Source organism: Lycium ferocissimum, chromosome 4, assembly GCF_029784015.1.
Source record: "Lycium ferocissimum isolate CSIRO_LF1 chromosome 4, AGI_CSIRO_Lferr_CH_V1, whole genome shotgun sequence".
Lineage (NCBI taxonomy): Eukaryota > Viridiplantae > Streptophyta > Magnoliopsida > Solanales > Solanaceae > Lycium > Lycium ferocissimum.
Genome location: NC_081345.1, coordinates 57,096,565 through 57,168,653, shown reverse-complemented (window position 1 = coordinate 57,168,653; position 72,089 = coordinate 57,096,565). Strand labels below are relative to the sequence as shown.

General features: G+C 37.2%; 2 protein-coding genes, 1 long non-coding RNA gene and 1 pseudogene across 3 annotated transcripts; 2 read left to right on the top strand and 2 right to left on the bottom strand.

Moving 5' to 3' along the window:
* Positions 1-1,518: 1,518 nt before the first annotated feature.
* Positions 1,519-2,550, bottom strand: LOC132054887 (uncharacterized). The gene is made up of 3 exons (XR_009414393.1): positions 2,378-2,550; positions 2,150-2,184; positions 1,519-1,748 (listed from the first exon to the last, which is right to left on the bottom strand). It is a non-coding gene; the product is annotated as an uncharacterized LOC132054887 (long non-coding RNA).
* A 2,970-nt stretch (positions 2,551-5,520) lies between these two features.
* On the bottom strand, positions 5,521-6,557 carry LOC132053663 (uncharacterized). Its single transcript, XM_059445775.1, has 2 exons — positions 6,387-6,557; positions 5,521-5,679 (listed from the first exon to the last, which is right to left on the bottom strand). The coding sequence occupies exons 1-2, from the start codon at positions 6,537-6,539 to the stop codon at positions 5,521-5,523; spliced, it is 312 nt and encodes a 103-aa protein (XP_059301758.1). The 5' UTR covers positions 6,540-6,557.
* A 39,528-nt stretch (positions 6,558-46,085) lies between these two features.
* Positions 46,086-47,387, top strand: LOC132053572 (uncharacterized). Its single transcript, XM_059445662.1, has 2 exons — positions 46,086-46,513; positions 46,612-47,387. The coding sequence occupies exons 1-2, from the start codon at positions 46,343-46,345 to the stop codon at positions 46,849-46,851; spliced, it is 411 nt and encodes a 136-aa protein (XP_059301645.1). The 5' UTR covers positions 46,086-46,342; the 3' UTR covers positions 46,852-47,387.
* Positions 47,388-56,426: 9,039 nt separating this feature from the next.
* Positions 56,427-58,480, top strand: LOC132054230 (probable disease resistance protein At5g43730; annotated as a pseudogene).
* The last annotated feature ends 13,609 nt before the right edge of the window (positions 58,481-72,089 follow it).

Below are 72,089 nucleotides of genomic sequence, written 5' to 3'. Positions count from 1 at the left end.
AGAAATTAGTGTTCAACTTCATCAAACCAAATATAAGAAACCCATTAAAGTTCATCTTAGAGAATTGATAGCTTTAGTCATGAATGCTAAGCTATCAATTCTCTAATGTTAGTATGCACTCTAATGAAGGTAGAAACGTGAGCATTGAAGAAGAACGTGCAAGTGATAGAATAGTTGAACGGAAAGGTATGTAAGGCTAACCCTTCTTTCATAAGGCATAGTTCTTTGGCCAAATATCTATACTTCTATGAGTCTACGATTTTCTCTAATGATCCTATCTCCAGAAGCTACTAAGCTTATGATCCTCGATATGATACGATTGTACTAAGTTCCTTATATGACGAGTAATCCTTTAGGGATAGACGTAATGAACGACGATAATAATGATGCTAAAGGTGTTTATGAGCTTATATGTATATGTGCCCATGTGTGGCTACCATGAAACCCCGAGCTTATATGGCCGGGTAGAATGTATAGATACGTGTATATATATAATGCGCGCTCATCACTGCAGTTGGGTACGGATAACACTGAGCCTTGGTAGGGCCAGGTATGTATGACACTGAGCCTTGGTAGGGCCAGGTATGTGAAACACCGAACCTTCGTGGTCGGGTATGCTATGAAAAGGCTATGTATAAGCAATGTGTATGCTATATAAATGCTATGTATATGACATCAATATGAGTACGAATATGCTAAGTATATGTAAATGCTATGTAAAGACTATGTATATGCCATGTATATGATATGAATATGAGTATGAATGGAAATATGAATACGAATACGAAAATGGATACAAAAGTGAATGAGTACGGACACCTATATGGACACGGATATGGATGTATGTACACGGATACGCAATAGAAATGGAATGTCCCTATGAAAAGCAAGTAAGTGCTATGACGACGATACTATTATCTCCCATCCTATGCTATTTCATATGATTGTCCATTATGCTTTCATATTGATGTTGATCATGCTTTACATACTCAGTACATTCTTCGTACCGACGTTCTTTTGTTTGTGGACGCTGCGTCATGCCCGCAGGTGGCCAGGGAGGCAGGCTTGATCCATAGCTATATTTCTCAGGGACTACATAGCGGAGCTCCATTTCATTCGGAGCTGCAGCTTTTGGTATAGATTCTTTTGTGTACATATTCATGGGCACGGCGGGGTCCTGTCCCGCCTATATGATATGATATACTCTTCTTAGAGGCTCGTAGACATATGTATATGGTTAGATGTGTTTGGCCTTGTCGGCCTATATTTTTGGGATATTATTTTGACAAGCCTTGTCGGCTTATGTACATTGATATGGGCATAGTTGCTAATGATGGCATAAATGTATTGTTACCCAAGTGGGATTAGTATGATTGATGAACGAAAAGTGTGATTTAACTATGTGGCTCACCTAGATGTGATTTGAAAGTATGTTAAGAGGTGCCCGGGTGGGCTAGCACCGGGTGCCCGTCGCAGCCCTCCGGTTGGGTCGTGACAAAAACGAACCTGCCAAAAAATTCTACCCATCTACAGAAGTAGGTATGTGATTGTACAACAAACCTGCCCAAAACATGAAGTACACCGACCAAAGAAGACATGATGTACAGATCTCCCATAAGTTTCCAAATCCTGTTGGTTTTGTTTTATTATTGACTTGCGAGACTTTGAGTAATCCTTATGTTGTGATACAAAAATGACAGTGATGATATTGTATATCAGTGAGAAGGTTATATATTCAATTCACAGTCCTGCAATGGCTTCAAAATTTATAGATTAAAATAGATATGACTTAGGAAGAAGGATCCATTTTTGTTTGCAAATATTGCCTAAGAACTTTGAAATATAAGAACTTTGAAATATAAACTTCAATCAGACATAACATTGAATTTACTAACTGCTTGATTTTCTTCTATCTGGAAAGTTATAGAGAAAAAGGAAAAGGTGTATTTAAGATAATTAAGAGGTTTAATTAAGAGAATTAAAAGTGATTTTTCGCGTTTTTAACGTATCTTATTAATTTTAAAATGAGGGAAAACAAAAACAAAAACAAAAAAAAAAAAAAGAGAAAAAGATAAATGGCGTTTTTGGCCAAGAAAAAGTGACACATCACCTTCACTATGCCTAACTTAATACATTTATATAGATTTACCTTTTCAGTTGTTCAGCAGTCAGATCTGGTTGCAACTACAATGAAAAAGAAGAAAGATTAGTAGACTGAATTAGAAGCATTGAAATTTATATTTGAAGGAGTCGAAAAAAACCTTTCTACAAATAAAGTTAAAATAATTCAACTTTTCAGTCAGTTTGTTATAAAATAAAATACAACAAAAAGAAAAAACAAGGTATACTTAAGGCTGAAAAAAATTCAATAGTTTACCTTTTGATTTTCAAGTTGCAGCAGAATGAAATACCTCCAAAAAGAAAAATTGTGTAAGAAATCAAAAGCAGGATAGAAACAATGAACTTTATAAATGGAGGAAAATACTGTTTGGTTTTGGTCAAGGTCTTTCTTTAAGGAAAAAACAAAGTTGTGGTCCAGAATTTTCTTGGATATAACTCTTTTGGAAAGATATCTCTGGAGGGAAATTAAAAAGAAAAATTGGGGAGGAAAAAATTGTGTTAGAATAACTGTTTTTTTTTTTTTTTTCAGAAAATGTTTGGAAATGTGATTTTTAAAAGCATTAAGTGTAGCCCAGTAAAAAGTAGAGGTAAAGTCTGCCTACATTCTATCCTCCCAGACTCCACTTGTGAGATTACATTGGATATGTTGTTGTTGTAAAGTGTAGCCCAGTAATTTATAAAAAAAAATAAGTAAAAATTACGCATCAAAATTTACAAAGCAAAGGTGATATAAGAGCAATGCATTAAAGTTTTCGTTACCCCTTTTTTAACCATCTATATGGGGATTCATCGGTCCAATTAATTCAAATTTACCTTACACAACTTTTTTAAGGACAGGCACTTCTTACTAGGTGTTTCTCGAATGCGAAACTTCTGATTAAAGTTGGTGGAATCTCATCTATTTTTTTCCCGCTCTGTTTTCCAATTCACCTAGCAGATTAATGTTTCTTCCCCATTCAGCTGCACAAATGTCAATGCATTTTCCTTTTTTCCTTCCCACTTTCTTAGAATATTCCTTTATGCTGAGGATAGGAAAACAATTCACATATCAGTTCACCTTACAAATAAACCATGTATTTTCTTATTGCATTACAAAACAACCTTTAATATTAAAGTTACATCTACATCCTCCCATCGTTTTGATTTTTCTCCTATGACGAACCAAAATAAAATTATATCCTCACATGCCCATGAATTGACAATCATCCACAATTTAAGGAATTTCCATTGTTGTAATTAAGATTTCTTCGACATTTATTCTACATTCAATGTGTTTCCAAGATAGAGCCTGATTATACCATCCACCTTTGCTACATCAAACAAATTAAACAAAGGTAGAGTAATACTAATTTACAGAGTAGAACTCGAGATAAATCCAACTTTCAATGATTTTACAAGACATATCTCTCCAAAACCACCCGTTTTGATGTACAATCTTGGCTATACAACCAACTGTGATCGATCATATCTCCATTTTACGAGCTCTCTACTTCTTCCCTGCATGCTCGTTTGAGACTCCTGGATGAAATAAAGTATTATGCGGATTAATTTTGAACACTCAACAAATTAAGTTCAAATATGCAGCCAATGCTATTCCACTGTTCTATCAAACAGTGGTTTAGTACTATTTTTAACTAGTTTAGGGCCATTATATAGTAGACCACATAAAGTTTTTTTTTTTTTTTTTTAAAAAAATAGCTCCTTAAGGTCTATAAAGTGATAGTAAGTCCCGTTCCAATTTCCAGAAAGGTCTTGCCAATCATACAGAGGTTCGGTAATAATGGAAGTGATTTATGTTAAAAATGAGACAATCAACCAAGTCGAAACAAACAACTAAAGGGGATCAATATTGTAGAAACGAAACAATTAAGAGAGTCTTCGTCTTGCCAATTCTTAGCAGGACATTCAACAGTATGTCAAAATTCGGAACTCATTTGTGTTCACATAAATCAATGATCAAAGAATGATTTATGAAGGTACAGAAGGGAGATCGAGCAACATCTGGAATTAAACCGGATGAAAAGGCATAAGTAGGGACAATACCAAGTACTGATTGTGCTTAATTAGAAAAGATGGCCTCCACTTTATCCAGCGACGCTTGTAGTTGTGCACAGTTCATATTGAACAATGGCTCACCAGTGCCTAAAGCCCTGAAAATAGAGTCCAACCCTCGTATAAGGTAAAGTGCCACCAAGTTTCATTAAGTTTTAATTCTTAAAGCACGATATCGTTATGGGGCTAAGAATGGACCATTTTGGTCCTTGATATATCCTCTTGACTGATATAGTTCTTCACATATAATAAGATGACAAATTTGATCCAAAGTCCTAATCCCTAACAGTTTCGTTAAAAATTGTAACTAACAGCTTTTTCTATCTTAAAAAAAAAAAAACTAATGCTGCTTCCAAACAAAAGTGACTCTAAGAACGCAAATGCCAAATAACACAAAACAATATGGTTAGATTAAAGAAGGAGAATATGGAATTCTCAAAAGCATATGCCACAGAACCAATATCATATAATGCATATAAATTCAAGGAAGTGAGAACCTCTTCCTTTATCGAGCTTCATCTCGATTTAATGGCAGAAATCGATTTCATCTAATCTCACTTTTGTTTGGAAGCACCAACATTATAATTTTTTAGAAACAACTGTTAGTTTTAACAAATTTTTAAGTGAAACTGTTAGGATTAGGGATTTGGATCAAATTTTTCATATTTTTACATACATCAAGGATTATATCAGTCAAGAGGATATATAAAAAGGGCAGTCCGGTGCACCAAGCTCCCGCTATGCACGGTATCCAGGGAAGGGCTGGACCACAAGGGTCTATAGTACGCAGCCTTATCCTGCATTTCTGCAAGAGGTTGTTTCCACTGCTCGAAACTATGACCTCCTAATCACATGATAGCAACTTTTCCAGTAACCCAATTCTCCCCTTCATTAAGGACCAAAATGGTCCATTACCCATACATTAAGGACCATTTTGGTCGTTTTCCAGATTATCTACAATGTGAAACGCAAATGATGATAAAGTAACTTGCCCAGTAACTTCTGGAAGAACATAATCTGCTTTCCATCCAAAATGGAAATTCACACCAGGAATAAATCTAACTGATGTTTTATTCCGGACGCTGGAGATACCATCTCCACCGAAACAAGTATTGAGCTTCCATTTCCAACCAGTTGCACGCAACTGAAAGCTATGGCCAACTCCAACCTGCATAAGTTCAAATGGTTACCCTATTAACTTTTTGAGATAATGATCAAAAACATACCTGAACTAACATTTTTTGCTCCCTTTTCCTACCTAAATCATCATTAGGCGGATTGTACTGGTCATGTTTTCATGTGCTAAAGCAGGAAATAGTACACTTGTAAGGGAGGAATGGAAAAAGTTCAAGCATGAAAATTCAGAAATTTTGTTATTGGGATTTTCTTGGAAAGAAGGCGAACTTCATGATGCCAGGAGTCATATGTGAACTTCCATCTTTGATTAGGGGCTAAAGGTTTTATAACAAGCCTAGCCAGATCTTCTTTGTATGGGGCTGTGTGAAACTAGTCAAGATGTACCATCAAAAAACTAGTTAAAACCAGAAATACCCAAATGGACACAAATAGGTAAAACCTCACACACATACGCATCCCTTGGAACTAAGACGCCTGTTTGGCCAACTTCTAAAATCAACTTATTTTGAATTCAAGTGCTTTTTCCAAAAGTGTTTTCCAAAAAAGTACTTTTCGTGAGAAACAGTTTGTGTTTGGCTAATTAATTTTAAAAACACTTATGAGCAGCAATTAGTGTTTGATCAAATTTTTAAAAGAGCTTATACGTGTATTTTTCTCAAAAGTGCTTTTCAGAAAACTTACTTTTTTTTAGCTTCTAAAAAATAGCTTCTGCTACTTCCAGAAACACTTATTTTCTCCCAAAAACTTGGTCAAACACATCACTTTTTAAATATAAGCACTTTTTGAAAAAAAAAAATACTCAGTTTGGCCCTCCCAAAACTTACACCACACCACACCTGGTGTTTACACCGAACCAATGTATGCATGACATGTGACTGAATATATTCAACTATCACTTAATCATGGTTAATTAATGTATATATTACTTCATATAATCACTTAACCACGATAAGTTATGTTGATTTGATATAAACACCCGGTATGAATAAATATTTACCCCCAAAAGCTTCGCTAAACAGGCTAATAATTTATTTATTAAACACTAACGATATAGATGGTCACTAAGAAATTAGTACCTCCAAGTTAACACCAACTCGATAACCCTCAACTTCTTTTCTGAACTTGACAAAAATCTCCTTAGGCACTACATTGAGCTTGCAAACCTTATACTGTGTTATGGGTTCTTCTCCAGTACTAGATCTTATAACCACTTGCCCCTCCTCCTCCATTTTCAGACCCAAGAATCAATTCAAACCTGCAAATGGACAACTACATAACACCTCAAAATCAATTTTTTACACATAAAAATGATTTTATTCTATATTAACTTGTACTTATTCATCAAATTTAGCTCCCGTTTAGTCATAGAGTTTGGAAGCTTTTTTTCAAAAAAAATTAATTGGAAACATTGTTTGTCCACGTAATTTGATCAGTTTTGAAGAAAATCTTTTAACTTTCTGTTTTTTGGTGAAATTTTACTACCACTCACAAAACTTCAAAAATTTCCAAGTAGAATGTATCTCCAAACACAACTTCAAAAACTCTTCTTTTGAAGTTTCACAAAATCGATGGTAAAATGCTAACTGAATACTAGAATCAATTCAAACTGCAAGTCGGTCAACAACCAAACACCTCAAAATCAAATCTTTACGCATAAAAATGATTTGTTTTTTCTATATTAAGTCATGTTTGTTCATCAAATTTCAAGACCAAGAATCAATTCAAACTGAAAATGGATCAAAATCAAATCTTTACGCATAAAGTGACTTTTTTCTATATCAATTAACTGTTCATCAAACTTTATTGCTAAGAATCAAATTAAACAGCGAAAAGAATCAATTTAAACAGCAAATGATCAACTGCAAAACTACCTCAAAATCAAATCTCGAATTCATCAAACTTTGCCAAGAATAAATTTAAACAGCGAATGGTCAACTGCTAAGCTACCTCAAATCAAATCTTTACACGTAGAATGACTTTTTCCTATATCAATTCATAGTTGTTCATCAAATATTAAGGCCACGAATCAATTCAGACTGCAAATGGGTCAGATACAAAACATCTAAAAATCAAATTTCTAAACATGCAAATGATTTTTTATATATATATATATATATATTCTCTAACTTGTTGATCAAACTTGATGGCCAAGATTCAATTTAAACAGAAAATGGTAACTACCTCAGAATCAAATCTCGAATTCATCAAACTTCATTGCCAAGAATCAATTTAAACAGCAAATGGTCAACTGCTAAGCTACCTCAAATCAAATCTTTACACGTAAAGTGACTTTTTCCTATATCAATTCATAGTTGTTCATCAAATATTAGGACCAAGAATCAATTCAAACAGCAAATGGGCCTCAAAATCAAATTTCAAAACATGCAAATGATTTTTTTATACACTAGTATGTAAACTTGTTGATCAAACTTTATTGCCAAGAATCAATTTAAACTGAAAATGGTCAACTGCTAAAGCACCTCAAGATCAAATCACGAAATACAGCTAGTACATACCTTGAGGAGACAACAACTATGATATTCCTTTGCTATTGGATGGAGACGTGCTTCATGCTTTGACTTCATGGCAATATAGTTCTAACTAAGGGAATCTATCCGTGCTTCCCGCTAATTATTGGACTTTTAAATATTAAATATTTCAAGTTTTAACCTAATATATTAGAGAAAAGGTCCAAAATAGTCCTTTATGTTTGGGTCTTGGTTCATAATAGTCCTTATTCTACCAGATTGGTTTTATTGTGTAAGAAATCATAATTGAGGGAAATACTGGTTGGTTTTGGTCAAGGTCTTTTTTTAAGGACCAAAAAAAAAAAAAAAAAAAAACTGTGTTAAAAGAATTTCTTGGATATAACTCTTTCCAAAAGATATTTCGGAGGAAGAATTTAAAAAAGCTGAGGAGAAAAAAATTGTGTCAGATTAACTGCTTTCCAAGAAAATGATTGGAACAATTTTTTCAGAAGTTTCTTAAAAAACTACTGTAAAAATCATTTTTGAAAGGAATATTTTCTAAAGCCAAAAACATAAATTGTAACCCAATAATTTATAAAAAAAATATATATATATATATATCAATAAAAATTACACATTAAAACTTTCAAGCCAGAGATTGAAATAAGAGAAATGTATTAAAGCTTCAAAAAGGGCCAAAAATACCGTTGAACTATACGAAATAGGTTAACTTTACCCTCTATTACGTTTTTTTTTTTTTTTTTATGACTCGCTATCAGTCAACTAACTCAAAAATATCATCCAACTAGCCAAGAAACTCAAAAATACGCTTTCACTAACGGTTGCTTCAAAACAAGAAAAATGACCAATTTTGCCTTTAGAACTATTTGGGATGAGACAATTCTACCCTTACTCTTTTAATTTTTTTGGGAGGTGGGGAGGGTATTAAATGTGGAAGAAATATAATAATAACAATTAAAAATTAAGTAGTATAAAAACTTCAAATTTTAACAAATAAAATGTAATGGCATATAGCTTTTTTTCTTTTGGTTCCTTAAACATTAGGTATGAGTTACTATTTCTAATCATGAAGTCATGTGTCATTTCTTACATAAATATTTATAAATTTATTTTCATGCATTAATAATAATTGATTCATTTTACTAACTCTAAGAATGATGTGAGAAAAAAAAAATTCAATTATATCTTGGTACGTTATGTGACATATCGTAACTTTAAGTCATTTAAGTTTCATTCGAGGGTATAATAGTTTCGAAAGAAAACAATAGAATAAATGGTTGTTTGAAAAGTTAATTTTGATAATTAAACTTTATACACTACTAAAAAAAGAGGATTTCCCGACCTCAAAAAATGGCTATTACCGATCTCATGAGGTCGGTTTTCTCAAAAAACTAACCTCAAAACCGACCTCAAGCTTAGGTCGGCAAACCGTGGGTCGGAAATTTTACCGACCTCATGAGGTCGCAAAAACTGACCTCATTTTAAGCTAGATAAAAGTTTTTTAATTTACCGACCTCATGAGGTCGGTATAGTAATATATTATTTTTTTTTACAAAATCATTACCGACCTCACAGGGTTGGTATATTGACTTATTTTTTATTTTATTTTTAAACTTTCTGACCTCACAAGGTCGGTATAGACAAAATAATTTTTATTTATTTAATTATACCGACCTCATTAGGTCGGTTAATTATATGAATAATATAATTATATGAGTTTACCGACATCATGAGGTCGGTAATTTATATGAATATATAATTGTTTTAGATTACTGACCACGTGAGGTCGGTATATTGCAATTTCTGAATTTTTTTACAGAAACCCGACCTCATGAGGTCGGTAATTTGCAATTTCTGGGAATATTTTGCATGAGGTCGGTAATTTTCAGTTTTTGGGAATATTTTGCAGGAGACCGACCTCATGAGGTCGGTAATTTACAATTTCTGGAAATATTTTGCAGGAAACCGACCTCATGAGGTCGGTATTCTGCAAAAAAAAAAAATTCCTAGGATCTAGCCGTTTTTTGCAATCGCCTTTTTGTCAAGATGAAAACAATTTTATACTCACCTAAAACAAGCTCAAATAGCTGCCAACAATTCACCAAACTAATTCAAATACATAAAATATTAAACAACTTCAACAAACACATCTATACAACTCACACTACATTAAATTCAATTCGGAACTACTTCAAAGTTGAATCAAAACATCATGCAAACATTCACAAGAGACATTAAACTACTTCAAATTTTGCAAACATCCACAAAACATTAGACTACTTCAACCTTCGGAAACATCCACAAAACATTAAACTAGTCTACACTAAGTTAGCCTACAACATTAGACTACTTATACAATCCTCAAATCCACCACAACATTAACATTCAAACATGCCTTTGTGTGTTTGACATGTGAGTCCCATCATCATCCCCCCAAAGCAAGTAATGTGTCTAATTGGGTCCTCATACCGTCAAACTACACGTCCCTCCACCTTCCCCTCTCCTCCGAGGCCTGTAGCTGGCTAGATAGCTCAGCAATCTTTTGCTGCATGGCCATAGCACTCACTCTATTGAACGACTCAGTATTGGAAGACTCTTGGCCTTCTAGGGGCGATCGGTATTGACGAAATGCACGATGTGGCATTTCGTAAGCTGTGCCAAACCTAGTGGGACCACCAACACTCCCAAGCCACCTTTCATCTATTTGTTCTTGTGTCAGCTGTGTGTTGGGTGGCTGAATACGAAGAAACTTTGCCTTTGATTTTTGATTTTGATTATGAAATTAGAAAGTAAAATTAGCAACCAACATAAATCTCGAATTCAACAGAAAAAAACTAAACTTAAAAATAATAGATAGACTCTTCAAAATCTTGATCTACAAGACTGACTAATATACGGAATGCAAGGAGGTCATATATAGCAGGAACATGTTCAATGATACAACATAATTGAAGAACTTGAATTATTTCCTTTAAATTGAAATAACAAAAAAAAAAAAAAGATCCACTCAAAAAAATGTACAGTGATTAAAGAACCCTGAGGTTCTTTTTTCAAGTGCGATGTTTATGAGAGATTTATCTTAGTCTTATAACCTAAGCTTCTATATTTACTCTTTGTATGTTATGAAGATAATATTGGTCAGTACTAAGATTTGGTTATGGGAGCTTGTGCTCTTTGTATATCACATTAACAAAGGGGCCAGCATATATTAGGTGAAATTAAGCCAGTGTGCTTCTTCTTTGGACCAGGCAATGCTGAAAGTTAATCCAAGTCTGGAAATTCAACTTCACCATTCAACTTAAAACTCCAACCAAACACATTAATGTGAACTTGCAAGCAAAATCAGTTGAAGCAGAAAAACCAACATACATATTTTCTTTAAGAAATGGAGAAAGATATATATGATAAGAAAAAAGGTGGTGACTTGAGTTTTTTCGAAGATGTTGAAAGACTAACATTAACTAAATTTCAACCCATGCTAATATTAGCTTACCACATTTAAGATTCAGATATTGTTTAACCAAATCATCATTAAAGTAACCTGTTGTTTCAGACATATTAGACCTTAAACTATTGATGTTTATACCAACATGGTTATCATTAATATCACCAAACTCAAATCTTGTACTGTATCAAATTCAACAGCAAATATATGTTTGGAAAAGTTACCAACATCAATTTGCATTTAGTAAGCCTTAATACTGACTTGATAAAGCTATACTAAAATCATTTGACTAAGAAATAGTAAAAGCAAGTCCATGGCCACCTAATTTTGGATATTCAGGGACTATAGCAAGAGCAGAACAAGTTGAAAATGAAAAAACAGTGCCATTAGTTGAGTTCTTGAATTGCAAAGAACCAGTCATCAAGCAACCAACACCATTGACCACCACAAGAAAAAGGACTAGTATTTCTTTACCTAACACTTCAACCAACATGGACTTCTCACAGATTGAAATAGCACCTACCACATGACATTCTATAGCCAAACCAAAACCCGAATGGATCATGTGTATGTGTAACTATTGACCTATCATCCATTCTGGACTGTTTTCATTGTGAAAAATAAAAGGATGCTTACGTAGGCCTGATCAGCCAACCATTTGCTTGATCTCTTACCCGAATATCGAAATCAAAACATAAGAAAACATGTGGCTAAAGCCAAGTAGAGAAATGACTGAAAGTTAAAGAACACTAAAGTAAAGAGCAAACCGACCTTAATCAGAAATGATCAAACTCCGACCTTAAAAAGTAAGTCTTTTGACCCTCGTATTCTGAACTACGTCACACAAATTAGGTGTTTAGTCACTAGCTCTCATTTGTATTTTGATAATAAGTCTTATGAGGTACAAGCTATATTTAGCAAAAACATTTATTGCCAGCTAAATACTTCTTCCCTTAACTCTTTCTTTTTCCCTCTTAGCACCCATAGGTAAAAACTTAACCGTATCAAGTGTTTACACTTACACTACTAGAAAATCGCATTTTTTCCGACTACCAAAATAGTCGGAAAGTAGTCGGAACATGGGGTTTTTGGAACACACTTATGAAGAAAAGATGAACTTTTGACTACTAATGCCACTTCCATTTATTTACCAGCTAGGGCCTGGAACCCCAGCAACCTCTCAAAGGAAATCCGAATGATCTTCAAGATTCATCTATTTACCAGCTATGGCCTGGAACCTGTTATATCATTAACAGTCATAATTACTACCAAAAACTCATCACCAACTACCTTGAAAAGCTTCATCTGAGATCCCTAAATCCAAGTGAGTGACCATGATCCAACTCTTTGTATGGGAAACTAACCGTGACTTTAAATTAAAGCTATAGGAATAGACTCAAGTGTATCAATATTGTTCAAGCAACTCTACATAATGTTTCATATAATTGCTCCAATCAGTTAACAAGTAGAAAACATATATTACTTGTTTTTTCCTAAATCAATAAGCAAGAAGACATTCAATGTTGGTCTATTATAGCAATTCATTACCTGAGATCCATCCCAGAACTGGCCCCAATAAACACTTCCAAAACCACCTTCTTCAATCCTGTTATCATAATTAAAATTATTTGTAGCAGAGTGCAACTCCTTCAGAGAAAAAACCCTCTATGTTGGCTCCTTCTTCGCTTGCCCTTTTTTGTATTATTTCAAATCAAAAATCAATAACAACTAGTACAACTAGTCCCAACCAAGTTCGAGTTCGGCTATATGAATCCCCACTTCTTCATTTAAGGTTCATTTCAAATGCAAAATCGAAAATCAATTCAGTGTAAAGGGGAAAAGAGAAAGAGGTTCCTGCACTTCAATAAGCAGTATTTCCCAAATCAACACAACAAGCAGGCTACATAGCAAGAAATTATTCAAATAGAACTAGAGGCTTTCAGTTCAATATATCATTCCAACAAATGCAACAGTGTCTAGAGCAGTCTAGTACAAAACTTGTAAAAACAACTTAACATAAAGTTTAATTAGAACAATACAGTGATAAAGGTAATAGCTTTGAAGGAATTTAGTAAACATACCATTCTGAACCCTTGACGCAACACAATATGGAGGAAAAAGCCATAGCTTTGGATTTTGAAACACCTAAACTCAACTTCCCCTTTCTTAACACAACTATATATCAAATTAACAAATGTCAAATACAAAAAATAAGAGCGTCAATCAAGAATCAATCTTTAGAACCCCATAGCACCAAAGAAGTAAACAGAGATAAGGCTAAAATTCATAATTGATCACTGAGTAATTATCTTGTAATTAGTTTCCTGAATATTTTAATTTTCAGATATACTTCAACAGAATTTGTGAAGAATGGAAGATAATACACCACAAAATAAATAAATTATCTAACCTTCAAGCTTGGATAAGTTCCCTATATTCCTTTACATTATCTCCATTTTCCCAACCAAAATTTTCCAAAAGTTCACTCTATCTTAATTTGTCTTCCAAGTCCTACTACTCCTTAGTTCCTACTATATATCTATTCCTAGAAAACACTGCAATGATAACATGTGAGACGACTCTAATCTAACTCATAAAAAAGGTACTAAAACTGCTCAAACTACTAATGTTCAAAGTGATATATAATTGACATAAAGAAATACTTGTAATTATTAATTTGACTCAAAGGTACTATTAATTTTTTTTACGGTATCTCATTCGACATTTTATCAAACACCACATAGGCTTCTTTAAGTCGCCCTGCGGAGGAAAACACTACGAGTGATCTAGTATAAGCAAATAAATCAAAATTGGACCAAATCAAAAACAGTATATATTGAAACAAATGAATCAGACTAAAGCTAGTCTCCAAACATAAACAAAATAAGCAAAAGTACCCTATTGTGACTCTCGTATTTTCACACAAATTAGGTGTTTAGTCACTAGCTCCTATTTGTATTTTGATAATAAATCTTATGAGGTACAAGCTATATATATCTGAAACAAGCTTTTTTCAACTGGTCCTCCTAGCAAATTTCTTAGCCAAGAAAACAAAGAAAGCATACCTCAAATGGTTGGCCATGGACGGCGACAGCAACGACGGTACTGGGTAGGGACGGCGGCGACGGTGACCAGCAGGAACGATGGTGACGACGTTATTGGGGTTAAGAGAGAAAGGGGGAGAAAAATGGTGAGAGGAAAAGATAGAATAATGGGAAGAACAAGGGTTTGGGTCTGATTTTAATTTTAATGACTAGTTACACCGACCTCGTGAGGTCGGTATATTTAATTATTTTATTTTTAATTTAAAATAATACCGACCTCATGAGGTCGGTTTATTAAAAATAATTTATAATATTTTTAATTAAATAAACTGACCTCATGATGTCGATAATTTTATTTATTTTATTTTTAATTTAAAAGAATACCGACCTCACGAGGTCGGTTTACTAAAAATAATTTATAATACTTAGTATCAAATAAATTTCCGACATAGTGAAGTCGATATATTATTTTTTCAAATTTTAGTACAATATTACCGACCTCATGAGGTCAGTTTATTTTAAAAAAAAAATTGAAAAATAAATATTACTACTTTACTGACCTCATGAGGTCGGTTTTTTCTGACCTCAACTGAGGTCGGTTTTTTGAGGTCGGGAAATCCTGTTTTTTTAGTAGTGATATCTTACATACATTTCCGTGCATAAAAATTTATTATTTAAAATAGTCGAAGTAATATCATAATTTTCAATTTAAGGTTTTGTTCAAGTCTTTATAATTAAGAGTACTTGTTCTGAACTTTAAACGGAGGGTAAAATTGTCCTATTTTGAATAGTTCAAGAGCAAAATTAACACTTTCCTAATAATTAATACTCCCTCTGTCCCAATTTATGTGATATATTTTGACTAGACACAGAGTTTAAGAAATAAATGAAGTTTTTTGAAACTTGTGGTCTAAAACAAACAAGTCATAAATATTTATGTGGTTGTAAATTATTTCATTAAGGGTAAAAGAGGAAGTTTTAAGTTAAATTATTTCTAAATATAGAAATTATTTCTAAATATAAAAATGTATCATTCTTTTGGGACATACTAAAAGGAAAAATGTATCATATAAATTGGGACAGGGGAGTAGTAAAGTTACTTGTGAGCTGCTTAGCTAGTTGAAGGCATTTTTGAGCTAGTTAACTAAGGGCGAAAACATTTTTGTACTGAAAATGTAACTGACGATAAAGTTAACTATTTTGAATAGTTCGGGGGTATTTTCGTCCACCCAGTACATAATAAATTAGAACTATATATTACTGATGGAGTCAAAGCATGAAGCTTCTCTATCTCTTCACTCTCATCAATATCCAGTAAATTTGTTCACTAAGGGTGTGTTCGATATGGAGGAAAACATTTTCCGGAAAATGATTTCCAATTTTTTCATGTTCGTTTGGTAAAAAAATTTGGAAAACATTTTCTTTAGGAAAGCAAGTACCTTAAAAATGGGGAAAATAACTTCCCTAATAAAAGTAGGGAAAACAAGCCCACAATGCATGCTATCAACCACCCAACCCACCCCCAACCACCAAACCCCAACCACTCCCACCATCCCACCCCACCCCCACTCCCACCGCAGCCCCCCGCCCCCCATCCCAAAAAAAAAAATTGTTTTGAAAAAAAAGTTTTGATTTTTTTTGCACCACCCAGCCCCACCCCCAACTACCAAACCCCAACCACTTCCGCAACCATGCACCACCCAACCCCCCAACAACTCGCAAAACCCATGCACCACTCCCCCCACGTTGCACCCTACCCCTAACCCCCACCCCCGCCCCCTAAAATTTTTTTAACCCCCCACTCCGCCCACCCCGCACCATACCCTCACCCCCACCACCCCACACTCAACCCACCCCCAACCCACTCCCCTCACCCTGCACCTACCCACCGCAATTTTTTTTCTTTTTTCTTAAAAAAAGTTTTAAAAGTTTCTTTTTTTTTTCACCCCACCCACCCCCATGATCACACCCCCTCCAAAAAATTAATTATTTTTAAAAGTTTTGAAAAGTTTTCTTTTTTGGTTCTGTAGACCCACCCCCCGCACGCACCCCCTACCCCCCTCCCCCCAGAATTTTCTACTTCCTATTTAATTTTACCTTTATTAAAAAATTAAAAAAATTGAAAGTTTGCGTGGTTATTGGAGGGGGTGGGTGGTGTAAAAATCCAAAAAAAGTAACTTTTAAATTTTTTAAGAAATTTTTTTTGGGGTGGGGGGGGGGGGAGCGTGGGTGGGGATGTGGTGGTTTAGAAAATCCAGAAAAAAAAATTTAAAACTTCAAAAAAAAAATTGGGGGTCGGGGGGTTGGTGTGGTATGGTTCCACGCGGGGGGGGGGGGGGGGATGTGGTTCTTTAGAAAATCCAAAAAAATTAGGCGTGGGGGGTGGGTGGTTGTGGGGTTAGTGTGGTATGGGTCCACGCGCGGGGGTGGGGGTGGGAGATGTGGTGGTTTAGAAAATCCAAAATTAAAAACTTCAAAAAAAAAATTAGGGGTGGGGGGTTGGTGTGATATGGGGTGGTGGGGTTGGGGTGGAGTTGTGAGGCTTGGATGGGTATTTTCCTGAAAATATTTTCTACCAACCAAATGAACATGAGAAAATAAGTAAGAAATTCACTTATTTTCCGTTATCCAAACGAACATGAGAAAATAAGTAGAAATTCACTTATTTTTCAAGAACACATTTTTCTTGGAAAACATTTTCCTCCATACCGAACACACCCTAAATTTACACTGCTTCTGATCCTTTACAGTTGTAGTATCATCAAAGTATGGACTTGCTTATATTTGTCATATCTTCCTTCTAGCATCAAGATTTGATGAATATGTATGAATTAATACATAAAGAAATCATCTTTATGTGTAAAGATTTGATTTTGAGGTAGTTTGGACTTTAGCAGTTGACTATTTGTTGTTTAAATTGATTCTTGGCAATAAATATTGATGAACAAGTTTAAATAATGTACATAAAGATCATTTGTATTTGTAGAAATTTGATTTTGAGGTTTTTGGCTGCTGACCCATTTGTAGTTTGAATTGATTCTGACATTATATTTTGATGAACACATATGAATTAATATATAAAGAAATTATTTTTTGCGTAAAGATTTGATTTTTAGGTGTTTTGTAGTTAACCCATCTTCAGTTTGAATTGTTTCTAGTGTTAAATTCGATGAACAAGTATGGATTGATATATATATGAAGAAATCGTTTTTATGTGTAAAGATTTGATTTTGAGGTGTTTGGCTGTTGATCCATTTGCAGTTTGAATTGATTCTTGTCCTTAAAATTTGATGAACAACTATGAATTAATATAGAAAAACAAAATTATATGTGTAAAGATTTGATTTTGAGGTGTTTGGCTGTTGACCCATTTGCAGTTTGAATTGATTCTGGAATTAAATTTGATGAACTAATATGATTTAATATATAAAGAAATCATTGCTTGCGTAAAGATTTGATTTTAGGTGTTTTGTAGTTGACCTATCTTCAGTTTGAATTGATTCGAGTGTTAAATTCGATGAACAAATATGAACTTATATATATGAAGAAATCATTTTTATGTGTAAAAATTTGTTTTAGAGGTGTTGTGTAGTTGACCTATTTGTAGTTTGAATTGATACTTGGCCTAAAGATTTGATGAACAACTATGAATTAATATAGAAAAAAATGAAATGTGTAAAGATTTGATTTTGAGGTGTTTGGTCCTTGACCCATTTGCAGTTTGAATTGGTTCTGGCATTCGATTCGATAGAAACAAGTATGAATTGATTTACAGAGAAATAACTTTTTATGTGTAAAGATTTGATTTTTAGGTGTTTTGTGGTTGACCGACTTGCAGTTTGAATTGATTCTTGGCCTAAAGATTTGATGAACAACTATGAATCAATAGAGAAAAAAAATCATTTTTATGTGCAAAGATTAAATCTTGAGGTGTTTGGCTGCTGACGCCATTTGCATTTTGAATTGATTCTGGTATTAATTTTTAATGAACAAGTATGAAATATATAAAGAAATCATTTTTATTCGTAAAGATTTGATTTTGAGGTGTGTGGCTGTTGACCCATTTGCAGTTTGAATTGATTCTTGACCTTAAAATTTGATGAACAACTATGAATTTGTCACGCCCCAACCTTGGGGTGCAGTCGGCACCCGAAGGGCCGAGCGAACCAACTGTGATATCTAAACTCCATAACGTGAATCATAGTCCGACGAGGCCACTGAATAACAATAATAAGAAGTATATCATAACAACCTACAAGCAGAAAAGGCCCAACAACACATATATGCATAACTAGGGCCGACAAGGCCACAACCAAGAAAGACAACCAGTCAGAAGGGCAGGCAAGGCCAAACACAATACCCGTACACCGACCGATAGTCCGTAAGCCTCTAAGAGCACTAATATGCATCAATTAGTCGGGACGGTGGCCCGACGTACCCATAGCCATACTCCTATATATATATATATATATATATATATATATATATATATATATACATGCATGCATCCTATGTGATGACTCGACCAAATAACTCGGAGAATGAAGTGCGAACATTCTGCCGAACTCTAGTATCCTCTTGAGAAAGATACACCAATCTATCTACCGTACCTGTGGGCATGATCACGAGCGCACAAATGCATCGATTTAAATATGTACCGAGTATGTAAGGCGGTAAGTGTAAACATAACATAAGCATAAGAGATACGGATAACTTGGGAAAAGATGTAGAGACAACTTTGAAACTCGAACGAGGCCACTGAGCGCGACCATAATCATGACATAAATGTAAATGCATGCCCGTAAAATCATTCCTCACTGTGGAGGCATATATCATATCATATAACAATAATAAATCCCTCTGTGGGGTGAGCTCATCATCATAACATCATCGCTGCCCAACTGATCAGTGGAAATGCATAGCTACGTGCCTACCCGGCCACCAACAACACGGCTCGGTAAAGAAAGAAATACATCTAGGTGCACAGCTACGTGCCTACCCGGCCGCCTACAACATGGCTCGGTAAAGAAAGAAACATGTCTAGGTGCACATATAAGTGCCTATCCGGCCGACTATAGGGCGGCTCGGTAATGAAAATAAATACATATATATAAGTGCAATGCAAGACTGACCTCAGAAGAGATATCATAAAAAGAGTCGGAGTGACCTATCGTCGTTACCCTCCGACTATCGTTATTGTCGCTACATTCTTTACCTTTCAATTCAAGAGACAACAACATGGAGAACATGTAAGATACTTGGTTTGAGTTACACATGAAGTAGAGTTCAACTCATTCGGATGGTACATGATCAATCTAAGTTTAGCAGAAACATTCCAATTCGGTGGCCAAAAGAGATATGGAAGCATGAAAGGCGTTTGATGAAATCATATATGAAATAAAGATTAGTCAATCACAAAGAATCGTATTCATCTCATATTTAGTGGAAACATATATCAATGGAAGGTCCGTCATCTTTAAGTGATGGACAAGAAATATAAGAATGCGGGAATACACTTTAATACAAGCTATTTCAGAGAAGAGGTAAGCTTAACCATTTTGGAACGTAATCGACACAAGTTGAACAGAAAGTCTTTTAATCGATAGCCAAAAGGAGATGTGGAACATAATTTGGTACAAGTCATAGATGAAGTATATGTCAGTTCAATTATCATGGAACGCGATCGATCCAAGCTAATGGAACAACTTTTCAATGACAGGTCATTCGAATTCTAGTCATTCCACAAAGAGAATGGAAAGCCCTACATACCTCGTCGATGGAGTTATATACATTTCCCCGAGTCCTCGAACGTCTTACGAATGATTTCCTACATAATACAGACTATTCAAGATCAAAACCAAGGTCATAGCTTATAAATCTTCATTTAGACATTTAATCGAGCAACTCATGGGCGTGAATTTATAGGACTTTTTGTAGCGTAATTTCCTCGTAAAACGCTACCAAATTCTACTTTTCTACTCCTCCTCATAAATACGATCCAATCCATATCAACACAGCTCCAAACAACACGTTAAAACCACATAAAACAACCCAACTATCAAGCCAAGTCCATAAGAGTTCACAAGAATTGTCAAAGCTTATACTATGGGGTTTTCACCAAATTTCTAGGTTTAATTACTTGTAGAAGTTCAAATAGATCAAAAGGAAGTTAAAATATACCTTAGATGATCAAAATCACCCCAAACTCCAAGTTAATTCAAGGTGAAGTCCTTATCCAAAAAGCAAATTAGCGAAAAAATCACAATTCGGTAGTTGCCATGTTGTTCTTCATGTTAAAGTTGATAGATTTGCTCTTGGTTTGGATTGAGATTGATGGAGGATTAATTGGAGAGGGTTTGAGGGTTTTCTAGGTTGGGGATGGTGAGAAAATGGAAGAAAAATTCGTGCAAGGGCCTATATATACTTGGGCAAATTTAAAGCCACAGACTTTAGCACACTGTTCCCGCGGCAGTTTGCGTCCCTGGACGGAAATACGAATTTCTCTCTTCTCCGATGTCGTATCGACAAACGCTAAAATGCGCTGGAAACTAGACTCGTAGGCCTTCGATTTGATAGGTGGATCACCCCGTAAATCCTAGTAGATTGAAAGAAAAGCTCAGTGACATCTGACCCAAATTTCAGTTTAATTTACAAACTTAACTTGCGACGCCCTTTGTTGACTTTTGTATTACCACTCGTTTGACTTTCAAACTTAACAAATGACCATTATACGATTAAAAATTTCATATTATTATTTTCTTAGCATGTGAAGAACTCCTAATCTCACCCAAAAGTACAAGTTATCATATTGTTACACCCCGTATCTTATAACTAAGGTTAGACTCATATCATTAGAGTTTTAGTGAAAAAAATTGAAGGTTTGAACGTTTTGTGAAAATGGTTGATAGGCCTACTTCGGGAAGTGATAACTCCTTGATTAGTTGGGAATTTCGGAAAGTACCCTCAATGAAAGTTGTAGTACGTAAAAATAGCTTTCTAACGATATAAGGACCAGGCCAATCAGAGATCGGAGCAAGGAGATATGATCGTCTCAATATGGCTAATAGTAAGGCGTTTAAAAGTCTATAGAATCGGCTAAGTTTTGATACGTTTGCCTTCCAGTCGAATTTCGTGAAAATCCGTTGGGAATTTGAGGAAACCTAAAACATCAAAGTCGTAGCCCTTTGAAATATCTATCCAACGGTATATTACGGGCCTTGAACAGAGCTATGTACAAGAAGTTATGCCTATTTTACCGAACACTGTGCAGAACCGATACGTGTCGCGCGTGCGGGCGCATGCGATGGCTCCGCGTCGCGGGCTGATCGCACAATCTGAATATTGACCTGCAGGATGTCGCGTGATGCCCGTGCATCGCGGAACCAACGCGTAAAAGGTCGGGTTTCGGGTCAAAAGTCGGGATTTCGCATTTTAAGTTATATTTAAGCTTGGGGTTTATTTCCCTAACATCCCTAGTCACGGAAAATCACCCTAAAGTCAGAGGGAACAAGTCCCAAGCTTGAAGAACCCTCCAAGGTAAGTTTTATCATGATTCTAGGTTGAATTTAAGTCCCTAATCGCTTTCTAACTTGAGTAAACCCTTCTAATCCATAGAGTTGTGATTGGAACATTATTGTTGGATGTGGAAACCCTAGAACCCAAATTCAAGAGGATTGAACGTCAAAAAGGTAATGCTTCTACACTCTAATCATTCATAATAGTGAATTAATGAGTTCTTGGGAGAATAGTAAATGGGTTTAGTAAAGAGAATTACACGAACTATAGTAGGGTTTTGGATTGTGGACTTGAGATTGTTATAATCATATGGGTGATGGAGAATGATGTTAATTACACCTAATTGAGATTGTAGAATCACTAGAAGTAATAGAATGGGGATTGGGTGAAGAAAACACCATTAATGAAGGTTGTGGAGCTTCATGCCCACTAAGTGTTTGATAAAATGCTTAGATGACCAAAGCATGAATATTATTGCTAATATAGAATCCCTTTGACTTGTATTGATATAGATCAAAGTTGAAAGGGTGGACGAACATTGTATTACGCTCAAAGGCTGGAATTAAGGTATGTGAGGCTAACTATCTACGTTAGTGAATGTTCATGATTCTCCTACGCCTCATTCTTCATACTTGTCGGTAATCCGACTCGGAATACGATTTAGCCCTAGTTTTATGATATGTTGTAGAATCGTTATCTTCTAGGGTTGCGATTCTGAGAATTCGTTCATGGTTGTCGGTTGAATATCATGAACTCAAAGACGTAATCTTTATAGACTTATGTATTGTTACCACACGAGTCTCCGTCTAGAAATTCAAGTATGCTCGAAACGATCGGTTTTTCAATTCAAACCGATGTCTATTTCAGCTCAGCATTGTTCATTGTTGTTATGGTCTCAGTCCTTATTAATTAACCATAATTAAACATATGTGATTTTGCCCAAGGCACAGCACAGTCTTGTGTATACGTATACATGGCCGAGGCCATTGACTGACGCACTACTAGGCCGAGGCCATAGCGTGCATTTATTATTGGGCCGAGGCCCCACATATACAAACACGGATAATACGGATGATTCGGATACGAGAGCGGGGAGTATTCATATCTCTACTTCCTTGCTATTACGATTCTGATTATCAGTTTCAATTTCAGTATTTTATTGCTTCAGTTGCTTTACATACCAGTACAATTCAAATGTGTTGATGCCCTTTTTTATTGCTTGGGGGCCTGCATCTCGCGATGCAGGCAACAATATACAGGTTAACGACTCAGCTATTTAGGAGTGCACGTATCTGTTACATCCCGCATTTTGTACCCTCGGGTGAGTCAAGGCAAGTGACACAAGTTGCGTATGGAAAATTATAAAGTGGGAATATTAAGAAAGGTCAGGGGTAAAAAGGTAAATTTGCAAAATGACTCATGGAAATATGGAGAAAGGCTAGGGGCAAATTTGGAACTAAGAGAAATATTTTTTTTTTCATGAAAAAGGAGAAATTTGCTAGAATTTTCATGAAAGGGGGCCACTTGGCCGTGGACCCCACTTGCAACATTTGGCCAAATAATTTCAAGCCAAGCAAGGGATAATTTGTTTAATTTTCATTGGAAGGAACTAAGTATATAAGTGGAAAGATGACTTGATTCATCTTATTTTCTCTACACTTTTCAAGAGATAAGAAAGTGAGAAAGAGAGAAACAAAAGGCATGGCCATTCGGCCTTGAGAAAAAAAAAAAGAAAGAAAAAACCGAAAAAAAAAAGAAAGAGAAAGAGAGAGGTTCCAACTTGTTTCTTCATAGCCAAACAATCCCTTGAAGAGTTCTTAGTAAGTTGAAGTGGTTTGTGGAGCAAGAAGGATACATATTCATACAAGTTGTTAACTTGAGTCAAGGGAAGAAGTTGAGGAAAAGGTAAGGTTTAATTCCTCTTTTGTATGTTATGAGTGTTTATGCATGTTGTGGAGTATGAAAATGGATGAAATTCATGTGGTGGAAGTGTGTGAGTGTGTGGCCGTGAGTGTGTGTATGTGTGTATGTGTTATGTTGTGTTGTGTTGTGTGTTGGTTGTTGTTGTAATGAATGGAAAATATAGAAATTCATGAAAAGTATGCTTAAGGGGTGTGTTGGCCGAATGGTAGGTTATGCTAGGGTGTGGTGAATTGATTTTATTTATGATGGCAATTGTTGTTATGGTAGGTTTTATGATGTTAGAATAAAGATTTAATGGTTTGGAGGAATGAAAATTGGATTGTTGTGCTTGAATTTGAAAGAAGGAAAAAAAAATGTTGTTGTTGTTGCATAAATTGGAAGATGTGGGTAAGTAGTATGTTGATGGTATTGTTGGAATATTATGTGAATTATATTGTATTGAGTTATATTGAATTGTATGGAATTGAATTGAATTGCATTGAAAAGAATTGAATTGAGTTGAATTGAATATAAGTAGTTTGTTGGTATTGTTGGTTGATAGTTTGGCCGGGTTTGAATTCCCGGATTGTTGTTGAGTAAAAATTGGCCAAGTTGAACTTGGTGGAATGGAATATTTACAGGGGAGGTCTTTGCCAAAATTTCGGTAGCCAAGTATTATTTTAAGAATTCAATTCTAAAGGCACTAATCATGTTTGGTAAACATGACCAATTTGTAGATTTTGGCGAACTTGGAGCTTGAGTTTGGAGACGTGAGCAAAGCGGAAAAAAGGTATGTGAAGCCTACCTCTCCTTCATTTGGCATGTCCTAGTTAGTATAAGTTGAAATCCGACCCTCGGGAAAAGTCCTACCCCTCGGAAACTACACCTAAATTTATTCCTTTTTCATTCAATAGAATTGAATCCATAACTTGTGCTTTAAAGAAAAGAAGTGTTCAAACGTCCGAAACCTTTGGAAATGAAATTGAAATGCCTTGAAACCTTCGTGAATGACCCAATGGTACATGATGACCGTGTTTTTATGTTCGTCACTCGAGTCTCGATATACGTGCATACCGGTTCCCATTACTTGTTTTATAGAAACTTTATAATCTTGTCTTATGTTTTCTTGTGGTGTTGCTATTCATTGATAGTCTCGCCTTATAATGATTGTTCCTTCAAGGTGAGACGAAGCGACCGTGGTTATTCCATAAGGCAATCGGGGGCTACCGACCTTACGTCACCCCGATAGACACATGACTTTCTTTGGGTTCTCATGCATGCTGCTTATATGATATGTATATGACATGTATATGATATGTATATGAAAATGGGGAATTTTGGGGAATGGATACATGTTGCGCTATAGACGCATTGCCACCGGTCGGTGGCGTAATTCCATCCCGGACGCGGGATGCCCGGACGCGGGACACATGTGGGCGAGCCGACGTATTTCGGCGACATGACTTGTTTTATTTTCACATGTATATGACAAGAAATGTTTTGAAAAAAATATATGTAATAAGCAAGCATGACATCCGCCTGAGAGGCACTTACAGGTACAGATTATCCTTTTATCTCGTTATATGATCTTTGGTCCCACATGTTGTTATTGCTCATATGTTACATGCTTCATTGTATTATTTTCACGGCTTACATACTCGGTACACTGCTCGTACTGACCCCTTTTCTTGGGGGCTGCGTCTCATGCCACGCAGGTAGACAGGTTGACGGATTCGACTCCTAGGAGCTTTTCCGGCTGTATATTGAAAGGCGCTCCAGTTGTTCGAGCTCTTTTTTGGGTACTACTCTTATGTATATATTTGAACTCCGCAAAGTCAGCCTTGTAATTACATGTATTTTGTTTAGAGGCTCGTAGACAGATATGTACAGGTAGATGTTTCACAGCCTAGTGGTCTTTGTCACCGTGGGATATGTCGATACAGTTGGATATTACTACTCGTTTACATGTATGCTATTATTGGCGATGTTATGAAAAAAAAAAAAAATGCCAGTGTTCATACGGCCCACTTAGTAATAAGAACAAGACATATGACAGGGGGTGCCCGGTACAAGTATCGGGTACTCGTCGCGGCCCCTAGTTGGGTCGTGACAGAAGTGGTATCAGAGCGGTCGGTCCTAGGGTTTGTCTACGAGCCGTGTCCAGTAGAGTCCTGCTTATGGGTGTGTAGCGCGCCACACTTATAAACGGGAGGCTGCGGGGCATTTAGGAAATATGACCTTCTTTGCATTCCAGATCGTGCGATAGAGCTATGTTACCGGTTTCTATATTCTTTCTTAATCCTGCGTTATGGTTTCAGTAATGCCGGTGACAAGAAAAGCTACAGCAGCCCGGAAGGGCAAGAGGGTGGCCGGAAAAAGAGTTGAACGGGAGCCACCGGTGGAAGTAGAAGTGGGCGAGTCCCACAACGAGGCTTCTCCCCGCTTCCCCGTGTCGGCGCGAGCGGGTAGAGCTCCGGCACCGGCACCCGGCAACCGCGGGCCGGCGGGTAACGGAAGCTATCCGATTGCTCGACCCGTTAGTCGCCGCACAAGCTCGGCGGCAGGATACGGGCCAAGGGGACAGGGCGGCGAGCGCCAGAGCCCGTGATTTTATCTCCCTAAATCCTCCGGAGTTCTATGGATCGAAGCCAGAGGAGGACCCGCAAAGCTTTTTAGATGAAATGCTGAGGACGCTGAAGATAATACATGCTTCGGAGACCGAGTCAGTAGAATTGGCCTCCTATAGATTGCGGGATATAGCGGTCCATTGGTATAATAATTGGATCTCCTCGAGGGGAGCAAATGCGCCTCCCCCGGTCTGGCGAGAGTTCACCGAGGCATTTTTGCGACATTACCTACCACCAGAGGTTCGACGGGCCCGAGCTGATATGTTCTTGAATCTCAGACAGGGAAATATGAGTGCTCGGGAATACAGCCTCCGTTTTGACTCGCTAGCCAGGTACGCCCCAGCTATGGTAGCGGATATGGGGGATCGTGTGCACCGGACGTGAGAGGGCTAGGGCCACGTTTAGCCAAAGAGCGCTTGACAACCTCACTCCGGGACGGGATGACTATCGCTCGCATTCGGGCCCACGCCCAAAACGGAAGAGCGATACCGAACGGAGGGGCGGCGTGATTCGGATAGGGGCTCCCGAAAAAAGAGCCGGATCTTTTGGGGCCGAAGTGAATATAGAGGTGGACGAGCACCGCGGCATTCCGGTATCCGAAACCGGATCGGGGTGCCGAGCATCGGGGTCCCGACATAGAGGGCGAGTCGAATAGAGACGGGGCCACCCCCACCGCGATGCACTCGGTGTGGTAAGCTACACATTCAGGCGGTGCTACCTTGGACACGGTGCTTGTTTTGTCCGTGGTCGGACCCGACCACTTGATGCGTGACGCCGGAGGAGGATTCCGGAGAGACCGGACTCGGCCCGCCGGATCCGCCATCGGTTCGTCGTCGACCGTGCGCCCTCCCGGACGGCGTCCCGGGCCCCGGCCGGTCGTGGTCGAGGCGAGGGGGAGCACCTAGTACGGGCGGTCCTCGAACCGCATATTTGCAACGACAAGACAGCGGGATCCCGAGCCCTCCCAGACGCGGCTACGGGTACCCTATCCGGCATTCTTTTTATAAAGTACATATGTGATTGATCTAAACTCTATACCGTCATGTGTCATTCTTTATATCGTTGATGAAAATCTAAAAATCCTGGACGAAAGGTAGTTATACGCATAGACAAGAAGTGAGTATTAAGGGCCGAGGGGGCTAAAATGGTAATTAAAAGAAAAGTACGTTCCGAAGGCGTGTCGAAAGTGACTAGTACCCTAATCTGCCCTGGATTACGTGACAAAGCCGTGCGGGGGAGTGGATGCAAATATATTAGCATTAAGATACCGGAATACATTAACGTTTCAGGGTTAAGCGTCTTTGGAATGGGAGCAATTCCATGATGGGTGACCCCCTGGGAAGTATCCCAAAAATTTCATAAGTATAGAGATAGAGGACAAATGTGAAGTTAGGGTAGCCTAGACGATATTAGAGTATATGGGATGACGAGAGACATAATAGAGGTTGCGTAGACCGAGTTAGACTGGGCTGGTGAAAAGGAAACAGGTATAGCACAGCTCTAGAATCAGGGTAAGTTTAAATAGTGGTTGGAAATGTTGCGAATGAGAGGGTAACAAGAATTTGGGATATGTTGGCACATCGAGCAACTACAGAAAAAGGCGTGGAACGAGGTGACGACGGGTACAATACGACGCAAATATAGAGATAAAAAGGGACAACTGAGACGGCGTCCTATGAAAGATGGTATAACAAGAAAGTATAAGTCAACCAAGGTATCTGAACGGACGTGTTGAGTGATTGTGTACGACAACCATAAGGGAAACCTCCCCGAAGTGTGGTAACACCCTATAAGGCCAGTTCAACATTCGAGGACGAATGTTCTAAAGGGGGGAAGGATGTTACATTCCGCATTTTGTACCCTCGGGTAAGTCAAGGCAAGTGACACAAGTTGCGTATGGAAAATTGTAAAGTGGGAATATTAAGAAAGGTCAGGGGTAAAAAGGTAAATTTGCAAAATGACTCATGGAAATATGGAGAAAGGCTAGGGGCAAATTTGGAACTAAGGAAATATTTTTTTTTTCATGAAAAAGGAGAAATTTGCTAGAATTTTCATGAAAGGGGGCCACTTGGCCGTGGACCCCACTTGCAACATTTGGCCAAATAATTTCAAGCCAAGCAAGGGATAATTTGTTTAATTTTCATTGGAAGGAACTAATATATATAAGTGGAAAGATGACTTGATTCATCTTATTTTCTCTACACTTTTCAAGAGATAAGAAAGTGAGAAAGAGAGAAACAAAAGGCATGGCCATTCGGCCTTGAGAAAAAAAAGAAAGAAAAAACCGAAAAAAAAAAAAAAAGAAGAAGAGAATTCTCAACTTGCTCTTCATAGCCAAACAATCCCTTGAAGAGTTCTTAGTAAGTTGAAGTGGTTTGTGGAGCAAGAAGGATACATATTCATACAAGTTGTTAACTTGAGTCAAGGGAAGAAGTTGAGGAAAAGGTAAGGTTTAATTCCTCTTTTGTATGTTATGAGTGTTTATGCATGTTGTGGAGTATGAAAATGGATGAAATTCATGTGGTGGAAGTGTGTGAGTGTGTGGCCGTGAGTGTGTGTGTATGTGTGTATGTGTTATGTTGTGTTGTGTTGTGTGTTGGTTGTTGTTGTAATGAATGGAAAATATAGAAATTCATGAAAAGTATGCTTAAGGGGTGTGTTGGCCGAATGGTAGGTTATGCTAGGGTGTGGTGAATTGATTTTATTTATGATGGCAATTGTTGTTATGGTAGGTTTTATGATGTTAGAATAAAGATTTAATGGTTTGGAGGAATGAAAATTGGATTGTTGTGCTTGAATTTGAAAGAAGGAAAAAATGTTGTTGTTGTTGCATAAATTGGAAGATGTGGGTAAGTAGTATGTTGATGGTATTGTTGGAATATTATGTGAATTATATTGTATTGAGTTATATTGAATTGTATGGAATTGAATTGAATTGCATTGAAAAGAATTGAATTGAGTTGAATTGAATATAAGTGGTTTGTTGGTATTGTTGGTTGATAGTTTGGCCGGGTTTGAATTCCCGGATTGTTGTTGAGTAAAAATTGGCCAAGTTGAACTTGGTGGAATGGAATATTTACAGGGGAGGTGCTCTGCCAAAATTTCGGTAGCCAAGTATTATTTTAAGAATTCAATTCTAAAGGCACTAATCATGTTTGGTAAACATGACCAATTTGTAGATTTTGGCGAACTTGGAGCTTGAGTTTGGAGACGTGAGCAAAGCGGAAAAGGTATGTGAAGCCTACCTCTCCTTCATTTGGCATGTCCTAGTTAGTATAAGTTGAAATCCGACCCTCGGGAAAAGTCCTACCCCTCGGAAACTACACCTAAATTTATTCCTTTTTCATTCAATAGAATTGAATCCATAACTTTTGTGCTTTAAAGAAAGAAGTGTTCAAACGTCCGAAACCTTTGGAAATGAAATTGAAATGCCTTGAAACCTTCGTGAATGACCCAATGGTACATGATGACCGTGTTTTTATGTTCGTCACTCGAGTCTCGATATACGTGTATACCGGTTCCCATTACTTGTTTTATAGAAACTTTATAATCTTGTCTTATGTTTTCCTGTGGTGTTGCTATTCATTGATAGTCTCGCCTTATGATGATTGTTCCTTCAAGGTGAGACGAAGCGACCGTGGTTATTCCATAAGGTAATCGGGGGCTACCGACCTTACGTCACCCCGATAGACACATGACTTTCTTTGGGTTCTCATGCATGCTTCTTATATGATATGTATATGACATGTATATGATATGTATATGAAAATGGGGAATTTTGGGGAATGGATACATGTTGCGCTATAGACGCATTGCCACCGGTCACCGGGCGTAATTCCATCCCGGACGCGGGATGCCGGACGCGGGACACATGTGGGCGAGCCGACGTATTTGGCGACATGACTTGTTTTATTTTCACATGTATATGACAAGAAATGTTTTGAAAAATATATATGTAATAAGCAAGCATGACATCCGCCCGAGAGGCACTTACGGTACATTATCCTTTATCTCGTGATATGATCTTTGGGTCTCACATGTTGTTATTGCTCACATGTTACCTGCTTCATTATATTATTTTCATGGCTTACATACTCGGTACACTGTTCGTACTGACCCCTTTTCTTGGGGGCTGCGTCTCATGCCACGCAGGTAGACAGGTTGACGGATTCGACTCCTAGGAGCTTTTCCGGCTGTACATTGAAAGGCGCTCCAGTTGTTCCGGAGCTACTGTCTTGGGTACAACTCTTATGTATATATTCGAACTCAGCAAAGTCAGCCACTTGTAATTACATGTATTTTGTTTAGAGGCTCGTAGACAGATATGTACAGTCAGATGTTTCACAGCCTAGTTGTCTTTGTCGCCGTGTGATATGTCAGTACAGTTGAATACTACTACTCGGTTACATGTATGCTAATATCGGCGATGTTATAAAAAAAAAAAAAGTGCCAGTGTTCATACGGCCCACTTAGTAATAAGAACAAGACATATGACAGGGGGTGCCCGGTACAAGTATCGGGTACTCGTCGCGGCCCCTAGTTGGGTCGTGACAGTATCAGCTACTGGTGAGCCCCAAATTCCTTTGGGGCATTATCAGCTATCCAGTTATTTCGGTTCATAGACACCTCTATTATTCGGTATTCTTAGAGGCTTCATAGACATAGTTCGGACGATCGAATATTTGCTATGTTAGTCTTGTTGACGGTTATACTCGGTTGTTCGGTGTTTTGGTTTAGCCATGTTGGCTACTTTCATATATTTTCGCATTGTCTAAGTATTTCCGCATTATGATATTTCGCCGACTTTTAGTTAATCGGCATGTGTTAGTTTTATTTTATAAGTCGGTTATGTTTTGGTATCACATGTTGATTCGACCCGACCCGGTTGTTCGCTCGGTCACATGCAGTCAGGCACCGGGTGCCGTGTTACGTCCAGGCCCAGGTTTGGGGCGTGACAAAGCCTGGTATCAGAGCCCTAGGTTCAAGTGACTTAAGGAGTCTATGAAGCCGTGTCCAGTGGGGTCTCTTTTATATGTGTCAGGGCCCCACACGTATAAACAGTTGACCACCAAGACATTCAGGATTTGTCTCATTTCTTTCTACTCTAGATTGTGCCATGAAGCTTAGAGTAATAAGTAACCTTCTATTCCAATCAAATTACGTACGTTTCGAATGCGCAGGCGATGAACAGATAATTCAAGGTCCAAGTAAGGATGTTTACCCATGGGGTACAATTGTGCAGTACTTACTGGTAACGAATGAGACTTCAAGTGCTATTGAAAGTGGAATACAATGTAAGTTGCCCGAGAAAGGGTGTAGTAGAATGAATGGTAAGTTGAATGATAATGATATTCTTGAGAAAAGAGAATGAGAGACAGCAGGAAGAGGATAACAGAGAAATTAGAAGAGAAATTAGAAAAGGAGCTAAGTCTGCAGGAAACGTAAATCATGGAGGATCTCAGGAAGGTGGAGGCAGACAGTATTCTACAGTTGCTCATCAGGACCCACTCTATCTGCAGCTAGTGCACTAGCCTTGAGGTCTAGATATGATAAAAAGGGTCAGTTAAGCTAGAAATAGAGTTTAAGAGCACCAGCCTCTCAGTGACATACCAGTGTGAGCCACAGAAGTTTTCAGAATCTTATGTGTAACAAGTGTTATAGGAGACACCAAGGGGTGTATCGTTTGGGGCCTTGATATGTGTTTCAGTGGCTCCTTTTAATTCTCAAGCCCGGTCAGGATATAATACAGCTAAGCCTGGTATTTCAGTTCTCAGTGAAGACTGTTTGGAAGCTTCAGCAGGTCATCAGGATAAAGAGGCATCCCCAGTTATCACCACAGGTGAAATTTTCGTACGAACTATGCCTGTTAATAAAAGAGGTATGTATGAAATAATAACCATGAGCAGACGATATTAAATTTTCGGGAATGATTTTAGTTTGTTTAAGTTAGACAGATCACAGTTAGAGAGTACGATGGTTGTAAGTTACTATAAGAAATAATTATTAATATGAGATAAGGAGATGTGACAGTTCTCGCTTAAGCTATGTGAGTAAGTGTTTATCCCAGATGTGTATAGTCTGATACGATTTTGAAGTGCATAGAAAGCTTGGGTTTAGTTGTTCCAATCTTTCATATAAGATAGATGAAAGTTTCTTAAGTGTGATCCATAGTTCAGAAAAGATAGTATACGACCATAGGATAGCGTCAGATGATGAGGGAGAGTTAGAAATAACTTAAGTAAGTTTTGAGTAGATACAATGCATTAGCAATTTCAGCAGAACTATTAGAAATATAATTTGATTTCCTTATTCAGATGAACACCTTAAGTGGGTGACAGTTCGGATACATCCGAATGTGTGTTAGAAACCAAGGGCTTAAGTTAAGTTCAGAGTAGAGTGATTAGTGGAAGAAGAAATCGGCTAAGCCGTAAAGAGAGCAAACTACGGAAGAATAGCCTTTTAAGAGTTGTCAAAAGGGGTTGTCCTAAGATTTACAGTGTGAGCAGAGTTAAGTCGTTAAGATGGAGTATGCCAGTTATAAATACAGTAGCAACCCGTTCATGTAAGTAAATTTAGTTTTTCCCCATGAGAAATTGCTCAGATGTGAGGCAAAAAAAAAAATAAGAGTCGTCAGTGTTGTAGAGTACAAAGGAATTACAGAAGATAAGGAACGTTAATTGGAACCCATCAAAAGAGAAGAATTTATAAGTATAAGACGTTAGCCTTGGTCTAAGGGGAGATGCATAAATCGCCAGTAAGTCCAGTGAGATAATTGAGGACTCGAAGGGTTAGTATGAGATATGAAGAACCTCGCCCGCTTAAGTTGGCATAATGAGATAGTCTCCATAAGGAATATGCCTCAACTTAGAGGAAACCCGAAGTGAGTAGAATGATCGTCGAACGAATCGTGTCAAGTTCAATTACTATCGATTAGGCGATCACGAGAAAAGCCGTAAGATCATGCCCGATTATGTGTCACAAGGGTAGTGCCATTGCACGAGACTCTGTAATCTTTAGGTGCTAGTCATAGACTTAGCGCACAACAAGGAGTATTTTAGGAAGTATCTCAGAAAAAAAGAAATCAAGTATGGGAAGTACAGCTCATGATTTAGGAAGACAAGAGAACTATGGTGAAAGAAGTTCACCGCTTATCCAAGCTAGGAATTCGACTTTCGGACTCCGAAGTGGGTGGAGTTGTTGCCCAGAACATGGCTTATTCCTCCTTAGTAGCAGAAGTGAAAGAAAAACAGTTTAGTGATCCACACTTTGTTACGGACTGAAAGGAGGAATTCACAAACACAAGACTACGGCCTTTGAACAAGGGGGGGGGGGAGATGACGGTACTTTGAGGTACGGAGGGCGGACTATGCGTTCCGGACATAGATGGGCTCGAGAGATCGGATTATGTCGAAGCCCACAATTCCGGTATTCCATTCACCCAGGTTCCACAAAGATGTATCATGATCTTAAGCCTAGATTTATTGGTGGAATGACATGAAGAAAAATGTAGCGAGATTTTGTGGCTAAGTCCAAATTGCCGGCTGGCCGAACACCAAAGGCCGGTGGGTTAGCTCGTTAGACATTTCCCGTCTGGAAATGGGAGATGATAAATATGGATTTCATAATAGGTTTGCCTCGCTCTTTTCGAAAGCATGATTCGATTTGGGTGATTGTAGATCGACTTACCAAGTCAGCTCACTTCTTGCCAGTGAAGACTACAGATTCAGCAGAAGATTATGCCAAGTTATATATATTCAAGAAATCATCCAATTGCATGGGATTCCTTTGTCCATCATTTCAGACCGTGGTGCTCAGTTTACTGCGGACTTTTGAAAATCCTTTCAGAAAGGATTGGGTACCAAGGTGAACCTTAGCACAGCTTTTCATCCTCAGACAAATGGTCGGATGTACGCTATTCGGATCGCATGTTATAATATTCATGTTAGTTCAACACTCGGATATTTATGTCGGCTTAGTACCCGGATATCGAGTTCGCACTCACGTATTCATGCCACACATGTCAGATTCGGCTAATCCAAAGTATTCGGTTAGCTCGATATTCAATTAATGTTATTCGATTAATCCGATTTGGTTAGCTCATTCGAGTTTTGTTCAATAGACATTCAGTTTAGTATCCCAATGAGTTTAGTAATTTTGTATTCATTCAGTTCAGTAAGCTTGTGTCCTTGATTTCAAGGTAATTGGGATAGCACCGTTTGTAACCCTTTTGAGCGAAGGTGTAGATCAGATCGATTGATTAGTTTAAAGTTAGGGAAGCAGAGTTGTTAGGACCAGATTTGGCCTATCAGGCTATGGAGAAAATCAAGTTAATTTAAGAGTGTTTGAAGACAGCTCAGAGTCGCCAAAAGTCCTATTTGGACATGCGGCGTAGAGACTTAGACTTCTAAGTTGATGATTGGGTGTCTCTGAAAGTTTCGCCTATGAAAGGCGTTATGAGATTTGGGAAGAAGGGGAAGCTTAGCCCCCGCTATATTGGGCCATATAGAATCCTGCAAAGGATCGGGCAAGTGGCTTATGAGTTAGAATTGCCACAAAATTTGGCTGCTGTACACCCAGTATTTCATGTATCTATCTTTGAAGAAGTTCGCGGGAGACCCGTCTCTAGTTGTTCCTACGAAATCATAGAGGTTAAAGATAGCTTTGTCCTATGAAGAGATCCCGGTGGCTATTCTTGATCGTCAAATTCGCAAGTTGAGAACTAAAGAGAGATTGCTTCGGTGAAAGTACTATGGAGAAATCGTAAAGTTGAAGAGGCTACGTGGGAGGCCGAAGAGGACATAAAGTCCAGATATCCCATCTCTTTAGAGAGCAAGCAGAAAATGCTGAAGGTAACTAACCTTTTCATTTAGATCCTTATAGTATAATCTCCATGTTTTCAGTATTCGGACGATTCGGTAGACATTCGGTTCGGTAATCATGTATTCATTCAGTCAGTTCAGTGATCACGTGGCTCAGCCAGTTAGTTTTAGGTATCTTAGTTACAGAATAAACGTTGTCAAACTTCAATAGAGTCTTAGAATTAGCCGCGATTATAACCAAGACCATCATTCGAGGATGAATGATCCCAAGGGGGAGATAATGTTACACCCCATATCTTAGAACTAAGGTTAGACTCATATCATTAGAGTTTTAGTGAAAAAATTGAAGGTTTGAACGTTTTGCGAAAATGGTTGATAGGCCTACTTCGAATGATAACTCCTTGATTAGTTGGGAATTTGGGAAAGTACCCTCAATGAAAGTTGTAGTACGTAAAAATAGCTTTCTAACGATATAAGGACCAGGCCAATCAGAGATCGGAGCAAGGAGATATGATCGTCTCAATATGGCTAATAGTAAGGCGTTTAAAAGTCTATAGAATCGGCTAAGTTTTGATATGTCTGCCTTCCAGTCGAATTTCGTGAACATCCGTTGGGAATTTGAGGAAACTTAAAACATCAAAGTTGTAGCCCTTTGAAATATCTTTCCAACGGTATATTATGGGCCTTGAACAGAGCTATGTACAAGAAGTTATGCCTATTTTACCGAACACTATGCAGAATCGATACGTGCAGCGCGTGCGGGCGCGTGCGATGGCTCCGCGTCGCGGGCTGATCGCACAATCTGAATATTGACCTGCAGGATGTCGCGCGATTCCCGTGTATCGCGGACCCAACGCGCAAAAGGTCGGGTTTCGGGTCAAAAGTCGGGATTTCGCGTTTTAAGTTATATTTAAGCTTGGGGTTTATTTCCCTAACATCCCTAGTCACGAAAAATCACCCTAAAGTCAGAGGGAACAAGTCCCAAGCCTCAAGAACCCTCCAAGGTAAGTTTTATCATGATTCTAGGTTGAATTCAAGTCCCTAATTGCTTTCTAACTTGAGTAAACCCTTCTAATCCATAGAGTTGTGATTGGAACATTATTGTTGGATGTGGAAACCCTAGAACCCAAAATCAAGAGGATTGAACGTCAAAAAGGTAATGCTTCTACACTCTAATCATTCATAATAGTGAATTGATGAGTTCTTGGGAGAATAGTAAATGGGTTTAGTAAAGAGAATTACACGAACTATAGTAGGGTTTTGGATTGTTGACTTGAGATTGTTATAATCATATGGGTGATGGAGAATGATGTTAATTACACCTAATTGAGATTATAGAATCAGCTAGAAGTAATAGAATGGGGATTGGGTGAAGAAAACACCATTAATGAAGGTTGTGGAGCTTCATGCCCACCAAGTGTTTGATAAAATGCTTAGATGACCAAAGCATGAATATTATTGCTAATATAGAATCCCTTTGACTTGTATTGATATAGATCAAAGTTGAAAGGGTGGACGAACATTGTATTACGCTCAAAGGCTGGAATTAAGGTATGTGAGGCTAACTATTTACGTTAGTGAATGTTCATGATTCTCCCTACGCCTCATTCTTCATACTTGTCAGTAATTTGACTCGGAATACAGTTTAGCCCTAGTTTTATGATATGTTGTAGAGCGTTATCTTCTAGGGTTGCGATTCTGCACGTTCATGGTTGTCAGTTTGAATATCATGAACTCGGCACGTAATCTTTATAGACTTATGTATTGTTACCACGTGAGTCTCGTCTAGAAATTCGGTATGCTCGAAAACGATTTTTTTCAATTTAGTCCAGCATGTCTATTTCAGTTCAGTATTGTTCATTGTTGTTATGGTCTCAGTCCTTATTAATTAACCATAATTAAACATATGTGATTTTGCCCAAGGGCACAACACAGTCTTGTGTATACGTATACATGGCCGAGGCCATTGACTGACACACTACTAGGCCGAGGCCATAGCGTGCATTTATTATTGGGCCGAGGCCCCACATATACAAACACAGATAATACAGATGATTCAGATACAGAGCGGGGAGTATTCATATCTCTACTTCCTGCTATTACGATTCTGATTATCGGTTTGGTTGTATTTTATTGCTTCATTCTTTACATACCAGTACAATTCAAATGTGCTGATGCCCCTTTTTATTGCTTGGGGGCCTGCATCTCGCGATGCAGGCAACAATATACAGGTTGACGACTCAGCTATTTAGGAGTGCACGTATCAGCTACTGGTGAGCCCCAAATTCCTTCGGGGCATTGTCAGCTATCCAGTTATTTCAGTTCATAGACACCTCTATTATTCAGTATTCTTAGAGGCTTCATAGACACAGTTCAGACAGTCAGATATTTGTTATGTTAGTCTTGTTGACAGTTATACTCAGTTGTTCAGTTGTTTTGGTTTAGCCATGTTGGCTACTTTCAGATATTTTCAGATTGTCTAAGTATTTCCGCATTATGATATTTCAGTCAGACTTTTAGTTAATCAGCATGTGTTAGTTTTATTTTATAAGTCAGTTATGTTTTGGTATCACATGTTGATTCAGCCAGCCAGTTGGTTCGCTCGGTCACATGCAGTCAGGCACCGGGTGCCGTGTTACGTCCAGGCCCAGGTTCGGGGCGTGACACATATTCCCAACTTGCCGACTTTTGACGAAACTTATGCTTCTTTGATTCATTCACCCTCCAAATCTTCTGCCGCTTACTAATATTATTTATAGACTCTTGTAACTATTTATATTAATAAGCTCAATCCCTTTTAACTTCAAGATAATTTCTTTTTTGAACTTGCATCGACTAACTCATGATGCGACTTTAACGTGTGAAAATCTGAGATGTAACATCCTTCTCCCCTTAAGAACATTCGTCCTCGAATGTTGAGGGATATTCTAACTCTTGGGATTTCAAAAAAAAAAAAAATCAGCAGAGTTTCCTCTGTAAATAGGACTATCCAAAACCTGTCAAACAGCCCAAACAACTGTCCAAAGCCACATAGGGCCACTCAACAACATAATAATATCAATTTGGCCCCTCACGACCGTCTATTTATACAAAAATCATAATAATTCAGTCATAACTTACCTCAACCGTTCTTTGCTGAAGTCTACAACATACTGGCCATATCTGTCTCAATAATAAAATCTAACAAAGTGTATAAAAATTTAATATTTATAACTGGAAAGGAGGTATCTTATCACACGAGCGTCAGTATAAATCTGAGGTCTGAAACAGATGCCGGGGTATCCAGCCTTCACATCTTCCCTTGTCTCCTTATGTCGGTTACCCGAATAGAATTCGTTTGAGAAACTTGTCAATATCACTAAGATGTCTAAAGGAGACGGGGATGTTTAGTCCTTCACCCTTTTTCATTCCTTATTACTATTTATTGTACCAAATCATGACTCCATTTTCTTGTTAAGAGTTATATACTCGGATGGTAGCGATTACTACAAATGAACTCAAACCACTTATGTTACTTGTAAGTTTAGTATGAGCGCATATATCTTCTTGGAAGGACCTCTAGAATTGTGCACCTTAGTCTGGTAAGATAAAGACTGGAATCCTACGAGATTGAGTCGTTTTATTTCTATTTAATTTGGCAAAAATCTTTCAACCATGAGCGTAGTTTGAACAAACCAGAACTAGTTCTACTCACGATTTCTCAAGGGAATTAAACTGCGATGGACGTTGCCTAATCCCGAAATAACACTTCATATTATAGCTTATAGCCTTCAACCCAAACTGAGTGTAATGGTTTCATTTTCTAACAACTTGTCGGGCTTATTTCTTGGATTCCTTGCACAGTTAAGTTACATATTTCATCTCTAGCCTCAAAGACATAACGGGCCAATGGTCCAATCCTTGTCGATACTTTTCATATCTTATTGTCATATCCATTTTCACTTCTAGTTCCTTTCATCTACTAATCCTTTTGGTCCGGTCCGTATCATCTTATTATTTGCAATGTTACTTATCTTTTGCTTCGGAACTTAATTGCACCGACATCCTTAACTTGAATAACGAATCTGTCTCACAATGGTTACATCGTATTCAGGCCTCCACTTTCTCAGTGCTCCGTATCTTAAACACAACTATGTCTCTTTTCAATTTTTCTTTTATTTATCTTAGCTATTTGTTCTTTGTCTGAAATTTCTACTTGCTTTCTCGAATCCGAACTTGCTTGCAATTATCGTTATTCCCTCTACATTAGTCTTCTTTTCGATGACTGTCCCCTTTTTCATTCACGTATACTTTCCCTGACGTCTCCCAATTTCCGGGTACATTAGCCTTCCTTTGATAGTTTCCCCCCTTATTGGGGCATCGTCTCTTCAATATTTTTCAAAGACTTTACTTTATTACAACTTCTGTTCCTATCGTCTTATTCTTTCAAAAAATTTCCTTGTGTGTCAACTACTATCCTTCACCACATCCCTCGTATCGAAGAAATTCTTGCTTTACCCTTTCGTGTAGAGATAGCATCCATGTCTTTTAACATTTCGTCCTTAGTTAATTATCCTTCATAGTCAACCTCCTACTGCGAGCACTCCCCATATTCATATATATATATATATATATATACTGATATATTTTCTCTTGTACCCGTTGGTGACTATTATTCGCTTTACGATAACTTTCACTTCCATATTTGCTTTTATTCCTTCTTATCAAAATACCTCTTTACTTTAAGCTTTCATGCAAGATATTGTCTTGGATGAGTCACACTTTTTCTTATTCCCTTGTTGCTATTCGCTCTCACGTCTATATACTTTACAAGCTATCAATGTCTTATTCGTTCTACAGAATCTCTCATACTTCAATTTCTTCTCAAGATACCTAATGTTGATTTTTCCTCCATAAACCTCACCTTCCTTCCTTCGTTTTCTATCCTTATCTCATCAGGCTTCCAGGTCCGCCGATTAGGATTATGTAGCTCGCCACCTTGCTATTTCGATTCTTACCATTATCATTTTTTTTGTCCAGCTTCTTGTCGTTATATTTATCATATCTAGCCCGTTCCCTTTCTATCTTTCTATTAACCTTAATCCTTTATTTACTCCAGGAATCTTGTTCAAACACCCTATCATCACCCATTTCCTCTATGTTTATAATCGCTTCATGTCATGGTCTCCTTCGTATTCCTATTAATTGATGATTTTTTTTTTTTTTGTTATAACATCTCCTTCTACCAGTCCTGTTTCTTTTCCTCGCCACTTCATCTACAAATTTCACATGCGCATTAGCACAAGTCTCCAATTATAACTTAAGTATCGTCATATAAGCCCCCAAATTAAAACACCGACCTTTACTCTCTGTCAAGGTCTGCGACGCCACCTGTGGCTCCGCACGTTCTGCCTGCGTCTCGCAGGTGGTGTCCTGGTGGTCGCAGGTTGTGTCGGCCTGCGCTTCGATACGGAACTTCCGTCGAAACTTGCTTCCGATGTTCCTACAAACCTAAAACTTTCCCGAAATAATTTAACTATTCCGACTTATAAATTCCTATTATGGTAATAGCGTTACCTTATATTCATAGAGTCATTGGCTTTATTCTGCATCGCTCCTCTTTCACTCACTTTCATCAAGTCGTTGGCCATTCTCTCTCATTCTTCCTTCATTTATTGTTACCATAATGTCTTCCATCCCTGGGTAATTCCTTATAATTCAAATCCACCACAGAGAAGCAATACTATTCTCAACATAAAAGTCTATCAACTAGCCGACGAACGGTGAGCCTGCTTTAACATAGTTTTACGGAATTAACCTCTTCTAACTCCCTTTTAAAATTTATTTTACACTGTCAACCCACGCATTAATATATATACATCACATTCCCAGCCACTCAATATAATAAGACTCGCTCAATATACACACACGTTACAACTATCAGTTCAAGTACACTATTTATCCGTCTCTCCCATCTTAGATTTATGACATCATCGAATCACACACATAAAGAGGAAAGGAGATCTTACTTTGGAACATCTTCCCACAATACCAAATCACAACCTAACAATATTTCTTATGACTCTGTACAACAAAAGTAAGCTCGACCTGTCAAGTTCTCATATAATACCTGCTTATAACACAACATCATCATCTATTCCTTCAACTTACATCTTGTATTAACTATATACATCTTAAAATATTACGTAATCTCATCAACAGTCAAATACAAATTTTTCAAATCTCGACAAGTCATGGCAGCCCAAATACAGTATAAACAACTTCAACAGTCAGGTTTAAGAATTCTGATCGTTGCCTCGTAAGTTATTACCGAGGACATGCTTTAGATACTCATACTGGATCATCAAAAATCATAGACAAAAGATCATATCTTGATTGCCTTCGTTCAAACTCTTTACCTCTTTACTTCACTACAAGGTAACCTCTGAAGCTCTTGGATTCACATTAGAGGGTGGAAAGCGACTAATACCTTTTTTCGGCGTCCCTGTTCAGTTTCTCTTAACTGTACTTTTCTTTCAGATCAGCATTACTGAAAAAAGAAGGACAAGATGAGAAATAGTAATTCAAATACTTATGACTCCGCTCTATCCGCACGATCTAGATTCCAATGCAACATCCTAAATGCCCCGTAGCCTCCTGATTATAAATGTGGCGCGCTACACATCCATAATCAAGACTCTACTAGACATGGCTTACAGATATCCCTAGGACGTGACCCTTTCTCGATACCAAGTTTGTCACACCCCAACCTTGGGGTGTGGCTGGCACCCGGCACCCGAAGGGCCGAGCGAACCAATTGTGATATCTAAACTTTATAACGTGAATCATAGGTCGACGAGGCCGCTGAATAACAACAGTAAGAAGTATATCATAACAACCTGCAAGCAGAAAAGGCCCAACAACACATATATGCATAACTAGGGCCGACAAGGCCACAACCAAGAAAGACAACTAGTCAGAAGGCCGGCAAGGCCAAACACAATACCTGTACACTGACTGATAGTCTGTAAGCCTCTAAGAGCACTAATATGCATCAACTGGTCGGGACAGTGGCCCGACGTACCCATTGCCATACTCGTAATACACACACACACACACACACACACACACACACACACACACATATATATATGCGCATCCTATGTGATGACTCTGACCAGCAACTCCGGAGAATGGAGTGCGAATATTCCTGCTGAACTCTGGTATCCTACTGAGAAAGATACACCAATCTATCTACCGTACCTGTGGGCATGATCACAGCGCACAAATGCGTCAGTACGAAATATGTACCGAGTATGTAAGGCGGTAAGTGTAAACATAACATAAGCATAAGAGATACAGATAACTTGGGAAAAGATGTAGAGACAACCTGAAACTCTGAACGAGGCCCCTGAAGGCGACCATAATCATGACATAAATGTAAATGCATGCCCGTAAAATCATTCCTCACTGTGGAGGCATATATAATATCATATAACAATAATAAATCCCTCTGTAGGGTGAGCTCATCATCATAACATCATCTCTGCCCAACTGATCAGTGGAAATGCACAGCTACGTGCCTACCCGCCGCCTACAACACGGCTCGGTAAAGAAAGAAACATGTCTAGGTGCACATATAAGTGCCTACCCGGCCGACTATAGCGCGGCTCGGTAATGAAAATAAATACATATATATAAGTGCAATGCAAGACTGACATCAGAAGAGATATCATAAGAAGAGTCGGAGTGATCAATCGTCGTTACCCTCCGACTATCGTTATTGTCGCTACATTCTTTACCTTTCAATTCAAGATACAACAACATGGAGAACATGTAAGATACTTGGTTTAAGTTACACATGAAGTAGAGTTCAACTCATTCGGATGGTACATGATCAATCTAAGTTTAGCAGAAACATTCTAATTCGGTAGCCAAAAGAGATATGGAAGCATGAAAGGCGTTTGATGCAATCATATATGAAATAAAGATTAGTCAATCACAAGGACTCGTATTCATCTCATATTTAGTGGAAACATATATCAATGGAAGGTCCGTCATCTTTAAGTGATGGACAAGAAAGATAAGAATGCGAAATACACTTTAATACAAGCTATTTCAGAGAAGAGGTAAGCTTAACTATTTTGGAACGTAATCGACACAAGTTGAACAGAAAGTCTTTTAATCGATAGCCAAAAGGAGATATGGAACATAATTTGGTACAAGTCATAGATGAAGTATATGTCAGTTCAATTATCATGGAACGCGATCGATCCAAGCTAATGGAACAACTTTTCAATTAAAGGTCATCCGAATTCTAGTCATGCCACAAAGAGAATGGAAAGCCCTACATACCTCATCGATGGAGTTATATACATTTCCCCGAGTCCTCGAACGTCTTACGAATGATTTCCTACATAATACAGACTATTCAAGATCAAAACCAAGGTCATAGCTTATAGAAATCTTCATTTAGACATTTAATCGAGCAACTCATGGGCGTGAATTTATAGGACTTTTTGTAGCGTAATTTCCTCGTAAAACACTACCAAATTCTACTTTTCTACTCCTCCTCGTCAATACGATCCAATCCATATCAACAAAGCTCCAAACAACACGTTAAAACCACATAAAAAAAATTTCAACTATCAAGCCAACTCCATAAGAGTTCACAAGAATTGTCAAAGCTTATACTATGGGGTTTTCACCAAATTTCTAGGTTTAATTACTTGCAGAAGTTCAAAGAGATCAAAAGGAAGTTAAAATATACCTTAAATGATCAAAATCACCCCAAACTCCAAGTTACTTCAAGGTGAAGTCCTTATCCAAGAAGCAAATTAGCGAAAAAATCACAATTCCGTAGTTGCCATGTTGTTCTTCATGTTAAAGTTGATAGATTTGCTCTTGGTTTGGATTGAGATTGATGGAGGATTAATTGGAGAGGGTTTGAGGGTTTTCTAGGTTGGGGATGATGAGAAAATGGAAGAAAAATTCGTGCAAGGGTAAAATGCGCTGGAAACTAGACTCGCAGGCCTTCGATTTGATAGGTGGATCACCCCGTAACTCCAAGTAGATTGAGAGAAAAGCTCCGTGACATCTGACCCAAATTTTAGTGAAATTTACAAACTTAACTTGCGACGCCCTTTGTCGACTTTTGTATTACAAATTGTTTGACTTCCAAACTTAACAAACGACCATTATACGATTAAAAAATTCATATTATTATTTTCTTAGCATGTGAAGAACTCCTTATCTCACCCAAAAGTACAAGTTATCATATTCCAACTTGCCGACTTTTGACGAAACTCATGCTTCTTTGATTCATCCACCCTCCAAATCTTCCGCCACTTACTAATATTATTTATAGACTCTTGTAACCATTTATATTAATAAGCTCAATCCCTTTTAACTTCAAGATAATTTTTTTTTTGAACTTGGGTCGACTAACTCATGATGCGACTTTAACGTGCGAAAATCTGAGGTGTAACAGAATTAATATAGAAAAAAATGAAATGTGTCAAGATTTGATTTTGAGGTGTTTGCTAGTGACCCATTTGCAGTTTGAATTGGTTCGGGCAATAAAATTATAAAACAAGTATGAATTGATGTTTGAGAAATCACTTTTATGTGTAAAGACTTGATTTTGAGGTGTTTGGCTGCTGACCTATTCACAGTTTGAATTGATTATGGCATTAAATTTGGTGAACTAATATGAATTAATATATAAAGAAATCATTTTTTGCGTAAAAATTTGATTTTGAGGTGTTTTTAGTTGACCCATCTTCAGTTTGAATTGTTTCTAGTGTTAAATTCGATGAACAAGTATGGATTGATATATACGAAGAAATCGTTTTTATGTTTAAAGATTGGATTTTGAGGTGTTTGCTTGTTGATCCATTTGCAGTTTGAATTGATTCTGGCATTAAATTTGATGAACACGTATCAATTGCTATATATAAAGAAAATGTTTTTATGCGTAAAGATTCGATTTTTAGGTGTTTTGTAGTTGACCCATCTTCAGTTTGAATTGTTTCTAGTGTTAAATTCGATGAACAAGTATGAACTGATATATATGAAGAAATACTTTTTATGTGTAAAAATTTGATTTTGAGATGTTTTGTGGTTGACCCATTTGAAGTTTGAATTGCTTCTGACATTAAATTTGATGACAAGTATGTATTGATATATATATATATATATATATATATATATATATATATATATATATATAAAGAAATCATTTTTATGCGTAAAGATTCGAGTTTTGACCCATCTTCAGTTTGAATTGATTCTTCGGTCAGAGAATAGAGGAGGGTGGTCCGAGTCAAAGTGGAGAAGAACCCACATCTTGGGATGAGTTTTACAATGTCAATCTGATGCCTTCGGAGATTTTTATCAAGTTCAGAAAAGAAATTGAGGGCTATCGAGTTGGGGTTAACTTGGAGGTACTAATTTCTCACTGACCATCTATATCGTTGGTGTTTAATCAATCAACTATGTCTCAGTCTCAACCTTGTTGATATGAATATAGCACTTTGTTGATCATTTCTTCGTTATTAGTTTAATGGGTTTATTGTATTACAAAGTTTCAAGACGTTTTACATTACTTTCAATTAAATTATGATATTTGCACTCTTTAGTATGAGTTAGTACAAGTGGGCAATCGTCTTTTTCTTGAATAGAGATGGAACAATTTACTATTGCAAACAGAGGATGCAGAACTTAAAGTTAATTATTCGTTATCCAGTGGACTGCTTAAACATTCTTTTCGTGATTTTTTTATCTAGTAGAAACCGACCTTATCCTGCAAAAAATCCCATTTCTGTGTTACTTTTAATCTTCATATCCTTGATTACTATCTCAACAATTAACGTGGAGCTTGAAAATATAATTTCTGTCATTCTCAACGCAAATATTCCCTATTTGCTAAAGTTAATGATTGAACTGACAATTTTCTCATAATATATTGTAAGATGGGTGCTGAGTGATACAAGATCTGCTTTATTCCAGTCATTTCCTCGGGCTTAAAGTTAATGCAATAAAGAAATCTAAATCGTAGAAGTAAATTGCATTTCTGCATTAACATTGTAGTTGTTGATAAAATCACCTGAAAGGATATTGAGTGCACGCATTATAACTTTGTGTCTATTTGGGTATTTGTGGTTTTAACTAGTTTTTTTTTTTTTTTTATTATTTTTTATTTTTATTTTTTATGATACCTCTTGACCAGTTTTATAATGCCCCATACAATGAGTACCTGGCTAAGCTGGTTTTAAAGCCTTTAGCACCTGATCGGAGATGGAAGTTCATATATGAGCCTTTGCGCCATGAAGTGCGCCTTCTTTCCAAGAAGATCCCAGTGACAAAATTTCTGAACCTTCAGGTTGAACTTTTTTCGGTTCCTTCCCTACCACTGTACTATTTCCTGGTTCAGCCCTTATCAGCATATAAGTTATAAGGTAGCCGTTTGAACTTATACAGGTTGGCGTAGGCCATAGCTTTCAGTTGCATGCAACTGGTTGGAAATGGAAGCTCACTACTTGTTTTGGAGGAGATGGTCTCTCCAGCATCCGGAATAAAACATCACTTGGATTATGTCCTGGTGTGGATTTTTGTTTTGGATGCAAAGCAGATTATGTTTTTCCAGAAGTTACTGGGCAAGTTACTTTATCCTCATTTGCCCCACTTTGTAGAGAATCACTCGGCTTCTTACCCTCGTAATAGTATACTCTTTCCGTTTCAATTTATGTGTCATAGTTTGACTGGGCACGAAGTTTAAGAAAGTAAAGAAGACTTTTGAGTCTTGTAGTCTTAAATAGGAGTGTCAAATGGGCGGATTGGGCTGAATTTGGGTGGGTCAAAATGGGCTAACTAAAAGTTACTTGGGCTAAAATGGGCTAAAAAGTGGGTCATAACCCAATCCGCCCAATTCTTATTAAGTTCCAATTTTTTTTTATTTTTTATTTTTTATAATTTTTTATGTATGTAAGAAAACATATATTTTTCTTTATTATGCCTATAAATAACGTATCAAACGAAAAAAGGGGCTAAGCTAATAAATGACCCATCCAAACTTGTTCGGGTTGGGCGAGTCATGTTTTCATGGACTAAACTAAAGATATGTATAATCTACTAAAGTGTCCTTTAATCTTGTAGTTTTAAACGTATGCCATGTGGGATGTAAGATATTGGAATTACCAAATTAGGAAAGATGCATTCTTTGAAACAGACTAAAAAGGAAAGTAAGACAAACAAATTGAAACCTGTTGAATTTGGTGGTCGCTCAATCTCCCTTCTGTACGTTCATAAATCATTCTTCTTTGATCATTGATTTATCTGCACATTATGATTTGGGGATTGGACTGTAGCGTTGACTCATCTTACTTTGCACGTAAAACTTTCATCTGCCTAGGAAAGCATGAATCACGCAGAGATCTCATTTATGGAGTTTGAGAGACCTCAAGGACTAATCATTGTCAGCTAAGTTGGTAGTTATTTTCTGTCTTAATTTTGTTTCTGTCGTGTTATGTTACTTTTTTTTTGATAACCTTCTGTCAGTGTTATGTTACTTCATTTTTTTTTTTTTTTTTTTTTTTTTTTGTGTATATAACCTTTATGTTCCTCTGCTTGTAAGCAACACTTTTCTGATATAACTTCTTGCGCGTGCTTCTGAGGGAAGGGAGCTAAACACCACTGTGATCTGGATTTTGACACACTGTTGAATGTTCTGTTAAGAGTTGGCTAGGCGAATGCTCTCTTAATTGTCTCCTTTCTACAGTATTGATCCTTTAATTGTTTGGCTTGACTTGGTTGATTGTCTCATTTCAAACATAAATCACTTCCATTATTACCGAACCTCTGTGAAGATCGGCAAGACCGTTCTGGAAATTGTAAGAGGACTTACTCCCACTTTTGAAGACCTTAAGGAGACAAGTTTTTCCAACTTTATGTGGTGTACTAGATACTGGCCCTAAAAACTAGTTAAAAGTAGTAGTAGTAGTAGAGCACTTTTTTTTTTTTTAATAGCATTGGGTGCACAATTTGAACTTAATTGGTTGAGTCTTCAAAATTGATCCACACGATACCTTATCTCACCAAGGAGTTTTGATTGAGCATGCAGGGAAGCAGTAGAGAGCTCGTAAAATGGAGATACGATCGATCACAGTGGGCTGTACAGCCAAGATTGTACATCATAATGGGTGATTTTTGATAGATATGTCTCGGAAAATTATTGGAAGCTTGATTTATCTCGAGTTCTATACTGTAAATTAGTATTACTCTACCTTTGCTTAATTTTTTTGATGTAGCATAGGTGGATGCTATCATCAGGCTCTATCTAAGGGTGTCATGGGCGGGCTTCAACCCGGCCGGAACCCGCCACCACGGCCAGCCGGCCAAGCCCACTAAGAGGTGTAAGGGGGCTAGTGTTTTATTAGGTGGAGGCCGGCCGGACAAGGTGGACAAGCCCCCGCGCCCACCTGACAGGCGCCGGTGATGGCCTCATCGGGAGCACCGGCCCGGCCCACTTCAAATTAAAAAAAAAAAAAAAAAAAAAAAAAAAGATAAGTACTACATTTATTACTAATAATAAGTATTTTAAAAACATTGTATCCCAATAAAATAGCTGTAGCTATAATTGTGGGATTCTTAAAATTTTGGAAGCAAATATATGAAATATTTATTAATTATTCAAACCATAGTTAGAATCTTACTTTAGTTAATTAAAACTTAACCATTAAAACATGTAATGTGTCTCTTATTCAAGTAAGAACTTGGGGAAAGTTTGTAAGCTTTAAAGTTTAAATTCGACTTTGCAATTATTGATTAATAAAACTAAAGGCTCACTGAGCCTTTGAATTTCTTTTCAAATTTGTGTTATAATTTTATTTATGATATTATTTACAAGAATAATAATTTGTACGCGACAAAATAGAACTATAAATGTAATTGTGTAAAACTAATCCTACACAAGCAAAGAACTCCAAGATAAATTTATGCAAGGAGGGACAAACATTGATCAGTGCCCAAAAGCAACAAGACATTATAATAGGCTGACAAAATCAGTGAAATGACAAGCCTCTGAAATTGCTGATGCGTGAAATAAATCAAATACCCCTTTTAAGTTACTATCTTGCTGTTGGCTTACACAAGTTCAAAAATATTTCAATAGGTTATACAGTATATAATAATATAAACTATTAGTTATATATATAATAATATATTAATAAAATCTTATTAGTTTCAAATATTTTATATATAATAATAATTAAATATTTTTTAGCTTATTGAAATGTCTCCGCCGATGATGGAGAGGTGACAATCGCACATGACATTAGGACTTAGGATCGGATGAGATAATTAATTAAGAACTTTGGTTTAGTATCAAAACTCATGTGCATTGTAACCATTTAGTTCCCATTTAGATGAGTAGGAAATTTAGAGAAAGAGGAGAGTAGGGAATTGTGAGATAATATGGAGAAGAATGAATGGTATTTATAGATTGAACTAGACTGCCTATGCCCGTGCTGCGCACGGGCCCAACGCTTTATATTATAGTGTATCTATGTGTATGTAGTTGTGTTTGGATAGTGATTATATATATATATATATATATATATATATATATTCAAAAAACGATTAATATAACATTATAGTTTGTACTCTGTATCTAAAACTTTATTATATTAATGTTTGCTACGAATACAAAATCGGCAAATTTATTAATATTTTTTAAAACAGAAGACCTGTTTAAAAAGAAACTATTTTCCTCTCTTTGAGATATAAAACAATAGCAATATTTAAGCATTAGTTGATACTTTCAATTTTAATTCGATTAATTTAAAGGTGTAAAATACTTATTATTTTTTATCAAATTTTGATTTGGATAATTCTAATTCAAATTATTAAATTAATTTTACACGTTTAAAACAAAACAAAGTAGAAATTGATTTTCTATTTAAACGAAGAAATACTATTTTTTAATTTTTGGTAAATATTCTCGGTTTAGCTCATTACTTGTCATGTTGTCTTTTGCATGGTTTTTTAAGAAAACGTCGATTAGAATTATAATTTGATTAATTTACCTTATTCATTATTTGATCTCCATTTGATATATTTTTTTTACGACATTAATCTCTTTTCACATTTATTAGAGTAAGAATAAAAATAAAAAAGTAATTAAATTCTATCTTATTTTAAAATATAAATATTTTAAGTATATTTATTTTAGTAAACATAACAAATAAATGACATGGCGGAATAGCAAATACAACGCTTAATATCTAGATTAGATCTCAGGCTAATATAAAAAAAGAAAGAAAATTGTATGGTTTGCTTTCATTTGCTCCCAATAATGGATTGATATGCACGTGGCAATGAATCTATCATTATTGACTTAATAAGATAATTTGGAAATTACATGAATATTGTTTGATTTTTTAATATGGGGTGCACTTTTTTTTTTGGACATTATTAATTCGCACTATTTTTATGCGTATATATATATACACACTATGTTCAAAACACGATTAATATAACATTGTAGTTTGTACTTCGTATCTAAAACTTTATTATATTAGTGTTTACTACAAATACAAAGTCTGCAATTTTTTTTTTTGACATTATTTTTTTTAATATGGGGTTCGCTTTTTTTTTAATTTTTTTTTATATTGCTCGACTTTGTTAATATGGGGTCTACTTTTTTTTACCGTGAGTTTGGAGATGGTGGGTTCCACTTTTTTTCTTCTTCTTCTTCTTTTTTTTTTTTTTTTTTTTTTTTTTTTTTATATTGCTTGATGTTGTTTAGTATGGGGTGCACTTTTTTTTTTTGGACATTATTAGTTTGCACTATTTTTATGCATATAATATATATACATATACTATGTTCAAAACACGATTAATATAGCATTGTAATTTGTGCTTCGTATCTAAAACTTTATTATATTAGTGTTTGCTACGAATACAAAGTCTGCACATTTTTTTTAACATTATATTTTTTTTAATATGGGGTTCACCTTTTTTTTTTTTTTTTTTTTTTTTATATTGCTTGATTTTGTTAATATAGGGTCCACTTTTTTTTTCCCATGAGTTCGGAGATGGTGAGTTTCACTTTTTTTTGTTTTTTTTTTATATTGCTTGGTGTTATTTAGTATGGGGCCCACCCCCACTTTTTTTTTAAGCGACAACGGACGACGAAGCATGGGTCTAAACCCATGCTTTATATAGTTTCTTCTTTTTTTTTTTTTTATATATATATATTGCTTGGTGTTGTTTAGTATGGGGCCCACATTATTAGTTTGCACTATTTTTATGCATATAATATATATATATATATATTCAAAACACGATTAATATAACATTGTAGTTTGTGCTCCGTATCTAAAATTTTATTATATTAGTGTTTGCTACGAATACAAAGTTTACACTTTTTTTTTTGACATTGTTTGTTTTTTTAATATGGGATTCACTTTTTTTTATATTGCTTGATTTTGTTAATATGGGGTCCACTTTTTTTTCCGTGTGTTTGGAGATGGTGGGTTCCACTTTTTTTACTTCTTTTTTTTTTTAAATATTGGTTGGTGTTTTTTTTTTAATATTGATTTTTTTTTTTTTTAATATTAATTGGTGTTTTTTTTTTAATATTGGTTGGTGTTATTATGGGGACCACACTTTTTTTTTTTTTTTTTAAATGCAAACGGACGACGAAGCATGGGTGTGTAAACCCATGCTTCTATATAGTAGTAAAATAGGGCGAAAGTATAATTTAAGGAACTTGATGGTTAAAATAAAGTTGACAACAACTAGATTTTAAAGTATCAAACTTAATAAATTTTAGTATTAGAATTTTTTTTTAAAATAATTAAAACCCAACCCGGCCCACTAACGAAAACCCGAGGTGTAGCCCCTATCCGAGGTGGGCTGGGCCGGACACCCTTTCCCTCTCCAAGCCCGGCCCCCAACCCGGCCCCTTAACTTACAGCCCGGCCCGACCCCGGCCCGACCCCTTGTGGCCCACGTTTAAATGGCCCGGCCCGGCCCACTTGACACCCTTAGCTCTATCTTGGAAACAGATTGAATGTAAAATCAATGTAGAAGAAATCTTAATTAAAACAATGGTAATTCCTTAAATTGTGGATGATTGTCAATTCACGAGCATACGAGGATGTAATTTTGTTTGGTTTGTCGACTTTATGATCTTCGTCCGATTATAATACAATTGGTTTATCTTGTGTTTGATTTATATGACATGTTATTGTTGATATTGATGATTTATAGGACATGTTATTGGCGATATTGACCAATAAATTATCGAGCTCCTAGAAAATGTTGAAGTAAAGAGTGAAGGAGAGTTGACTGTCCAGCTGTGCAGGAGTACCAAAGGAAGGAGGCAGAGGCAGAACCAAGATTTTTAGTTTATGAATTCTGGATCATAATTTTTTTTTTGCTTATTGGGTCCTGCCTGTCATTTGTCAATTGTATCGTCAAACCTTTACGCCCCTGCTGGTTTAAAAAAAGAAGACGAAAAAAGTTGGATGTTGTTTGTTGTATGGAAGTGTTGGACTTAGAGTGCATCAACATGTCAGAAAATTACTTTTTTAATTTTTAATAAACTTAGTTTCTTTAATAAAATACTTTAACCAACCAAACATAAGAAAATTGAGGTATATAATACAAGTGTGTTTGGTTGGAAAAAAACATTCATACTAGAAATAAGAAAAACAAGTCCCACATTTCATATTAATCGTCTCCTTCCGACCCTCGAACACACCCATCAGCCCAAAACCATAGCCCCAACCTCCACCCCGCTCCCTACTCCCACCCCACCTGGCCACCTCCTATAATATTTTTCTAAAATTATATATTTAATATTTTCGAGATAATATTTTTTATTAGTTAATTTAACCTTTTATGTGGAAATTTTTTTCCTTCCCACCAAACCCACTCTACTTCTTTGTTTTTTTTTTTTTTTTTTTTTTTTTTTCCCTTATAGACCATGGAAAGAAGACTTTTATACAGTGTACTGTTTCTCTCCTGTTTTTGATTTGTTATTATTACAATAAAATCTGTGTAGAGGTATTACCTTCTGATTCAACTTGAAGATCAAAGGTAATAACTGAATTTTAATTCTTCTTTTTCATTGTATTTGATAACAGACTGACTGAAAAGTGATCAACTTTTAAATTTCATTTGTAGAAAGTTTTTTTGTTTTTCTACTTCTTCAAATATAAATTTTAATGCTTCTAACTCAGTCTATTAATTTTTCTTTTTTTGATTGTATTTCAAACCAGATATTACTCCTGAGCAGCTGTAAAAGGTAAATTACTTTTATCTTCATGTGTTTACTAAACGTGTATTACTTTTGAGTTTGTAACCACTTAGTTAACTTTTTATTTATATTTTAACTTCAGATTGAAGTTGCTCTTCTTTTTGCTTAGAATATTGAAATTGTTATTGCCCAGGTTTCCTTCTTCTTCTTTTTTTTTTATTTTTTTTATTGGGTATTTGCTCAGTTTCATTGTTTCTTACGTTATAATAATATCTACTTTCTAGAAAGAAAAATGGTTTTACTTTTACAACATTTTGGTGCTCTCTCTGTATCAGTTTATGTGATATAGTCTGACGTTTAGCTCCTGTGAAAATCATTTTGTCATTATACCACTGCTTTATAAACGTTAAATCTATTCTTGACCTTGAGCAATTATGAGATTGATGCTTGGATTCACCCTAAAATTAATTATGTTAATTCAACCACAAAAAAAGGGTTGGAGCTGTTAGGATATACTGTTAACCATGCGGTTTGATTAGTATTATGTTTTTCTATCTTTATGGAACAATTGTCTATTTATTTATTCAATTCAATAAAGTCTTATTTTAAATAGATCATTTGTTCATATGTGTGCCCTTTACTTATATAGTAGACGATTTGGTGTATGGAGTTTTAGCTCATGCACAGAAGATTAAATTATCGGTTCTTATAAGTTATAAAGTTAATGTTCACAATCAAAGATGAAACTGGGCAAAGTATCTTGATGATTGTAGCATAAGATTAAAATATAATCTATCTTGATTATGGGAATGGTTTTATTCCAACTTCTTATGCTAGTACATTTTGTATGTATTTGAACGGATCAAGTAGAGATAAGTGTTTTTGTACTGAATATATAAAATAACCTCTCTAGCTCATTAAGTGTACTTATACTCTTAATCTTGATATGATTGTTAAGATCAATGTGCTTTGTTCATTATTTTGATTTATTAAAAGGTACGACCCAACTGCGAGTCAATATATTCCTGTTAAATTGGATAAGGCAAAGTGCATTTGTGAAATAACAATTAGTTGATAGAATTCATGTCTCGACCTTGAGATTGAGGATACCCCTTTATGGATGCCTATAAGTTTTCATGTGAAAACCCTGCAGGTGGATTTTGTATCATTCATATGACATAAGTTAAGCGGAAGTATAAAAGATTAAATAGTCGATGAATTAAATTGTCAGTAATTTAATTGGTATCTTTAATCTTAACATGGGGTGTTAAATAAGTTTTAATTAAAGATTTCGAAGTTAAACAGAGGAGTGCAATTACAGTTTTTTAGTGGAATAAATTGTAATTTATTGTGGTAGGATTAATTCACTCATATTCCGAATTAATACCACAATAGGAAGCCTCGTTATTAAATCTGTGGTCCCCGCGCTCTCGAATATTCTAGAACAAGGAAAATAAAAGGCAAAATAATATCCTTGGCGGGTAAGGAAAGGGCTACACGTTTTTTGCTAGGGTTTTACCCTAAAAACGTATGTATATAAACAAAGCCATTCAACCCTAAGTGATATTCATTCTTTAGCCGCAATACTTGCCACTCAAGTGTTTCGTTCATAGAAATTCAGGATACACAGCAGAAGATCGTAGACCTGGAGAGCACGGCTGCTGTTGAAGATTTATGTAACAGCTTCAAAAGGTTAGTGTTCCAATCTTGTGTTTGATTATGTTTGTCTAGTTTACATGTAAGAATATGATCTTGGTTGTTTGCTTCCGCTGCGTATATATACCTGTTATCCAACAGGAGCTACAATTCTGTTTACGGATCCGGTACCTTCAGACTCAATGTATGTGTTAAAAATGCACTTATATAAATAATTTATTCAAAACCCGTTAAGGTGCATTGGAAACCAGAACCCATAAACTCAAATACCTAGCTTTTGCCTCTGCACCAAGGTATGTTGTGGGATGGGATCTCTCCATCATTAATCAAAAGGTCTCGAATTCGAGTCCTGGGAATAAAGAAACACCTGGTATAGAGCATTTCCCCTTATGTGGACCCGGGGGCCGAATATCGATTAGACAGGCTAGAGAGTTCTGAATAGTAGATGGTTAAAAAAGTATTATGTTAATTCTAGTACTTTATAAATTCTATCAATTCTTACAGGATGGAGAAAATTGTGAAAAAATGGCTTCTTAATTACTGAAATGGTGCAATTACACAGAATACTGCTAAACAGGTTTAAAAAGTTATAAAAATTCTCTTCTTCTCTAGAATCTTCAATTATGTAGTTTGTGTAATTCTTTTTCGTTTTTAAACAAGGAAGAGATGCTACTTCTATGAAAAAGATCCATCTAATTAACTTCCATTATAAAACGCACTGTACTTTTTTGTTCCGGTTTTGATATCCTGGTATGATTTGCCACACTTTAGCATAAACAGGTAATATTGTTGCCTTAGTAATGGGTAGCTAATCTGATATTACTTCCTTTGTTCCATATTATATGAAGGTATTTTACTGGACATGATGTTTAAGGTGTTGAATTTGAGATACATATTATAGTAGCGAGAATTAAAGAAAAAAGTAATATGACTGAAATGTTAGTTTTAGTTGAGTAAATATGACATAAAAATTTGAATCATACGCAAAGTACGTGAAGTCTTGGGCTCCTTGATGTCATTCATATGATCTTTCTTTTTAAAAAGTCTCTTTAAGATGATCAAGTTCATTGATCATACGACTAAAATGGAGAAGAGTAGTTAATTTTAGTGTCATGTGTGATTCTATATCTGATTCAGGAAATAGGAATCCTATTTGAAATGTCGTGTGATGATGATTAAAAAGTTTAAATTTGAATAGGTTGATAATTTTGAGATCCTGAAAGTTATTTGGGATATAGAAGTGGAATCTTGTCAAGTATTTTGATTATGTCTCAAAATGGAAGAGTGGTGTGCAGGAAGTAATGTTTTTAGTAAAGTACATCTTGATTATGATTTTATCCACTGCAACTGAACTACATTATTATGGTTTTTTTTTTTTTTTTTTTTTTCTTTTCGGAAGATCATGGATGCTATTTTTGGGAAGGTAGTAGATTTTGGAGTAAAGACGTTCAAAAGTATCAGTGATTTTGATGAGAATTTGGAAACTGTGGAAAGAAATTTGAAACAATTATCAGATAAAGCATTCGATGCGAAGACAGAGGTTCAGAATCGAGAGCAATCTGGAAAGAAGAGGAAAAGAGAAGTCAATTCTTGGTTTGACCAGGTTATAAAGATCGAAGTAAAATTTCGTGCTTTAAAAGAAGAAGTAACAAGAGGGACGAAAAATGCAGGTGCTTTGGAGAAGATGAATGGAAGGGTTGGAGAACTTCTTGAGCAAAGTAAACATTTTGGAATGCTCGTACATGACATGTGTGAGCGCGATGAGTGTCTACTGCTAGCGCTGCAAGTTCATGAGAAACATCAAAACAAAATTTAGAAGTGATTTGGATGTGGTTACAGGATGATAATGTCTAAAGCATTGGTATATATGGTATGGGAGGTGTGGGCAAGACGACTGTGGCAAAGCATATACATAATCGGCTTGTTAAAGACACTCGTTATCAAGTTCATTGGGTTACTGTCTCTCAAGGGTTTAGCATCAAAAGATTACAAGATGATCTTGCCAAAATTGTGAATCTCGATCTTTCAAATGAGGAGGATGAACTTAGAAGGGCAGCCAAATTAAACGGCATTCAAAGAAAGGAAGAACATTGTTATCATACTGGATGATGTTTGGGATCGCCTTTGCTTGGAGAAGTTGGGTGACCCTCTTGGCGTGGAAGGCTGTAGAATGATTCTAACTACTCGCTCGTATGAAGTCTGCCAAAAGATGGGTTGTCAGAAACTACTCAAAGTGGAGAAACTCAATACTTATGATGCTTGGGAGTTGTTCAGGAAGAGTCTAGGATGCGAGACTGTGCTTATTCCAGATATCGAGCCAATTGCTAAATCCATGGCAGGAAAGTGCAAGGGCTTGCCACTCAGGCTCATCACTTTGGCGGGAAGCATGAGAGGGGTGACTGATATAAGGGAGGGGGAAAACGCTTTGAAAGAATTCCCTGATGACATGGAAAGTGATGTCTTCAAGGTACTGCAGTATAGTTATGATCGGGTTGAAAAATACAAATTTGCAAGAGTTCTTCTTGTACCGTGCTTTGTATCCTGAGGACTTTGTAATTGATAGATATGAACTAATTGGTAGATTTATCACGGAGGGACTGCTGAAGGGAAAAAGTAGGCAAGAAGAGCTTAACCAGGGTCATACCATATTGAATAAACTAGTGAAGGCCTGCTTAATTGAAGCTACTAATAGTTTTGCAGAATGAGTAAAGATACATGATTTACTAAGGGAAATGGCATTGCGGATCACAAATGTTAAACCAAGGTACATGGTGAGGACTGGATGAAGATCACAAGTGCCGGAGGAGCAAGATTGGGCATTCGATTTGGATAAAGTCTCTTTTCTTAAAAGAATCCCTGAAGACATGGCACCCAATTGCCCCACATTGTCAACCTTGCTTTTTAATTGGTGTTGTTTGAGAAGGATCCTCGAATGTGTGGTGTTGTTTGAGAAGGATCCTCGAATGTTTCTTTTAGCATATGAACAACCTCCAATTACTCGACTTGAGCAACAACTCAGAGCTTATGGATTTTCCAAGTTGCATATCTATCTTGGGAAGTCTTAGAGCACTCTTGCTTGGAGGATGTAAACAGTTCAGATCTATACCACCACAGGGAAAGCTAAAAAATCAGAGAGTGTTAGATCTATCTGGAACTGGTCTTAAGGAAGCACCTCAAGGAATGGGAAACTTGGTCAAGCTTAAATTTCTAGATATGGGTGGAATATTATATCTTGATGAAATTTTCCCAAAGGAGATATTACCTAAACTTTCCCAGCTTCAATACCTCAATCTTCCTCTATGTATTAATGGACGAGGTGAAGACTTGGCCAACTTGGAACTGCTTGAAGATTTCAAAGGCCGGTTCCGCGATTTGCATAACTTCTACAAGTTCATGAGAAATCGCCATAACTGTCACGACCCAAATTGATAAGTCGTGGCGAGTGCCTGACCTCAAATGACCAAGCACCCATCTACTCGTACCTGGGGCTTACTGAATAATAGGATGGCCCATATATGACTTATAACTGAACTATACTGACTTGAAAGAACGACATCATGACTCTGTATCAAGAACTCATATGCTGAAAATAACAAAGGCAAGCTGACTAGATCGCTACACATGTTGTGCAACAAAATAAGAGCCGTCATGGCTACATAACATCCCAACTATGTACAACTATCTACAGACCTCTAATGGAGTACAAGCTGTAGAGAGGACGGGATAGGGCTCCCGTCATACCCATATACACAAGTCAAAATAGCATACCAAAATGAACTGCAGCCCCGAACCAAGTGGAGCGCACTGACTACTGCTGGGTGGAAGTCCTACTGAGCTGGACCGCCTCTCTGTTTATCTGAACCTGCGGGCATGAACGCAGCCCCCCCGAGCAATAGGGGAGTCAGTACGGATAATGTACTGAGTATGTAAGGCATAAGATCAACATGTACATAAAATCATGGAAAAACATCTGAGACATGCCAGTGAGTATGTGAATCTGAATGAATCCGTATGACTGTATATCAGGAAACATATATATCTATATAGGAACGCCACAACATAGGCCACATCGTCACCCCATGTCAAATGTGCCTTATATATGTACATGAACGCCATAACATAGGCCACATCGTCACCCCCTGTTAAATGTGCCTTATATACATATACATGAACGCCACAACATAGGCACATCGTCACCTCCTGTCAAATGTGCCTTACATATACATGAAGAATGAGAATGAGTGTGTTATACCCCATTTTAACCGGGTCAAAGTAGAGTACAACATATTGGTGATTCCTATATTTTAACTTAAGGAGTCGCCACCTAATTATTTTTGAAAGGTGAATTAGGACACCTATTTTAACTAAGTAAATGCTAAAAATTAACTCTGATTAATGATCTACTTAACTAATGTGATTCTAGGTAAGGGATCTTAGTTATCCTAAAGGGAAGGGGTAAAGCATCCTTTAAGATCCGCTTAAATACCGTTAACCGGCCAAACTTAGGTTAATGAAATTAAATCTAAGGAAACATAGATATAGCCTTTTAGATATTTAAGAAAATTATGCAGATATTAATAATGTTACAAAGGGAGGTTTATAAGGATAGTAGTAGTTAAGTTAATTAAGGCAGTATATGTAGAAAATGATTTTAGCACAAGTCAAGATCTCTAAAGTTTAAAATAACTCACTATTAAAGTATCAATTTGTTTAACTACTGTAAATAATATTAAGTGATCAACTAGCTAATATTAATTCGCAAAGTAGCTTTAAAATCCTTTTTTCGTTAAAAAAATAATAGGTCCAGACTTGATAAAAAAGAAGGCTTCATAAGATACGAAACATAATTAAAATCTAATTCCAAAGATGCACTAAAAACAGTTTGCAAAAATCATTTTTCCTTCATATATATACGCACCTCCAACAAGTATTTGGCTAATTCTTTAAAGTCTTAAATGTATGAGGTAAATACTCCATAAGATAGAATAAATTCTCCATTAATAATAAGAGTGAAAATTCTAAAGGGTTTAAGTGAAACATTCCTAATTAATCCTATGTTAAGCAGTATGTCCAACCAAAAACAACCCAAATCACATAAACAAAAACAACAAGAAGAAAAGGCAACAAAGTGAATATATAAAAAGAGAAGTCGCCACAGGCGACTCCAATGCACGGATTTTGCTTGTCCGGTGTGGTTCAAGAAATATGGAATGTGTTGACTCCATGCACGAGTATGGTAATAGCACCGAGTCTCATTTTGAAACTCCGTTTTGAGAGAGTCCCGATTTGTGACTCCATTTGCTCCAAAGTGTACATGTAAAATAAGGGGAGATAAAGAAGATTAGCGGACAGTCCCGATTGATAACCAGGGATATATATATATGTCACCAAAATACACTGAAACATTTGATGCAATAATATTCTTGAGTAAATTGACCATAGTAATTTTTTTACACCAAGTCATGCACCTTAAAATTACATCACACTTAAAACAAAATCTCATAATCAGTTAACATTTTACGAGCTTATTTAATAAGCTTTCTCCTAGATTTTACAGATAGCATGCGTAAAAATGGTAAAAGGAAGTACTGTCTAAGCAAAATCCTAATGTTCATGTCCTCTACTATTACTACAACAGATTTAGAACAAGAAACAAAGGAGTAATAAATGATTGTTTTGCACCATTTTTTCGCTAGAACATACTCATGTTAATAGATTTCAATACAGGAATTTCAAACAGAGATAGTATAATTGCTAATGACGTGACTAGTGCCATGATTTTTCTCACAAAATCTTAACAAAACAGATATGAAAATGGGGAAGGCCATAAAAAATGATTTTCTATACCAAACACATTTTAAACCATTTAAAGGAAAAGGAACTATAACATGCTTTCTACACAAGATTTTGTGGCAAAGAGAAGAACTAACAGTAATACAAATTTGATAAAGTAAGTTCGGATTTTCACCTGTTTTGGGTGCAGCGAACAGGGGCAGGGGTCTTAGATCCGACGTACTCCGACCTCCCTCACAAATAAAACGACACGATTAAAGCCAAGTAAGTCTCCTCCATGGCTAAAGTGGACAGAGATCTGAGAAGGAAAAAAAAGGTGATTTATAAAGCTAGTATTTTGAAAAATAATTAGTATTGAACAGGGTATTTTGAGAAGTTTAGAGGGGAGAGACGGCCAAAAAAACCCGGGCTGAAAGCCACTTGACTGTAAGGAGAGGGGGCTGAAAGCCACTTGACTGTAAGGAGAGGGGGCCGAAAATGAACTTGAAGCAAATATTTATAGGAGGAAGAAACAGCTAGGGTTTCATTGGGCGGGAATTTAAACATCAGGTTTGAATCTTGAGTCAAAATGCCCGTTTGAAGATTTTGGACGAACTTGTAGACCTTCACGTGATTTAATTCAAGGATTTCCCTAAACGTTAATATCTTTTCTGGTCTATGAAGATTTTGATACGTCCTGGAGCATGAGATGAGAAAGTCGTCTCTTGGGCAATGAGCACGCCAAAAGGGAGCAGAGAAAAGGAAGATCTTTTGCTCAATATGGACGAACCGAATCTGTCCATGGCTAAATCGCAGCTGCCATTAGCACAAAAGTGGAATGAGAAAAAAAAGAGTTTAAGGTGCGGTTGTGTTGGATAAGATTAGAGGTTAGGTTTGGGTTTGGGCTGCAGATATGGGTTTTAGGTATTTTTGTGAACTTGGTTCCAAAGTTTGGCCTTTCACTTCTTCCTTTTGAATTTCTTTGAGCTTCATGGTTGAATAAAAACATACTTTTAATCATATTATATAATACCATGTAACATTAGCATATTAATATTAAGTAATTCAATTACTTAATATACCTTGCAAAATTATAGTTGCTAGCACTTAAATAAATTATGAGATATTCAAAAGTTTATTGAAATAAAAATATTGTAGTAAAAATATTATAGTAGCTATTTATAAAGTGTGAAACTAGAATAGTATTTCTACTCGATTAAGTAAATGAACACGAAGAGCCTTAGAGATGATGAAAAAGAAGGAAAATAATAATATTAATAACACTAATAGTAATAATAATAATATTAATAATAATAATAATAATAATAATAATATTATTATTATTATTATTATTATTATTATTATTATTATTATTATTATTATTAGTAATTGAGTGAATTAATAGTAATCGTAGTACTAATAGCAATAATAATAATGAAAACATTAGCGATGATAAAATATTTGTTTTATTATTAACTTAGAAGCTAGGGGAAATAAATTGGAAGAAAGAAGGGTCAAAATTGGGTGTCAACAGAGTGCAATGCATAAGTAAAATGAAATAATGGGACTCTCGGAATAATATGATGTCATATTACCTCTGGTGGACAATTACTGAGCTAACATCACTAAAACATGAAATCTCACGACCCATGAACAGAAGGAATATCATAATAGGAGTACAGGATCATCAAAGACTGAAGTACTCCTAGCGCTGATAAGAGTAGGGTAATATGAAAGCTCATATGCTCGTTTGTTCGTTCATATCATAGGATGATGCCAAAATGAAAGAAAGGATAGCCTTAACATACCTTTTCGGTCGCCTTAACTTTAACTACTTTACGCTTGTCCTCCCAAGCTCGTAAGTCTACATTCAAGAAAATTTATACTATTGTTAGGCTTATCGTCATATGCTTGTCTTAAGCCCTCAAATTAATTCCTTTTAAAAGCTGCCGAAATTCGGGCAGCATCTCCCCTATTTATATCCCTAGCCCGAAATCACAATATCAACAAAACAACAACAATAGCAACCCTGATATCAACAACACCATCATCAACACCAATATACTCCATAAAACATCCCACACGATGTTTTTCCCAATTTCTCAACCAACCATAACAATATCCACATTACCATAATCAAAGAATTATATTCAATTTAATCTCAAATTAATCCAAAATCTTCTTTCAAATTCATCCCATAGTCATCATCTTCAATTCAATACTTTGTGACTTCTCCACTTTGATTCTTTTCCTTTTCAAGAGTTATTAAACCTTTAAACCAACTCAATCATAAAGATAAGATGGGGAACATACCTTATAATGGAAGAACTTCACCTCACTCAACTTCTCCTAAGCTCAGGTTCATCACAACATTGAAGAGAAGCAAGAATAATCATCTTCCATAGATTATCTTAAGGTTTTGATGTTTGATCTTCTGTTTCAATGGTATGGAAGGTTGTGGAATGTTGTAGAACCTTCAAGAATTCTCAATAACTCTCTTATAATGGGGAGATAAGTGTGGAAGGCTCTAAAAAAGTGTGGAGATGAGAAATGGTGAGAAATTAGGTGATTTAGATGACCTAAAGGGGTATATATAGTAGTCCAATTCGGGTTGGGCTGGTGGGCCGAAATTAGTGGACTTTTTAAGAGGTTTCAAGAATTTCCGCGTAGGTTCGCAGGCTTCTGGCAATCCATTTTAAATTGACCATAACTCCCTACTCCAATGTCGTATCGACGAACGGTTTGTTGCGTTGGAAACTAGACTCGACGAACTTCATTTTAGGCTCTTGAAACACCTCAAAACTTTTGATATAACCAGAGATATACCTCTCTGAAGTTGACCCAAAATTTCTATCCAAAATTTTGCCAAATTTTCGACAAACATATTTTCTTCGATTTGCTTGATCCAGGAACCTTTAGACACTTGCTTAACACTTGTTAAGAGTATTTATTAACCTTATAAGGGTTTTATGACCTCTCCGAGCTTACGTTAGTTTACTCACAACGCACACGACGCGAAAATTTTCGAGGTGTAACATCCTTCCTCCCTTAGAAACATTCGTCCTCGAATGTTAAACGCTTAGGAATTCTACGAAAATTTTGCCAGAGTTTCCCCTGTAATTACCACTACCATCCTGTGCACACCAATCCAAAATAATGTCGCACAGGGCCACATGTTAAAATATACAACAATATGGCCTCACACGACCAATCACAAGAGTTATAAATAAATCTAATACCCGGGAATGATGATGTCTCAACCTAGGCCTCCTGGGACAGCGAAAACAAATGCGGGTACTTAGTCTTCATCTCCTCTTCCACCTCCCAAGTCATCTCCTCGACATTATTATTTCTCCAGAGTACTTTAACAGAAACTACATCCTTGGTTCGTAGCCGACGGACTTGCCTATCTAATATAGCCATAGGGACTTCCTCATACGATAATTGTTCAGTCACCTGGATATATCATCTACTGGTACGACTCTTGAGGGATCTCCTATGCACTTATGGAGCATGGACACATGGAACACTGGATGTACTGACTCCAGATCAGAAGGTAGCTCTAGCTCATATGCTACCTTACCCACTGTATGAGTAATTCTATATGGTCCAATGTATTGAGGGCTCAACTTACCCTTCTTGCCAAATCTCATCACTCCCTTCATAGGAGAGATATTTAAGAAAACCCAATCGCGTACCTTAAACTCTAGCTTATGCCGTCGATTATCTGCATAGGATTTCTGTCGACTCTGCGTCGCTAATAATCTTTCTTGAATCACTTTCACTTTCTCAACCACTTATTGTATTAAGTCTGGGCCTACTAGCTGATTTTCTCCAACATCAAACCATCCTATGGGTGACCTACATCTCCGCCCATATAAAGCTTCATAAGGAGCCATCTGAATACTGGAATGGTAGCTATTATTATATGCAAACTCAACGAGTGGCAAATGCTCATCCCAACTCCCTCGGAAATCAATCACACAAGCTCTCAACATATCCTCAAGTGTCTGTATAGTACGCTCAGCTTGCCTCTCTATCTGGGGGTGAAAGGCGGTACTAAGACTCAACTGAGTCCCTAATCTTTTCTGGAAAGATTTTCAGAAGTTAGCTATGAACTGCGCCCCTCTATCTGAAATAATGGCTGAAGGGACACCATGAAGTCGTACAAATTCCTTAAGATAAAGCTCCGCATAATCTTCAGCTGAATAGGTAGTCCTGATTGGTAGGAAGTGGGCTGACTTTGTGAGTCTATCAACTACAACCCATATTGAGTCATACCTATGTCGAGTACGGGGCAAACCTGTAATAAAATCCATATTAATTACCTCCCACTTCCATGTCGGTATCTCAATAGCCTGCAATAACTCGTCGGGCTTCTGGTGCTCTATCTTAACTTGCTGACAATTTGGACACTGAGCGACAAACTCCGCTATATCCTTCTTCATACCATCCCACCAATAAACTTCCTTGAGATCATGGTACATTTTTGTTGTGCCCGGGTGAATAGAATAGCGAGAATAGTGGGCTTCCCCCATAACTTGCTGACGGAGGCTTATAACCTTAGGAACACATAATCTACCTCGATGCCTGAGTGCTCCATCTCCTGTGATCACAAAAGGTGTCTTTTCTTTCTGAGGAGCTGTATCCCGATAATGAGCTAAGACAGGATCTTCATACTGACGCTCCTTTATCTCAGCTACCAAAGATGACATCACTGTATCTTGAACTGTAACTCCTGTATCACTTGAGTCTAACAACCGAACTCCGAGGCTAGCCAACTGACAAACTTCACGGACTATCTCCCTTTTCTCTGGCCACACATAAGATAGGCTACCCATGGATTTATGACTAAGATCATCAGCTACTACATTGGCCTTTCCCGGATGGTATAGGATATCGACATCATAATCTTTTAGCAACTCTAGCCATCGCCTCTGACGTAAATTCAAGTCCTCTTGCTTAAGGATGTACTGAAGACTCTTATGGTTGGTATAGATATCAACATGAATACCATATAAGTAGTGCCCCCATATTTTCAAGGCATTGATCACCACAGCTAACTCAAGATCATGAGTTGGATAGTTCTTCTGGTGCTTCCTCAGCTGTCTAGAAGCATAAGTAACAACCTTATCGTGTTGCATTAATACACAACCCAATCCAATACTTGAAGCATCGCAATACACCACATAGCTATTTGTTCCGTCTGGAAGAGTCAAGACGGGTGCTGAGGTCAACTTGTCCTTCAATATCTGGAAACTTCGCTCGCATGCATCCGTCCACTGAAACTTAGCTAATTTCTGAGTCAGCTTAGTCAACGGGGCTGAAAGAGAAGAAAATCCTTCCATGAACGTTCTATAATATCCCGACGTACCCAAGAAACTACGTATCTCCGTTTGGGGCGTGGGTCTTGGCCACCCCCATGCCTCAATCTTTTGAGTATCCACTCTCACGCCCTCATATGAAATAATGTGACCAAGAAAAGCCACAGAGTTCAACCAGAACTCGCACTTTGAAAACTTCGCATATAACTCTCTATCCCAAAGAACTCTAAGCATTGCGCGTAGAAGATCTGCATGTAGCCTCTGACGGTGAATAACCAACTATAAATATAATCACGAACAAATCTAGAAAGGGTCTGAACACACGGTTCATCAGGTTTTTAAATACAACTGGATCATTAGTTAACCCGAATGACATGACACGAAACTTGTAGTGCCCCTATCTAGTCCTGAAAGCGGTCTTCAGAATGTCTTCCTCTTTCACCCTAACCTGATGATACCCCGATCTCAAGTCTATCTTCGAGAAATACTTGGCACCCTGCAACTGATCAAATAAGTCATCAATCGTCGGAAGTGGATTCTTATTCTTTATAGTTACTTTATTCAATTGCCTATAATCAATACACATTCGCAAGGAGCCATCCTTCTTTTTTACAAATAATACTGGTGCTCCCCACGGCGATGTACTGGGCCTAATAAAGCCCTTCTTAAGTAAATCCCTCAGTTGCTCCTTCAATTCCTTCAACCCAAGAAGGCCATTCTATAGGGAGGAATGGGATATTGGTCGAGTATCCGGTAATAGATCAATAGTAAAATCAATCTTCGCTCCGGCACGTGCCCGGAAGTTCATCTGGAAACACCTCTAGGAATTCATTAGCCACGCAATGCATCGAAGGGTCGGTGACTCTACTCGACATCCCGAACCCGAACTGTGTGATAAATATACCCTTTCCCGATCATCTTGCTTGCTTTAAGGTAGGAAATAAACCTACCCCTCGGCGAAGCAAAGACAATTCCTTCCACTCTAAACCGGTTCGCCGGAACCGAAACCGAACCACCTTCGTTCTACAATCGACATTAGTACATGCGTGAAAGCCAACCAATCCATACCCATAATGACATCCAAATTAATCATATCTAACTCAATCAAATCTGCTATGGTATGACGATTACACACTATGACTACACAACCTCGACATACTCGCCTAGCTATGACTAGGTCACCACCTGGCGTAGACACCTCAAAAGGTCTAATCGACTCAGGCTCTATCCCAAATTTACCAGCAACAAACGGAGTAATATATAACAAAGTAGATCAGGGTTCAATTAGTGCATATACATCATAGGAGGAAACTGATAATATACCTGTAACAACGTCAGGAGACGACTCACGATCCGCCTACCAAGCACGACAGATGCGCTCGAGGACCGTCGAGCTATGCTCTACCTCTCTCTCTACCACGTCCTGCTGGTGTCTGAGAACCTTGCCCTGAACGGCGTACAGAAGAAGAAGAACTAGCTACGGACCCTGTAGGCTGAATAATACCTACACCACCTCCTAATGGATAGTTTCTTATCATATGACCTGGTTGACCACAAGAATAACAGGCATTTGATCCCAATCGACACTGTCCGGCATGTTGCCTATCACACTAGGCACACTGTGGCAAAGGTGGCCTCATCTGTCCCGACCCCTATCGATACTGAGAACCGAAAGCTCTAGAACTCTGATCTGCTCCGGAATAAGAAAGCCGATCAAATCTCGAACCTGAAAATCGTAGAGGTGCACTCTCTGCTGAATAAAATGGGTACCGGGAATGCTGTTGTCTCTGTCTTCCTCTGAACTCGCCAGCAATATCTAAAGATCTAGCTCTCTTGTCACGGCCCCGGTCACGCTTACGCTTTGTCCTCCACTGATGCTTACGTTCTTCCAGATTATGTGCATAAGCCTGTATACGGGAAATATCCATACTCGGCTGTAATGCGGCTGTCGTATACTAAAAATCAAATGTGGCCCTAGACCAGCCACGAAATGATGAACTCGATCATCCATCTCAGCCACCATAGCTAGGGCATATCTAGCCAATGAGTCAAAGTATACACTATACTCCTGAACACTCATACCGCCGCGCCAATACGCAAAGAACCTATCGCTCGGGCCTGTCGGACTTCTAGTGGTAAATAATGGCGAATAAAAGCATCTGAAAACTCTCGCCAAATGGCTGGAGGGGCATTCTCCCCCCTAGACAGCTTTCATGTCAGATACCACTGCACTACAATATCACGGAGCCGATAAGAAGCCAACTCCATGGACTCGACCTCATCAGCGTGCATAACCCTCAAGGTCCTCTGCATACTATCAATAAAGTCCTGAGGGTCCATATTTTGCTTTAACACAGAGAACTCTGGAGGATCTAACCCGAGGAAAGTCTTAACCCTCGCACTACCAATTTCCCTGCCCGGGACAACTCCAACTCTCCGCCGCCGAACTCGAGCGGCTACCAATCTGGTCAATAGCTGTACAACATCCTGCACATCCTGGCCCGGTGCATCTGGCTGAGGAACTGGGGGCACTGGGGCAGGTGTTGGAGGTGGGGTGTGTGAAGTCTGAGACGGCCTATCACTCTGAGACTCGTCCGGAGCTCTGGTATCCAACTGAGTACGGCTAGTGGCCCTGTGCACCACTCTTTTACCCTTTGGGGCAACGATTTAACCTTTGCGAGGCATCGCAGAAATCAGAACAAATTATTAGAAGGCGAACTCTTAACACACGGCTCAATCGCACGATCCAAGAGAGAAAGAATGACAATTTCCTAAATGTCTTGTAGCCTCCTGTTTATAAGTGTGGTGCACGACACACCCATAAACAAGACTCTACTAGACACAGTCTGTAGACAACCCTAGGATGGAACTACTCTAATACCACTTCTGTCACGACCTAAATCGATGAGTCGTGGCGAGTGCCTGACCTCAAATGACCAAGCACCTATCTACTCGTACCTGGGGCTTACTGAATAATAGGGTGGCCCATATATGACTTATAACTGAACTATACTGACTTGAAAGAACGACATCATGACTCTATATCAAGAACTCGCAACCATCTATATATATATATATATATATATATATATATACATATGCTAAAAATAACAGTGCAAGCTGACTAGGTCGCTACACATGCTGTGCAACAAAATAAGAGTCGTCATGGCTACATAACATCCCAACTACGTACAAATGTCTACAGACCTTTAATAGAGTACAAGCTGTAGAGAGGACGGGGCAGGTCTCCCGTCATACCCATATACACAAGTCAAAATAGCATACCAAAATGAACTGCAACCCCGAACCAAGTGGAGCGCGCTGACTACTGCTAGGTGGAAGTCCTGCTGAGCTAGACCGTCTCTCTGTTTATCTGAACCTGCAGGCATGAACGTAGCCCCCCGAGCAATAGGGGAGTCAGTACGGATAATGTACTGAGTATGTAAGGCATAAGATCAACATGTACATAAAATCATGGAAAAACATCTGAGACATGCCAGTGAGTATGTGAATCTGAATGAATCCGTATATATCTATATAGGAACGCCACAACATAGGCCACATCATCACCCCCTGTCAAATATGCCTTATATATGTACATGAGCGCCACAACATATGCCATAGGCCACATCGTCACCCCCTGTCAAATGTGCCTCTTATATATATACATGAACGCCATAACATAGGCCACATCGTCACCCCCTGTCAAATGTGCCTTATATATACATGAAGAATGAAAATGAGAATGAGTGCAATGCAGAAGTAAAATGAAATAATAGGACTCTCGGAATAATATGATGTCATATTACCTCTGGTATGGACAATTACTGAGCTAATATCACTAAAACATGAAATCTCAAGACCCATGAATAGAAGGAATATCATAACAGGAGTATAGGATCATCAACGACTGAAGTACTCCTAGCGCTGCTAAGAGTAGGGTAATATGGAAGCTCATATGCTCGTTTATTCGTTCATATCATAGGATGATGCCAAAATGAAAGAAAGGATAGCCTTAACATACCTTTTCGGTCGCCTTAACTTTAACTACTTAACGCTTGTCCTCCCAAGCTCGTAAGTCTACATTCAAGAAAATTTATACTATTGTTAGGCTTATCATCATATGCTTGTCTTAAGCTCTCAAATTAATTCCTTTTAAAAGCTGCCGAAATTTGGGCAAAGATCTCCCCTATTCATATCCCTAGCACGAAATCACAATACCAATAAAACAGCAACAATAGCAACCCTAATATCAACAACATCATCATCAACACTAATATACTCCATAAAACATCCCACACGATGTTTTTCCCAATTTCTCAACCAACCATAACAATATCTACATTACCATAATCAAAGAATTATATTCAATTTAATCTCAAATTAATCCAAAATCTCCTTTCAAATTCATCCCATAGTCATCATCTTCAATTCAATACTTTGTGACTTCTCCACTTTGATTCTTTTCCTTTTCAAGAGTTATTAAACCTTTAAACCAACTCAATCATAAAGATAAGATGGGGAACATACCTTATAATGGAAGAACTTCACCTTACTCAACTTCTTCCAAGCTCAAGTTTTCACAACATTGAAGAGAAGCAAGAATAATCATCTTCCATAGATTATCTTAAGGTTTTGATGTTTGATCTTCCCTGTCAATGGTATGGAAGTTTGTGGAATGTCGTAGAACCTTCAAGAATTCTCAATAACTCTCTTATAATGGGGAGATAAGTGTGGAAGGCTCTAGAGAAGTGTGGAGATGAGAAATGGTGAGAAATTAGGTGATTTAGATGACTTAAAGGGGTATATATAGTAGTCCAATTCGGGTTGGGCTGGTGGGCCGAAATTAGTGGACTTTTTAAGAGGTTTCAAGAATTTCCGCGTAGGTTCGCAGGCTTCTGGCAGTCCGTTTTAAAATGCCCATAACTCTCTACTCTGATGTCGTATCGATGAACGGTTTGTTGCGTTGGAAACTAGACTCGACGAACTTCATTTTAGGCTCTTGAAACACCTCAAAACTCTTGATATACCCAGAGATAGACCTCTCTGAAGTTGACCCAAAATTTCTATCCAAAATTTTTCCAAATTTTCGACAAACTTATTTTCTTCGATTTGCTTGATCCCGAACCTTTAGACACTTTCTTAACACTTGTTAAGAGTATTCATTAACCTTATAAGGGTTTCATGACCTCTCCGAGCTTACGTTAGTTTACTCACAATGCACACGACGCGAAAATTTTCGAGGTGTGACAGTAACTATGAGAAAGATTGGTGGTATGACGTGTAGGGCCAAATTCTTCCTTTTTCGATTGCATTTTCTGTGTAAATCATAGAATCAAAAATAGAACAGTGGTTGTAAAAGATGGAACTTAATATGATGATGGAATGAACAATGTAAAGGGTTGAGACTTACCTTTCAAGAATATTTTAGCCCTAGCCTTAGAAAATCGCCACAAGTGTTCTTGGGAACTGTTTTGGAGTTATGTGGGGAATGAGATCGGAAATAAGAATATAAAACGCTGATTCTGCCTCTCGTCGACCACTGCAGCGGTCGACTTCTCGCTGCAGCGGTTCCGCTATAGCGGGAAATGTCCCGCTATGGCGGACCTCATTCACCTTTCCTGCTCCCGCTGCGGTGACCCTCTACCCGCTAAGGCGGACTCGCTACAGCGGTCCCACAACTGCTGCAGCGGTCCATTTTGACCAGTAGCTCGAGTTTTTCCGCCAGTTTTTCACCTAAAAATTCCAACACCAATCCGAGGCCCTACAGACGCAAACTAAACATGCACATATACATAAAAACACGCTATAGACTCACCCGTGACCTCGGAATTTCCAACAGAGGTCTAGTTTACTAAGTCAACCCCATAACGGCCTAGCGGGTCATTATAATGGAATTTAGCAAACATCTTTTGTGTCATTCATTTATCCACTTAAGTTTA

Coding starts and splice junctions, on each gene's coding strand:
- LOC132053663 (XM_059445775.1), bottom strand. CDS start 6,539: ATGGAGGAGGAGGGGCAAGTGGTTATAAGATCTAGTACTGGAGAAGAA. Junction 5,680..6,386: donor GAGTTGGTGTTAACTTGGAG/GTACTAATTTCT, acceptor CATCTTGACTAG/TTTCACACAGCCCCATACAA.
- LOC132053572 (XM_059445662.1), top strand. CDS start 46,343: ATGATACCTCTTGACCAGTTTTATAATGCCCCATACAATGAGTACCTG. Junction 46,514..46,611: donor CAAAATTTCTGAACCTTCAG/GTTGAACTTTTT, acceptor GAACTTATACAG/GTTGGCGTAGGCCATAGCTT.